The following is a 72,089-nucleotide window of genomic DNA, read 5'->3' on the forward strand; positions in this document are numbered from 1 at the left end:
TTGGATATTTTTGTGAGAATCCAGGGTCTACCCACTTAGGTTTTGTAGACCCTAGACTATAGGAGGAATTGGTACCTTGTTATTTGACCTAGGTTCTATTAAAATGCATCCATCATAGGATTTAGCTACCCTTAGATGTAATTTTTAAAGCTTTTTGATTATTTATACACTATTAAATTAGGAGCCAACAAAATGGCAACTCTATTGAGGATAGAGTTGCAAAAAGCCTTGTTAAAAGAGCTATCATTTCTAGTATAATTTGTGCGTGTTTAGTCATGTATTTCAATTTTTTTTGCCCATTCGAGTTGCCAAAAAAATGGTGACTCTACTAGGGAAATCTAAGAAAATCCATGTCTAGAGATGTTGAAAGTTATGTTGAAAAATTGTGCAACATCCATATTAGTCTCAGCATTGATATATTCCAGTAGGTTATCGATTGAAGTGCATAGAAGTGTTATTTGAGTCTTTTATAGTGTGGGAAAGTTTGTGACTTCTTGAGAAAAAATCATGCCATTTTGTTTTTGTGTCATATGTAAATTGAGACTTGTATATCTTGTGCAAGTTGCAATCAAAAATTCAGTCCCAATTTCAAATTGGGTGGCGGTTCTTATTTATTACTAGTGTAAAAATGTTATTAAAGAAGTATTGTTGTAAAGTATTTCAAGAATTTGATATATGAAATTTTTTGAAGTAGCGCCCTTACGTAGATCAGTGGTAGTAAGAATTCAAAGATCAGCATATCCCTCTTCATGAAAGCTATAGAGAAGTGTAAAAACTTGTGGTAAGTTTTATTTGCCCTTTGTTTGCATCAGCACTTGAGGCATTTTAATTTTTATTTGTTTTTCTTTCCATGAGAACTAAGTGGTAAAATTGGTTACCTCTATTTAGTGATTTCAGCACTAGTGAATGAGGTAAGAAAATAACATGGATTTAGATCTTGGATTTGAAAGTAGTCTACCAACTTATGAAAGTGCATGTAAAGAGATTGTCATGCAGAAAAAGGATCTTCATGATTAGGTCATTTCTTTCATAAGAAAAGAAGTAGGAAATGTTCATGGTCAAAATGAGATTAAATCTTATATGAGATTTTAAGTAACCACTCATGAATCTTCTTATTTCTTTGAGGCCTAAAGAATCCTTGTGGCCTATTATTTTTCTAAAGATTTTTATCCTTGATTCAGTTAATTGGTCAGCACATTTGAGATTAGAAAAGGCTATGCGTATTGAAGATTCTATGAAAAGGATTGAGAGTTCTTTTTTGTGAGAATGGATACTACATTGGATCTTCTAATATTGAATGTTGAAAGTCTTTGTGAATATGAAGAAACTGCTCATAATGATATGTCTTGTGATTGTGAAGAAGAGCACTTTGAGCCTGATGAAATAGATGAGTGCAATCAACATATAGAAAACAAACATGACTAATATTTTTTCTTACAACATATGTATAGAGGAAGAGAAGTATGATAGTAGTAATGGCAATTCTTCCTATGATGATCATGAATGTGATGATATGTCAAGTGTTGGAGCCTCATATAAAGAAGAGGATATGTATTGCAATAATGTCCTTGATTTTTCATATTACATTACCAATGAGTCTGTTGTTGAAAATGTTTCATCCCAACCAAGTTATTCTTGCAACCAAAAGGATATAGTCAATGATGAAATCTTACTTGATGGTGAAGAGATGTCAGCATGGTTGGATTGTGAATTAGAGAGGTATGCATCTAAAAGTGATTCAAAGTTTTTATTATCAGCATATGCATGTCAAGGATGGGGATTGTGTTACTGATGCAATATATCATGTGTGCCCAAGTGACATTTCTTTTTCACTTCAACATGATTTTTGTAAGAATGTTTCTTCACATGAGCATAGAGTTTTCAATGTTAGAAGCACATTTGATGAAATTGAGTATCTTGCTGCCCTATTTGATGTCGAATCAAATTATCTGGAGTGTTATAAAGGATGTTTTTATGACTCCTTGTTCTTATTTTACTCATGATAAAGTTGGTTCTATGATTGAATATGTTGTAAGTGATGAAGAATCAATTGGATCTTTATCTGATTTAAGTTAAGTATGTGTTAGTAGAATTCATCTATATGTGATAGATTTTTATGACTCATACAATGAAGAAAGTGGTGATGAAAGTGCACATAAATTTCAGTCTAATTTCTCTACTTATCTTGATGATTTTCATGACAGAGATTTCAATGCATTCACAAGTTTTTCAAATGAGCTTTATGATGATGGCTGTGATACTGATCAGCTTCCTATGTGCAAGCACTTTCATAGTATTTTTTCCAGTTGGCAACTAATCCATTCTTTGAGTGTCACTAGTAGAATTTTGGCAAATAAATGACTACATGACTAAAGTTTTTAGTCACAAGACTAAATAGTTTAGTCACATGACTAAAAGTGATCAAATTCTAATGATTTTTGATAATTTATAAGTAAATGACTAATTTGGCCATCGAGTAAAATCACAAGGTTAGATAGAGATACATGACTAAATAAATGATTAAATAGATGACTAAACAATTGGTCACTAATTAATAGTCACCCAAACAATTGAACAAATGAATGATCAATGATATTTTTACCATATTAATGTATTCTTTAAGTTTTTTATAACTTTTATTGCTCAGTGATAAGGTTTGTGTTATATCAATACACCATTATTAGTTATCTTCCATGAATGTCCTCTCAACTAATATTGTCCTAGAATTGAATTCAAAATCACCTCAATCTACACTCAACTCTTCAAAATCCATCTATGAACTCCTAAAGTTTTATTTATACATTAAAAATTTAGTTGAGAGTTGTTTAGTTATAATACAATATTTCATCTTGCTAAAAAAATAGTTTATTTCTATTATTAAATAATTTGATAGAATATCCACAATCTTTGTCAAAATTGTTTCCCTTAAAGCTTTGTAATGAATTTTGAACTAAAAGAGAAATGCTAATAGAAATTCTAAAAATTCAGGAGTTACAATATAAATCCCAATGAAAGAGGTATGCAAAAGATACAAGCATGCTCTAGAGGTACAAAAAGAACCCCACTTTCCTCCAAATAATGAAGAAAATAAGTCTTATAGAAAAGACTTTACCACTCCAATGTAAACTCCATAGGCACCATATAATAGCATATTAACTAATTAAATATGATATGTGTCATTTGTTTATATTTTGAGAAATGTTTAAGAACCCCACTTTCCTCCAAATAATGAAGAAAATAAGTCTTATAGAAAAGACTTTACCACTCCAATGTAAACTCCATAGGCACCATATAATAGCATATTAACTAATTAAATATGATATGTGGCATTTGTTTATATTTTGAGAAATGTTTATTTTCAATGGAAGATTAAATCTTGTTTTTAGACAATAAGAAGATTCAATTATTATGATTGAAATAATATTAGAATATATAATAGTATGTGTGTATTGTCCCATACTTGTACTCATCAAACAATCCTTTCAACCAAACAACCATTTCTTCAACTAAAAACAAGACCAAAACAAAAGGAAATGCAAATAATTAAAACTGATTTGAATCTATTCCCTGCCCTTCAAACAGAAGCAATTATAGTGGCCAGAATAAAGTATCTGGTTTGCTCTTATAGGTGGGACAAATCCATTACATCTGTTCAGGTGACTTGGGGTCATTCTTGCTATTCAGATGACTCGGTTCAAGCAATGGTTAAAGGAAAAAGACAAACTAATAAGGGAGAGGACCCAGTACTTGAACACTCCAACTTCGCGCTCATCAAAATCCTATGTAAAAATTTCAAATCGCTCCCAATTTTTTACAGCAGCTTACTTGGTGAGTCATCCACTTATAACTAAAGTTTCAAATCCATGTCACCCGTTATGATGCCACATCAGCATACTTTTTGTCAAGTAGTCCAAAACAGCCCCCAAAAAAAGTGAGACCAATAGTTGTGCATAAAGGGTACCCATAGTTGAACAGCTGATGTGGCATCGCATCATTGGTTAATTTTTATAACTAAGGGTACATTTTATTCAATGTTTGGGTAGTTAGCATTGTCCTAACAACTTTAAAGTCACAAGTATTGGTACAATGTTGTTAAAAAAATTGAACATTAAGTCAATAAGTATAGGTATTAAGTGAACAGCTCCTATCACAACTACCAAAATGCGTTCAAGTACTGGGTCCTCTCCCGTAGCATCATGTAAGAACTTTGCATACTTGATAAAATAAAATAAAATGAACAGTGCAGCACAACAAAAAACACACCCAAAACCAGACGAATCAAAAGCATACACAAGCATTTCATCTGTTGGATTCTATCCCCTTCAAACTTCAAATGCCTCTTGCCTCCATCTATCACTAAACTCAGGTATTGATATGGTGCAAGGGATAGATCCACTAGGCTGCAGTCAAATAGTTTAACAGGAATATTTCCATACAAATGATCCAGTTCAGACCATGGTGGCATAGCCATGGGTGAGAGTTTAGAGTCCTTGATTCGAAAAAAAAAAAAAAAACTTACCATTTTCATTAAAAGATTCATAAAATTTAGATATAAACAGTAATTTTCCAAATAAGAATATGGAAGCTTATAGCAAGTTTAAGAAAGGATAATCATAAAGTTGCAAAAGTGTAAAACCATTCAGCTGCTATGAGAAATTATAATGCTCAAATCTAAATACAAGTAATTTAGCATAGCAATGTTGTGACATGATAAGTATCCATCACATTCAAGCTTCCTAGAAAGATTAATATACCACTGGCTAATACATTTACAAAAGAAAAGCATTTCAACTCTCTCCTTGCATTACTCTCATTATCTCCAAAAGCATGTTTGAAATTATGATGCTCAAGTCTAGATGGAAATAATTTGGCATCCCAATGTTGTGTCATGATAAGTATGCATCACATTCTAGCGTCTTCCTACAAAGATTAATATACCACTGGCTAATTCATTTACAAAAGAAAGGCATTTTCAACTTTCTCCTCGCATTACTCTCAATATCTCCAAGCATGTTTCTCCACTTACAAAGGGGAATATAGCACAGCATAACAAGTGTGCACCATCAATCAAGCATTTCGAAGGGCTGCCAACCTCTGCTCTAGATCGTCCACCTCTGAACTGCATTCAAAAAACATGAGAAATATGAGGATTTTTTTGTCGATGCTTCTTTCCTTGTTGCTTCTCACATAATATTGAATACAACTGGTTGGTAGATCTCACTCTAAAATACATAAAAAGACAATCTATCATGATGGGTGTAAAAGCAGATAATCTATTTTTACTTAGAAACTAATCAAACAACAAATAAGAATAATTTACAATTATCATTTCTGAAAACATTCATGCAATTTTACTTGAAAGCTTCCAGTCACAAATCCCTTCAGCACCAGAAGGAAAAAACTATCATTAAATGTTTATTATGTAGGTTATCTGTTGACAATTAATTACATAAATGTTTGAACTTCATGTACTCTTCAATGAATAGCAATGTAAAATGGGGACACATCCCCCCAACCCCCAAATGTTTATTATGTAGGTTATCTGTTGACAATTAATTACATAAATGTTTGAACTTCATGTACTCTTCAATGAATAGCAATGTAAAATGGGGACACATCCCCCCAACCCCCACATTTCTGGAATGGAAACATCCCAGGGACGGAGGGCAGGGAATTGGCATCCTCCCCCACCACCACCATTTTGCAGCCCAAACACCACCAGGATGGGGGGGAGATGCGGGGGGCACCCAGGTGTCCTTTGACTGTCCTGGGGACTCCTGTGCTTCCTCAATCATCCCACTTTTTTAAAAAAAGAAAATTTGAAAAACAATTAAGTTTTTGTACTTTTCTTTTGGGTTCTATTCAAACCCTGATTGAACACTCCATGCCATCTTGGCCACTCCATGCCTTCAAAAACCTATCCATGCTTCATTCTTTCTCACATTTGTATTTCCCCGTTGTGATGAGGAGTTTGTCTAGAGGGATGATTAGAGGCCTCATATTATTCATTTGACGTTTTTTACTCGTTTTGATATCATATTATTCATTTTAATCATCTGTATGACATAGATATTTTTGATAAAATAGAAATCTTCCATTTGCCATTTCAAAAATATTATAATTTTAGTATTCTAATTTCTAATTCGTTATGCAATGTTCCATTGTTCATCGTTCAAGTATTTTGTATTAAGCATTTGCAAGTTTTCTATTTACTATTTACTATTACTGATATAAATTTAATCATATTTTCATTACTATCATTTCAAGTACTATATGTATAGTTATATAGAATATACAGAAAATTGGACCCCCACGAACTGTGTTACACTAATGAATAGTTTGAAAACCTAGGGAAGCGAACTGCTAGTTCAAAATCAATTTATTCACAATCTGCCATGCTCAAGTTCAATGTTCAAACTTCAAATATCATGCCACTTTTGGTATGTCATGCTGATTAATCACTTGAGGTCAAAGATCTCAAGGCATCATTCAAAAACTTCTCCAATTCCAATTCAAACAAGCAACAGAAATCAGAGCAGGGGTTGATAAAATCAGAAGATTAAAAGGTAAAGTTCAACTAGAGATCTGATTTAAATTGAGATCAAGAAGAATTTCCAATAATCGAAGGTGATTTCTCCCCTAGATGCACAAAATCCCTGACATAGGATGCAAAATCAGAAAAAATTTCAGGCAAAGTTAAATGTCAACTTGCAGAAATCAGAAGTTAAGTGGCAAGTTTTCATTCACATGAAGGGCAGAATCAAGAGTTGAGTGCAACATCAAGGGCAGAATCAAGAAATCAGAAGTCAGTGGCGAATTTTCACATAAAGAGAAGGCCAAAAAACACGAATTTCCCTAGCAAAAATTGGCCTACAAGGGCAAATTCCAGCAATGAAAGCGATAAAACACAGAATTTAAGGGCACGATAAAGTTGCACCTCATCATGAAGCACTCTAACATATAGGAGGTCAAAGAGCTCATCTTAAGGCATCACTCAAATACTTCTCCAAGTCCGATTGAAACAAGTATCGGCAGATATCAGAGAAGGGTCAGATAAAATCAGAAGATTAAAAGGCGAATTTCAACTAGAATCTCTGATCAAGAAGAACTTCCAATAATCAAAGGTGATTTCTCCCCTAGATGTGTGAAATCACATCATGGACAGAATCAAGAAGTCAAGTGCAACATCAAGGGTGCAATCAAGAAATCAGAAGCCAAGTAGCAAATTTTCACAAAAAGAGAGGACAAAACAACATGAATTTCCCTAGTAAAAATAGGCTTACAAGGGCAAATTCCAGCAATGAAACCAATAAAACACAGAATTTAAGGACAAAATAAAGTCACACCTTATCATGAAGCACTCTAACATATATGAGGTCAAAGATCTCATCTTAAGGCATCACTCAAAACACTTCTCCAAGTCCGACTGAAACAAGTAAAGGCAGAAATCAGAGCAGGATCATAAAATCGGAAGATTAAAAGGCAAATTTCAACTAGAGTTGAGATCAAGAAGAATTTCCAATGATCAAAGGTGATTTCTCCCCTGGATGTGTGAAATCACATCAAGGACAGAATCAAGAAGTCAAGTGCAACATCAAGGGAATCAAGAAATCAGAAGTCAAGTGGCAAATTTTCACATCAAGATAGACAAGGCAAAAAAACATCAAGATCCCTAGAAAACATAGGTCTACAAGTGCAAATTCCGGCAATGAAAGCGATAAGACTCAGAATTGAAGGGAGCTTTTATCATGAAAATCATATCAAAGGATGTCAAGTGTGAATGTATTCCAGGAAACGAAATCATCAGGGGCAAATTCCAGCAATGAAAGCAACATAACTCAGAATTTAAGGGCACTTTTATCATGAAAATCAGATCAAAGGCTGTCAAGTGCGAATGTATTCCAGGAAATGAAATCATCAAAGGGTGTGGGCATGAAATATCATGTAGAAGTCTGAATTCAACCCCTTCAATAGTGATTTGACTAAGAAAAAAAAATCAGAGAAGGTTTAATTTCATCAAATTGGAGTTGTGTTGAATTCCAGTTCCAAGTCTGGTCTCACCAAGAAAAATTAGAATGATGGTGAATCAAATGAAGAGGGCGATTTTTAGGCTCTGATTTAAGCAATTTTTTCCACATCTGTAACAAGAGAGTGTAAAGTGTTTCTAAGCTGAATGTTCAAACTTTCAAATGAATCCAAGTTTCCAATTTCCAAATTCTAATTTCTTAGTTACAAAATACAAATCCAATCTAAGACTAAATTTCTAATCCTATGATTCATTGATTTCAAATCCTAATCCTTAAAAGAGTTGTTATCATGGAAATATTCTAAGTTCTTCAAACTTGCCTTTTTTCATTTTCACTATCATGATCCAAAATGTTTTCTTTATTGGAGTAGCAGCATAGACAAATTATTGGCTTCACTACAAAATAAATACATGCACTTTCTGTTGGATAGGTTTTATGCTAACTTTCCGGGTTCGTACAAACAGGCCACAAACTGGGTTCAGGTAGGTACTGGTACTTCTGTGGGTACTTGCTGGACATTGCGGATACATGATATGGGTTATCAGAATATTTTCAACTATCAATTGGCATTTAATAGTTATCTTTGGCATTTGGCATTGATCAATGATCAAGTATCATACTACGAAATGATTCAGTTTTACAATTCTGTATATTTCTCTTATTTTTTTGTATATATAATAAACAAATACGCACACATTTATTTACACACACAAACCCATACATACCCAAACCCCTAAAGATTCATGTACCCACGTGCCAGGTTCCGGTATCCGCACCCGTCTCCAAACTCGAATCAGTAAATTACAGTTTTATGGCTTCCCAATATATGTTAGCCCACTTCCACATAGCATTGTCAAGTTAATCAATTTCAAATCACTTTAGATTATATTAAGTCATTGATTAACACATGATTGGTTTTCCCATCATTTCCCTCTACCACATTTTTTATAATTTGTTAGCTTTCTTCAAAAGGACAACCCTAGGCATCCCCTTGCTCCACAAGCTTGGCAACTAGGGATACCCTAATCATTCTCGTACATTAAAGATTCTTAAGTTATGAATGATTACATGAACCCCACTATGCATGACACAAACTCATTATTAGAAACCATTATGATTCAGATGTTTTTAACAGAATATCAATAAAAGCTACATCTTACCTGCCAACATTTTGTGCTCTCTTTCCAGCAATCTTCCCTTTCGGTGCTGCTGACAACTATTTACAATTTTCAACCATATGCATCGAGTTAGTTATTCAAAGATTCATATAGCTACAATCAACTATCCAATAAAAAGTTCCAGATAGTAGTTGGTTCATTAAAAACAGTGCCACAAGGAAGAGATAAATAACCTGTGAAGCAATGTCAATTCCAATCTCATCCAGAACCTGAAAATGAAAATCAAACAGTCAGGAAGAGTGATATTACAATGCATGAAAGTATCACCCTCATCACATGACAAAAACCAAAAGCATGCCTGGTTGGTAAGCTCCTCGGTTTCCTCTTCTGCCTCATCATTATCAAGGGCGTCATCAATTGAATCTGACATCATCTCAGTCTGCAAAGATGCACCATAAGCCAAAACAATCTTGATCCTTGAGTGATTAATAATATGCTAACAAAAACAATCTGGATGATGTTTATATCAATTTAGTAATGCATGAACTGCCTTATAACTAGTCAAATTGAATAGAATTATAAAAGACATCCAGTGACGAATCTATACACAAGAAAACAGAACTGATGGCATAAAATTCACGCACTCTAACAAAACTAATTCAAACTTGTAACATAGGAATATGAGACAGTGGCATGATTTACTACAAGATAGAATGGTCCATACAGCATCTAAGAACACACACTCAGAATAAAAAATAACCTAAGCCTATCAATGGCCAACACAGCACTTAAACATTCGCCTTCAGATTAAAAAAACCTGTGACGATTTGAAAAAATTACATTGTAACCAATTGCAACCACTCCCAGTAATAGCTCCACAAAATACCTTTTTTTTATAAACCCATATCTAAAGAAGTTGATCATTTGGGGCTTGTATATGGTCAAATCATAAGGTACTTTATTCAGAAAACCCATCAAGAACTTGAGATGTTAAAAAAATAATAAAATAATTCAAAACTAATTTTAAAAAAGATGTTAAATTGGTTAAGTTTGTCTTCTATACTTTGCAGTTTGCACACACTTCACGTTGGGATATTTGTACCTGAAGCACAAGGGTATACTTTGCATGTAGACCCATTTATGGAACATGAAAAGTCAAAGTGGGGAATGTGTGAAACCGCACGAGGAACATGAGTTGTGTAGGGCATTAGGGATTAAGTGTAACACACAAGGGGACCTGCAGCATACGAAATGTCCATGGTTTTGTATTGATTGTAATGTAAAACAACTTCACTGTACCTTAAATTATATGCTCATGGCAATATAAAACCATAACAAGAACTGTTGTGTGCAATATAAAGTCAGCAGTTTTGTTGTTTTGTTGGGAATTTCCCCAAAAGATGTTCTCAATAATGTCAAGTTGTCAATGTAGGCCTTGTGTCATGTTTGAGTATGCTATTGTTTACTTTCTGTAGTGTTTCAAATTATGTTAGCATAGCTTATCTTGTAATAAAAATTTATCAAGTAAAGAGTAATAGTTTCTATTATCAGCTTCAATGATCAGCAATTAAAACATACATTTCAATGCAGCAAAGTACAGTTCAATAAAATACATATTTGAAGAGGCAATGAGTAGAGATTGGGTCCTTAAAAAGTTTACCTATGAAATATATCAATGAATAATCCGTTCTGAGATGAGATCAGTTTTCAAAGTGGTAGACATTACATATTTCTGACCTTTAAATTTGCACAGTTTTGAAAGCACATATAGGAGCACTTTAATTTGAACCTCTATATACTTCACCCACGTGTACAATTCTGCGATAGAAAAATCCTTCAATGGCTGATTTTAACACCCAGGAAACCATGAAATTACATGCAGCAACCCCCAGCGGAAATCAGAACTAAAACCCTTTAGAATATCTGTCAAAGAAATCTGCAATAAATACTTGATGGCTCTCAGACCAAAATCAGTTCACGAATCTAAACATGCACACCATAGAAGGGGCGATTTCAGTAACAGCAGATATTGAAGCCCATTCTAAAGCGTAAAGATACTCTCACACCACGAAATAGAGGCTAAAAAACTCCACAAGGAAGAGTCATAAATCAACAACAACAGTTATAGAAACTACACACCAAGAAATAAGAATAATCCCACACCAAGGATAGCCATAACAATGATGCCTCTAAATCCTCCAAATGATAAAGGAATATCTTATGGAACCATGTCACTGAAGGAAAACAGACAAATATCTCAAATTGAATGCACTATGGAATGTCTAAATGATCTCTGCAGCATATACCACCTAGCATAGATCTTCCACCACAGAAACTGATTTCCAGAAGAGTGTTTTCCTCCTCCAATGGCTTTTTTATAAGCTCCTTCAAGCTCCACACCCTAATTAGGGTTTGTGTTGTTTGATTTAACTTCAAATTCATCTTTTGTGTCCCTAAGTGCTCAAAAGAAAGCACTTTATTCAATAATTTGACACCTTGCAACTTCCTAGGCACCAATAAGTCACTTTAATAAATTTAAATAATGTTAAATATACAATTTAACATTGATGCTTTAATGCTATTGAAAATAATAAAAACTCAAGACACAAGAAGTCACCAAGATATCATTATCAATGTAATCACCAACTGCACCAAGATAGTAACATTCCAAAACCAACAAAAATTGTCTATAGATGATTGATGCCAACACAAGTTCATACTATTAATAGCAGTGTTCTTCATGCACCAAAGAACAAGCCTAGAAAGACCCAAAAAAAGGTTTGTATAGTGCAACTATTTACTATAAATATCAATGTTCCCTAAGGACCAAAATGAACACAAGAAACCCCATAAATATTGGTGCCGCACAAGCATTTACTATCAATATCATGGTTTTCTAGCGACCAAAGAGAACAATTCTGAAAGGCCCAAAAAGATTGGTGTCATGCAAGCCACGTACTATAAATAGCAGTGTTCTTGAGAGACTGAAGAGAGAACAAACCCAAAAAATCCCAGAAAGTTTGGCACCGCACAGGCACTTAGTATAACTAGCAACTATCGATGAAACATGCTGAAAATGAGAACAAGGCTCACCTATGAAAGTAGAAACCTCATTTGCAAAAAAAAGGAAGGTGTACATTACCATATAAATTAATGGGAAGGCATACTTTATCCTATAACTAAACCAAACAACAATTGCACTTCTATACACGAACAAAGTGTTCATCTCACGAAAGAAAGCATACTTTCGATTAACAACCATATCCAAAAAAATGTAACCATTGTATTTCATTATTTGAGGATTGAAAGACTACAATTAGAGACTAGTCTCCTTATTAAAGAAATAACGAAGAAATATTCTAATAATATTCTAAATCATCTAACTAAGAAAATACAAATTAAATAATAAAGTAAATATTCCTAATGATCATTAATTTAATATTAATGACTTTATTACCCTCCCTTAATGGTCATTTTACTAGCTACCCTAATAGGAGACAATTTTCAAGTCATTTAGCCATGAACACATAGAAGGTAAGTCATTTAGCCATGACTTTATTACCCTCCCTTAATGGTCATTTTTCTAACTACCCTAATAGGAGACAACTTTCGAGTCATTTAGCCATGAACACATAGAAGGTTGATTGCTCAAAATGCTCTACTACATGTGTATGATGCTGAGACTCTCCCTAGTTGGACTTCTGATCAGCCAACCACTTTCTGAATAACCTTTGGATATGACCAAGTTGTTGGAATCATTTGCCATTGCACCAAAAGCTTGAACTGACAATGCATGATACAAATACCAAATTTAACCCAACCCACAGGAGGCAATTAAGCCATGTCACAGATCTCCAAAGAGGTGCTAACCACCAAGTCAACAATCTCCCCCTTCACACCTACTTAAACTTCAACACCCACTAAAAGGAGACTCGAACCTGTGACGCAGGACTCTAAAACCAATTGTTGGAATCATTTGTCATTGCACCAAAAGCTCGAACCATCAATGCCTGATACAAATGCCAGAGCCATGAGCGGTGGTTAAGTCATGTCAAAATCTCCATGGAGGTGTTGACCACCAACTCAACACAAGCTTCTAAATGTAGTGATAGGTGATATTCTTCTTGGAACCCTCCTTAGATGTGTCCTATCCTTTTTGCTAAGTGGACACATCTTTGCCTTTATTTGCGGCAGTAATGCTTGTTCCCATTGGTCGTGTCATTAGTGCTACCAACCTATTATATCCCCCTAGCTTTGTCACAATAGCTTATTGCACAACTCATCAAATTTGAAGCCAACATTTAAAAGGTAATGTTGAGCGCCTCGATAAAGTGTTTATAGGAGCGTGGTAGACTCTTAACGTAATAACCACCATGTTGTCTTTCATTGTGGACCAGTGGCCGACAATTCATTGCATATATCCTTGATCTTCATAAGATGCTCCTATAGAAACATCTTCTCATCCATCATAAGGGAAAACAACAAAAATTTTGAGAAAAAAAGCTTGGCTTTTAGCTGCCATTTCATGGATACTTTTTAAGTGCATTCAAATCTTTGCAACAATCTTACCAACTAGCACTTCCACAAGCATTTCACCAATGACCAATAACTTTAGTAACACTAACCCTCTTTGGGTAACATTCATCAAAATTGTTCTAGTATTTACCCAATTTTGTGGGATGAGTATACATACCCAAAATTATATGTACTAGGCATCGATACTAAAAAATTAAAAGCATCCTCTACTTCTAGGTATGATAGTTCCTGTCATTGAACTATTGATTGCCTTTCAACATGATGTTGGTCAACGATGCCAACCCTCCCATTTTAAGATGCACAAAAAATGACATAAACTTGAGCTTCAAATGAGTCTGATTTGCTTGTCAAAAACCAGTAAAAAGATTCCAGCCACTAGCTAGTACAAATGCTGAAAGATCTGATTTTCAGGTACAAATCAACCAACCCTTGCTCTGAAACCCTATAAAAGGTGCAACACTCTTCAAACCCATGATTTTATCAAAAAAAATAGAGGAAAAAAATTCTGCATAAACCTAGGTCTGAAACCCAAGGTACTAGAAATTGCAAGAAACCCTAACTAGCATAAAGACCCCGATTTTTCTAAAAGGATCCTATGAACACTTTGAGAAGTCAAATAAAAGAAATCTCAGAGTACAAAAAGCACAAAAAACAACCACCCAAATCATGGAAGAAAGTAGCAGACATGACCACAATCTTGAACTTCGCAAAAAAGCCTAAAAACAATAGAAAAAAATATTTTGCAATTTACTGAAAACACAGCTCAAACAAAAAAGAAAATCCCTGTCTTCAACTTACATGACACCCAAAATAGTGAAAAATACGGCCAAAAAAATGTGGAAAATGCGGCCTTCCACCTGCAAGATCATTGCTTCGCATGGGCTCAGATACAAAATGCACAAGAAACTATCAAGAAAGAAAGAAAAAAAAGCGATGCTCAGAGCCAACGAGTTAAAACCATAGTTCCCAAACTCGGACTCAACAAGGCCATCTCAACTCATGACTCAACTATGAACTGGCAAGGATCAACTATGACTCAGCAAAATGAAAAGACCCTTGAAATTTAGAGACTTTAACAATTTAAAACTTGTTTCACGCACCCTTTATTGATTAGAACTTATAGCCACTATAACATCATCAAATGGAAGCTAATTTGACTTCACATACATGAACAAGGAACATCAATGATAAATTCATCATGTATGTAAAATGTAAGTTGTATCTATGTTTGTCACGAATATGGAATTAAAACCAAAGGGTTTTGAATGAAATGAATTAAAAACTTAAAACCTTTAAGACAACCCTTGTTCCACCTTCAGTTTGACCTTAGAAAATGAGGATATGTTATGGGGGTTTAGAGTGTTGAAGGCACGCTGAATCTTGGAATTTGGCTAAGTCTAGAATTTTTTGGAAAACCTTATCATCTAGATTTTGCATCTTAACTTCTATGAAGCTTAAACCTATCTCAAACATCCTAACAGTAAATATACAAATATAACTTAAAAGTATAAGAAAGGAAATATTTAAATGTTATATTTGTATAAATCCTCTCACCCCCTGTGCGAAGTTTTGAATTGCAAAGTAAATGTGCAAGTTAATGCCCAAACCCAAACGAGTTATGCATGCTTAAACTCGACACAACTTTTAATTTAGACTTTTGACAATTTAAAACTTGTTTCATGCACCCTTTATTAAATAAAACTTAAAGACACCATAACATTATCAAATGGAAGCTAATTTGTCATCACATACATAAACAAGGAACATAATTGATAAATCCATCATATACGTAAAATGTAAATTGTATCCATCATATACGTAAAATGTAAATTGTACCTAAGTCTGTCCAGAATATGGAATTGAAACCAAAGGGATTTTGGATGAAATGAGTTAAAAACTTAAAACCTTTAGACAAACCCTTAGTGTCCAACTTCAGTATGACCTTAGAAAGTGAGGATATGTTATGGGGGTTAGAGTGTTGAAGGCGTGCTGAATCTTGGAATTTGGTTGAGTCTGGAGTTTTTTTTAGAACCCCAAAATCTAGATTTTATCTTAACTCCTATAAAGCTTAAACCAATCTCAAATATCCTGAAAGTATTTATACAAATATAACTTTTAAGTATAAGAAAGGAAATACTTAAATGTTATATTTGTATAAATCCTCTTGCCCCATGTACCATGTTTTGAATTCCAGAGTAAATGTTCAAGTTTATGCCCAGACCCAACCGAGTTATGCATGCTTGAACTCAGCAAGTTGGGCGAGTTATACCAACTCGGCAAGTTGGGCAAATCATGCCCCAACTTAACATTTTTTAGCGAGTTAGATTTTTGAGAACCCCAAAATCTAAGTTTTGCATCTTAACTCCTATAAAGCTTAAACCTATCTCAAATATCCAGACAGTATTAATGCAAATATAACTTTAAGTATAAGAAAGGGAAATACTTAAATGCTATATTTGTATAAATCTTCTCGCCCCCTGTGCCCAATTTTGAATTGCAAAGTAAATGTGCAAGCTTATGCCCGGACCCAACCAAGTTATGCATGCTTGAACTCGACGAGTTGGGCAAGTTACACCAACTTGGCAAATTGGGCGAATCATGCCCCAAAACTCGGTGAGCCGAGTTGCTGAGTTGACATAACTCGACTGGCCAACTCGCCAAACTCACAGTGAGTTTGGGAACTCTGGTTCAAACACTAGTTGTCGCAAGAAAAAAAAGATGACACAAGAGAAAAGACTATTGGCAGAGTACTCTCCGAGTTGCTAGCTTGGCAAGTTTTTATGACTTTTACTGATGCCAAAAACTTGCAGATTTTTTGGCAAGAACTTGTCAAGTACTTGCTGATTTTTTGTTAAAAACTCGGTCGTAGTTTTATAACAGCAATTAAAGGCAAAAAAAGGGCCCAAATCAGTTTCATTTCTCATTTCTTCACTTGTATTTTGCTGAGAACGGAAAAGTCTTCCAAACACTTGCAAACTAATTTCGATCAATTTGGAGCCAACTTGAGGCGGGTTTGAAACACATTTGTAGTGGGTTTGGAGCGGAGTTTCTAAAGAGGATGACATCAATGATTTGAAGAGGCTGGCTATGGAGGAAGGCGTGGATTTGGTTACACATTGGATGACGTTGAGTTGAATGAGTAGTCACTGCTAGTGCTAGGATAAGCTAAAGGCAGTGCTATATCTAGGATTGAGGACAAGCCACAAACTAAGAAATACTGAACAAGAACACAATCACGGCCAGTGCAGACTTCTAAGATTAGACCCTCTAGTTCTACCTCTTCCGTAGTCTTTATTAAAGCTAAAAGAAAGATGTAATTGGAAAGATGTATTTACTTTTAGTTTTACATAAATTATTTACTATTTTGCTTCCAGCCATGAATCTTCCTTGGGAGAATGTGATTGTACCCACTTTGTGTTTAAATAAATCTAAACTAAGCTTATTTGTTTTGTGTTCTCATTTATGGACTCATTGGATGTATCTTCTCATTGAATTTTGCAAAAGAATGCATTTCTAATAAAATTTAAGCAATTTTTTTAGTCACTGAGTTTTTGCTGAAAACTGGCTGAGTTTTCCCCGAATTTATTTTCAGACTGTGGCGAGTTTTCCGCTTTGGTGAGTTTTCCAACTATGGAAAAAAGAGTCAAAATGGTGCACTATAGATTTAAAAATGCAACCAAAAATTACAATTTGCATCAGAAAAATCTCACAGATATACAAGCACAGACCACGCAGAAAAAAAAATGCTGCCACAACTCACAAAAAAGCATCGTGCAGGTTATAACTAAAAACTCTCAAACCAGTAGCTTTGATTTTGTTAAAAAATTAAATTAAATAAAGAGTTTTTCCAGAGTAATATTTTCATAATAAAATCGAAAGAGAAAATTTGGAAAATATTTGTGTACAGGACCACAATTTATTTTTAATTAGAAAACCCTCAATCTGCTCTAATACCATGCAACAATATTTTGCTTTCAATAATTGAATTCACAAATTGAAATATAGTCTCCTTATATAGAGAAATAATGGAGAAAGAAAATAGAAATATTCTAAATTACTGGCTGAGAAAAAATAGGAAAGATTCTAAGTTATCTAATAGAGAAAATAGAAATTACCTAATAAACTAAATATTCTTAAAAGACCATTTATATAATATTAATTACTTTATTAAACATCCCAAATTATATCATCTTCTAGCACAGCACAACTACCCTCTAACTTTGCCAAGAGAATAAAAGAAACTGCTGCCCTTAATCATATGATGTTTACATCTAAAAAAACATCACAAAAATTAAATTTTGAAGTAAGAGCATGCATAGCTTTAAAAATGTGGGCAGTAAGAACACTACCATTACCATTGCCATGATGCTCAAACTCCTTCCCAAGATTTTTCTTCTTGAGATGAGAATATTCTGCATGCACTAACTTTCCATGGTAGAACATTTCTTGCTCTTCTTCTCTTTTCCTTACTAACCACAACTATGATCGACATCATGAGAACTCTATTTTTTCTCACTATTATTACTTCCCAGGTTGTAATACCCCTTGCCCAAACTGACTGATTTTAGCTCAAGGAATATTGTCAAACACTTGTATACTGCCTTTCAATGCTAAGAAATTTAGAATGTTTGCAAATGATATTACAATGCCTCTTACAATGAACTAATATGCAAGTGCAGTTCTTTTGGTATTTTCAATGCATATACATGGAAACTAAATATGGAATGCATACCTACAGCCAACTAACATTTTTACAAACAATTGACATACATGCTACTAGATGGACATTTCATCAAACAAATGGTATGCAACATGTGTCTCCTTTATTGAATTCATTCTCATGTACAATGTTGCTATGAGTTTGCTAAGACAAATGGGCTTACAATAATGACTACAGAAATGCCAAAATTTGATTCTGAACATATGCCTAAAGATTACAATGCTAACTACTAATAGTTGCAAGAGGAATCTAATAATAGTGATGCCCAAGAATGGAGACGAATCAAACATAAGTACTGTAGCGCGGCATCATTCTTGAGTACTATAACAGCCAACAATAAATGTATTCTCCAATTTAAGCACAAATAGAACTCCTGAATTGAAGCTCTCCTAAATACCAAATTCAGTGGATATTTCACCACCTAAATTGATTGCAACATTGAAGAATTGACGTTCTTCAATGGCTAACTGAAATCAGAAACCTTGGTTTCTTCTCCCAAGTTCTTATCAATTGCAATTCACAATAATTGCATGATTAACAATGAAGCTCTCACCTCTATTTATTCTTTTCTTTCACCATTCTAGAAGCAAATAAAATATCATTTAATTGTATTCTCTAGAAGCTTCTCCTTTGCAATACAATAATTAATTGTGCTTCTAGAAAATTAAATTAATTAAATATAAAGTCACCTTTTAATTTTAATTTATTTAATGACTTTATAAGAAATTAATTTAATCAATTTCTCCTTATTTCTCCACTTAGCCTTTGGGGAACGTAAAGGTTAATAACTCCACTAAGATGCTAAAAGGATGGGGACATTACAGTCTGCCCTCCTTGAAATTGCTTGTCCTCAAGCAACTTCAAGTCTAGATGCTGCAAAACCTCCTCATTCTCCCATGTCGCATCCTCTACTGGCAGGTCCTTCCATTTCACCAAATACTCCCTTATAGTACGCCGCCTCAAGTTCCTTCCCCTGAAATCAATGATAGCCTCTGGCACCAATATCAATTTTCCCTCATCATCCAAGGGTGGAAGCACTGTAGAAGGAACAATATGATGTCCTAGCACCTTCTTGAGGCGTGACACATGAAAAACATTGTGCACCTTGCTCTCCGCCAACAAATCTAACTCATAAGCCACCTCTCCCACTTTCCTGATAATCCTGAATGGACCATAGTATCGTGGCTTAAGTTTCTCGGCACCACTCTTCTTGAGAGTGGATTGACGGTAAGGCTACAACATAAGATACACCATATCTCCAACCTCAAAAGTTCGCTCAGTCCTCTTCTGGTCTGCATACTACTTCAGCTGATTCTATGCCTTGGTTAGATTATCCTTGAGAGTCTTAACAATATCTTGACTCTCTTGTAACAAATCACCTACACCAAGCACTCTATTGTTACTCAAAAGTAGATCCATAAAATTGGTTACATCATACCCATACAAGGCCATAAAGGGTGACATCTAAATAGACATGTGATAAGTGGTATTGTAGCAATACTCATAGAGATAAATCCACTTTACCCATGCCTTCTATTGCCCTGCTATATAATTTCTAAGATATCCCTTCACCCATTTATTCACTATCTCCGTCTGACCATCTGTCTGAGGATGGTAGCTAGTACTCGGAGTGAGCTCCGTCGCACACAACCTGAATAGCTCCTGTCAAAAGTGACTCATAAACCTGTTGTCTCTATCACTCACAATGCTCTGAGGTAAGCCATGTAATTTGAATATCTCCTTGAAGAACAACTTTGCCACCTGTGTAGCAGTGTATGTAGCAGTGATCAGAAATAAGTGTGTAAATTTCTTAAGGCAATACACAACCACATATATGCAGTCCCTGCCTTGGGCTCTAAGCAATCCTGTGATGAGGTCCATAGATAAACACTCCCACTTCCTATCAGGAATCAGAAGTGGCTTAAGTAAATCGGCTGGATAGGAGTATTCTTGCTTATTTTGCTGGCAAGTGGGACACTCCCTAACTCACAATGCTCCGAGGTAAGCCATGTAATTTGAATATCTCCTTGAAGAACAACTTTGCCACCTGTGTAACAGTGTATGTAGCAGTGATCAAAAATAAGTTGTAAATTTCTTAAGGCGATCCACAACCACATATATGCAATCCCAATTTTGTGATGAAGTCCATAGATAAACACTCCCACTTCCTATCAGGAATCGGAAGTGGATTAAGTAAACCGGCTGGATAGGAGTATTCCTACTTATTCTGCTGGCAGGTGGGACACTCCCTAGCATACTGAAGTACCTCTGCTTTGAGCCCTTTCCATGTGAAGCGCTCTCTAATCTGTCAATATGTCTTGTAGAATCCAGGATGCCCTGCTATAAGTGAATCATGAAAAGATTTCAAAACCATCCTCCTCATTGTTGAGCCTAGGACCAAAAATATTCGCCCTTTGTAATGGATGAGCTCATTCACAAGGGTGTATATGCTGTCCTAAATAGTTCCATCTAGAAATCCGACTATCCATGCATCCTTTGCATACTCTGCAAGGATCAAGTGTCTCCAATCCTTCGATATGTCCATCAATAAGCTCAAATGGGGCCTTCGTGATAAAGCATCAACAACTACATTCTGTGTCCCCTTAAAATATGTAATATCAAAGTCATAGGACTGTAACTTGCTCACCCACTTCTGCTGCCTATCATTGAGATATCACTGCCCCAAAAAATGATTTAGGCTATTATGGTCGGTTTTGATACAAAATTTGCTACCTACCAAATATTGCCTGAATTTAGCCAAAGCATGCATAATGGCTAACATCTCCTTATCATATATGCTGATGCTCCACTCTGGCCCTCTCAATTTCCTGCTCTCATAAGCAATATGGTGCTTCTCCTACATAAGTACCACTCCAATGCCCTCCAGAAGCATCGCAGTGGAGCTCAAAAGGTTTGCTGAAATCTGGTAACGCTAACACTGGACAGGAAGTCATCAACTCTTTAAATTTCTCAAAACACTCCTGTGCCTCAAGAGTCCATATGAAAGCTCCCTTTCTCATCAAATCTGTCAAGGGTGATGCATGCTTAGAATATCCATCCACAAACCTCTTGTAGAAACCACATAATCCAAAAAAGCCCCTCAATTATGTAAGGTTCACCGATGAAGGCCACTCCACAATGGCACAAATCTTTTCAGGATCCATGTGTACACCTTATATACTGATGATGTGACCCAAATACAACAACTTTGTCATACCCAAATCACATTTCGACTCCTTTGCATACAAGGATTCTCTACCCAATATATCCAACACCGTGTCAAGGTGAACCAAGCACTCCTCCCAAGATCTATTGTACACCAAGATATCATCGAAGACAAGTACAAATTTCCTCAACTGAGGATGGAAAACCCTATTCATTGTTGCCTGAAAAGTAGCAGGTGCATTAGTTAGCCCAAATGGCATAACTACAAACTCAAAATGACCACAATGACATCTAAAGGCTGTCTTCTCGATGTCCTGTTCTCTAACCTTGATTTGGTGATAACCTGATCTCAAATCTATTTTTGAGAAGAAGCAAAATCCATGAAGCTCATCTATTAGCTCATCGATCCTGGGAATGAGGTACTTATTTTTAATTATCTTCCTATTAAGCACCTTGTAATCAAAGCACATCCTCAATGTCCCATCCTTCTTTTTCACCAACACCACTGAAGAAGCGAAAGGAGACTTACTTGGTCTAATGTGGCCCATAGCAAGTAACTCCTTTATGGCTTTTTCAATTTCATCCTTCAACCTCTTCGAATGCCTGTAAAGTGTAGTCATGATGGACTTAGCCCCCTCCTCTAACTCAATGATGTGCTCAATACCCCTATCCGATGGTCTACCTGGTCGAATGTCACTAAACACCTTAGAGTGTTTAACTCTAAGCTCCTGAATATCAAGAGGATATTCAGTCTTCTGATGTCCCTCCTGTGATGGCATTAACATGCACTCTGCTGCCCACTCTACCGGATCATGTCAAATCAATCTAGCCATCCTCTGGAAAGAGACCATTCTGAAATCACTATCCCAGATTACCTTAAGAATCTGTGTCTTCCCGTTCACTTTAAACCTCATCTCCATCTCCTTGAGATTAAGAGTGAACTCACGAATATTGGGCAACCAACTCATCCCAAGGACTATATCTGTATCTCCCATAGACACAACATAGAAATCAGCCTTAAAGGCATAATTATTAACTTCCAATGGGAGTCCAGTGGTCTTACGATCACAATTGAGGACATAGCCATCAGCTACCCTCACTCTAATTCCCCCAAAATCCTTTGTTTGTCTGCCACATTTCTGCACCAACCTAGCATCAATGAAATTATGAATGGCACCAGTATCAACCAAAGTCATAACTCATTGTCCAGCAAGTACTCCTCTCATACAAAATGATCCTTCTTGCTTAATACTAGTGAGACAAGCTTCCCTAAGTTGCCCATCTCCTTCCCCATCCTTGGGACTCCATTTTACACAAGTTTTCAGCGTTGTCTTCCTTTTTTTCACCATCTATTTCTTCTATATCAGACTACTGGTCTGAATTATCTAATTTTGATTCCTCATAGTATGCCCACATAACTCTGTTAGCTTTGCCATTTGGTCTAAGAGGACAATCATGGTTTGCATCATAGGGCCCCTTACAATAGAAACATAATTTTTTATTCCTCAAATCATTTAATATTTCTCTGTCAAAAGGCATTGGAGTTTAATCTTTAGAATCATTGTTAAAATCAGTCCTCTCTGATTTTTTATAAAATGGTTTGTTATCCTTACTAGAAGATGCTCCTTTGGACTGAAATTTGTTTGATGGGACTGCATGTTCCATACTTCTTGGCTTTTTCATAGCTTCCTGTAAAGAAATGGGATCAAATGTCTTTATCCAACCTCTCAATGGTTCAAATAGACCCTCAATGAAAAGAACTATCAATCTACGCTCTAAAATGTTTGGCACCATGACTGCCAACCGTTGAAATTCACCAATGAAATACTCCAAGTTGTCTGTTTGTTTCAGCTGTGCTAATTCCCGGAAGTAAACCTCTGGATCTTTCTTGTCAAATCTTTCAACCAACCTATCCACAAAGTCCTGGTGCTTTGTCACCTGATTATGCTGAAGTATTACCATACCATGGTACCATCAATCATGTGCTACTCCCTCCAAATGCAAAGTGGCGTATTTGATAGCTTCAATCTCTGTCATTGGCCTCAGTGCCAAAAATGTGTCAAGCTTATGAATCCAAGCTTGAATTGTCATCTTAACACTCCCATCAAATGTAGGCATACTAAGCTTGCCTGTAGCCCTCTTCAACTCACTATTTTGACCCCTAGGCCTCCTATCCTATTTGAGTGACCTGTAATGTTCTCTCCTCTGATTTAAAAAGTGTTCAAAGGTCATCCTCTCCCGAACTTGAGGAACTAATAATTCTCATTCATCATTTGCAGCCATAAGGATATCTGCAAACGTCTCATCCTCAGCTTCCTCTGTTGGCTCATGTACTGATTCCTCTCTAACAAAGGTAGGACGTGTAGGCCTATTTGCTGTCCTGGAATGAGTTCTATGAGCTCTAAGCGATCCCATTGCACTCCTGTTATCCCCTTGTTCCTGATTCTGTCTATCTTGTGAGTTCATGCGCTCAACCATGGTGGTGAGTGTCTGCAAAGCCTAAGCCATCCGCTCTTGTACTGTAACCATTGCTCTAAAGAATTCCCTTGTTTCCTAATCCTCATTCCTGTTGTCTCTTGATGGGCTACGCTCTTGCCTGTTACCCATGGTGTTTGGTTGCCTATCAAAATCTTGTTTCCTATCAAACAAAGCTTGCTTGCGAGTGGGAAATCTGTGAGAGCCAACCCCAAGTGGCTACATGTGATTGCTAAACCCTTAGGATGGCAGGATTTAGCTCTGATACCAATGTAATATCTCTTGCCCAAAATGACTAATTTTAGCTCAAGGAATTTTATCAAACACTTGTATACTGCCTTTCAATGCTAAGAAATTTAGAATGTTCACAAATGATATTACAATGCCTCTTACAATGAACTAATATGCAAGTGCACTTCTTTTGATATTTTCAATGCATATACATAGAAACTAGATATGTAATGCATACCTACAGCCAATTGACATTTTTACAAACAATTGACATACCACTATTATGCTGATCATATATGCTATTAGATGGACATTTCGTCAAACAAATGGTATGCAACATTTGTCTCCTTTATTGAATTCATTCTCATGTACAATGTTGCTATGAGTTTGCCAAGACAAATGGGCTTACAATAATGACTACAATAATGCCAAAATCTGATTCTGAACATATGCCTAAAGATTACAATGCTAACTATTAATAGTTGCAAGAGGAACCTGATAATAGTGATGCCCAAGAATGGAGATGAATCAAGCATAAGTACTGTAACGCGGCATTGTTCTTGTGTACTGTAGCAACCAACAATAAATGTATTCTCCAATTTAAGCACAAATAGAACTCCTGAATTGAAACTCTCCTAAATACCAAATTCAATGGATATTTCACCACCTCAAATAGTTGCAACATTGAAGAGTTGACGTTTTCCAATGGCTGACTGAAATTAGAAACCTTAGTTTCTTCTCTCAAGTTCTTATCAATTGCAATTCACAATAATTAGATGATTAACAATAAAGCTCTCACCTCTATTTATTCTTTCCCTTCACCATTCTAGAAGGAAATAAAATATTATTTAATTGCATTCTCTAGAAGCTTCTCCCTTGCAATACAATAATTAATTGTGCTCCTAGAAAATTAAATTAATTAAATATGAAGTCACCTTTTAATTTTAATTTATTTAATGACTTTATAAGAAATTAATTTAATCAATTTCTCCTTATTTCTCCACTTAGCCTTCAGAGAATGTAAAGGCTAAGAACTCCACTGAGATGCTAAAAGGATGAGGACATTACACAGGTGATCCCTTAAGATTATGTCCTTAACTTGATTTTCCCAACAGCCAAGAATATTCTGTTCAAACTCCTCCACAAGATTTTTCTTCTTCCAACAAGAATATTCTGTGCACACTAACTTACCATGGTAGGAACATTCCTCGCTATTCTTCTCTTTGCCTTAGTGACCACAATTGTGATCGACATCATGAGAACCCTATTTTCTCACTATCATTACTTCCCAAGTGATCCCTTAGATTTATGTCCTTAACTTGATTTTCCCAACAGCCATATTTCGTTGTCGCCCCTTGACATAAATGCATGTTGTGTCAAACCAAGTTATCACAACTTCAAGAGTTTTTCTTGTGAGCATGAGCCATCAATTTTTGCCACACCTTGATTCTTGTCCTTCATCATGACCCTAATAGAGAGAAAAACAGCATGTAGTACCTTTAGGCTCTCAAGAACAATAATTGTCCTCCTTGAACTCCTTCAACACTCCAAAAAAGATTGATCGTGTATTTAAAAACTGCAATGTTTGAGTACCCACTTTATTGAACAAATTACTGCAATACAAACCACATCTACTTGCTGCCCTTGAAATGATGAAGTACATGTGCAATGTGGTTCTGAATGAACCTTATTCATATATTTTTCATCCTAGGCAATTGGAACAACTCAACCCAAACGCCCTCAGCCCTCTGCCAAAAGCCCTCAGCCATTAATGCTATCTCCAATTTGAAATTGTTCTGCAACATGATAGGAAGCCACGAAATCCACTACATGTTTGATGGTGTTTGTGTGTGCAATGTGAGCTGTGCTGCCTAGACAGACTTAGGATATTCCAAGAACTCAGTACCAAGCTGATATGCTGCAAACCCTTTCTCATTCTCCATGTCTAATTCCTTTGATTTGAAAAAGAGTTGCACAAAATAATAGAGTTGTGAAATCCTTGCCATGTTTGTTGATGCTTGTGTACAATGTTCCATTGTGTTTCCTAGATGGGAATATTACAATAATAGATAGTTTCTATTATCTCTGTTTAGTATCTAATGGTTATCTATTGTAATCTTCTGTAAATATTAAAATGTTTCTAATATTTAATTTTTTGTTCTAGAATAGAATTACGAATGTTTCTTAAGGAAACATCATTCAATCTCTTGTATAAATTGATTTCTTGATCACTGTTAATAACAAGCAAATATTTTTCAATTACTTCGTAATATGGTATAAGAGCCAATACTCTTAAAAAATTCAAAATAATTATTATTCCTTGGTTGAAATTATCTGTCTTTTATTTTTGAAATTATTTACATGCATATTTGCTTCCAACTCTCTCTATAATCCGACTAGGATTTCCGTTTTGAGAAATCTGAATCCGCCAACTTCTGGTTCGATTCTACAACCCATTTTTGTCCAAATCCATCTATTTTTCTACACATTTCTGCCATTTTTTGTTGTTTTTTTGCAGCAGGGCCGTTTTTGTTCAAAACCCTAATTTTCGAGTCCGAAAAAAATTTTTGATTGCATATTCTTGGTGGGTTTTTCGAAAACTTAATTGGGCTGTCGTCATATTTTTCTAAGTGCCTCAATTTTCATGCCTCCAATCCAGAAACCGATAACATTTTTTTTTTTGGTTTTTCGAGCACTCTTCTGGGTCACCCTTGAAATTTTTTAGGTCTACTTTTTGAGGGTTGCATGTACTTGCATGTCGTTTGCATGTGCTACTTTACCATGCAAAGTCTCATGTTTTGCCTCCCTTAAAAAATACGGTGAGTTTTCATAATTTTTTCCTTGAAAAATAATTTCTAATGGGTTTTCATATTTTTTACCCCTAAAAAATTTTTCTAAGTTTTCCCTTAAAAAAATTTGATTCTATAATTCGCAAAGTTGTGTGGGGTTCCTTTGTGGGTTTGTAATTTTTTCCTCAAAAATTATTTGTTGCGTTTTACCATTTTTCCTATAAAAAAAACCGAAGCTTTGTAATGTTGGATTTTAATTGATTTTTCACCACAAAAATCATGTTGGATTTTGATTGATTTTTCACCTCAAAAATCATGTTGGGTTTTGATTGATTTTTCACATAAAAAATTATGGCTTTTTGCAGTTTGTTTTGGAGTATTATGCTCATCTGCAAAGTTTTGGAGCATTATCCAAAATACCATCAGCAGTCTTCTTAGCAAACATCCTCTGCTCTTGATTCAGAAGGCTCCTGGAAGAAAAAGATTCAATGCAACTATTGCCACAAGTTTGGGCACATGAAGGTTGAATGTTGGAAGCGCTTAGCTGCCCTATCTAAGAAATCTGATTTGCAGCCCACAACGAACAGTGCAGAGCACCTTGAGCAAACAAAATCTGTCTTTTACGCTTTTTGACAGCTTCGTCCTCTAGATAGATTAACCATTAACAGGGGGTATTACGATAATAGATAGTTTCTATTATCTATGTTTAGTATCTAATGGTTATCTATTGTAATCTTTTGTAAATATTAGAATGTTTCTAATATTTAGTTTTTTGTTTCTATAATAGAATGTTTATGTTGTTTACGAATGTTTCTTAAGGAAACATCGTTCAATCTCTTGTATAAATTGATCTCTTGATCACTGTTAATAACAAGCAAATATTTTCCAATTACTTCATAATAGGGAATACATTTGGATGACAATATGGAGGCACCAAGAAGGGACATTGATTAAAAAATAGGAGATATAAGAATGATAGGAAATTTAAATAATAAATTCATATGATAAGGTATAATAAATTCATATGATAAGGCACCCATCATATTCATTATGGAAGTGTATTACATGACATTAAATGTTGAATTGAATATTCACATAGGAGTTGACACACAAATTAATAAAACTTCAGCTGCAATATTCAATGACTAATAAGAAGACAATTTGTGCTGATTAAGGAGAGGAAACCAGCAGTGATTGTTGTGTCCTGTTATCATGTTTCAAATAACACCTCAGCATGAAAAGCTTCCAGACTGCTGTACTGCATCTTATATTTCTGGACATTCATACAAATGCAACAATCTATAGACACAAATAGTCTTCTATTATTCCACTGATTGTACTTTGCTTGACAGCTTGATCTATTCTAGGAATGAAATCACCAGCACACATTTTGTATTTCATTACTTTTGTTACCTTGCCAAGTTGTCCAGGAACAGCCAGCCATCCCTACCCACATAATGATCATTTCCATAACATTTGTGGTACAACACTTCCAAAGCACCTATCCATCCCTGCATCCTATAAACTTGATTGGAGAGATGACACCTGAAAAATTCTCTACACGAATTCAATTGCCTAAACTTCTATAATGAGATACATATCCTCTTTGGAACATCCTCAGCCCCGAATTAACCTGCACAAAACTTTAGTCATAGATGCTACCTTCATGGTTGACTCTTGGAATTTAAAATTATGCCTCAACATTATATGGAGCCCCAAAATCACTCCATGTTTGGGTGAAGCTCATGTGCAATCCAAATACATGCCCGGTGTCCCCTTTGGTAGATGAAACAACTTCACTTCCACTAACTTGCCACAAGCTCTTAGCACTTGATGCTATCTCAAATTCTGATGATTTGAAATTGTTTTCCAAGATGTAAAGAACCCAAAATTATCTATTTGTTTTATGAAAATTAAAAGTTAAAACAATTGAAGATGCCCAAATGTACCATTACAAAGAGCTTTAACAATGTTTCATTCATGACCAAGCAATCACCATTCAAGTTCATGTTTACTAGAAGGCTTTCTCTTTAAAGTTCAACTTTGAAAGTTAAAAATATTAAATTTTTCAGATTTCAAACTTGATAGCAAATCATCTAATTGCACCACTTCACCTCGTCAAATCATTCCCACTGATTGTTGTGAATGTATTGCTTCATTTATGTTGCATTTATACTTAAACTAATAAAATATGGTTTTTTTTGTTGAGTAACCAATTCATATAAATAGCAAAAATATAGTCAATGACATTGAGACATGACAACCCACTCAACCACATAGGAAATACCTTTTTCAAATTTTTCACCTACAGAATAATCATAAGATGCACGCAAACATCAAGAAACCATTACCAACCATTCCACAGAAAACAATAGTGTATTGTCATAGATGTAGGGGACATGGAATCAAACACTAGATTTCCTACTCTTAGTGTGGAATAGTGTGGAAAACCCAATTCCACACACTAATTAGGTGCCAACACACTTTAACCAGTGTCTACTAATCCTTCTTACAATAGGTGCACCTTGGACTCAACCATTCCATGTGATTTGTTGCTAACCATGCTCCTCTATTTCACTACTTAGACTGATAAAATTTGGTTATCTTTTGTTGAGCGAGATACTCATATAATTAAGAAAATGACATTGAAACATGTATCAACAAGCAAGACTTATTTCAAATTTTCCAACTCAATTGTACAAACCCATAACATGCAATCAACGCATCAAGAAAACATCACTGACCATCCCACAAAAAAGTTGCACAGGAAAGGAGCATGTGATCAAATGCTCGAGCTCCTAGCCCTATACACTTGAGTTTGAAAATTTGGCCACACCCAATTGCACACACACTTCTAAGGTGCTGATACCCTTCAAGCAGTGCCTAATCCTCCTCAGTATGCATGTCTATCACTCAGCCCTGCCATGTAATCTGGTGCTTAACTTGCTCCATCCCATTTTCATGCTAGCTATGCAATTAGAGTTCGAACATTTTTTTCCTTTACTCATGGTTAGGGGTTCTCTTAAAATCCGTATTTTACACATGAAAAAAAAAAATGCACCAAGAGAGTACACAAAACTAATTATCTTTTAAAAGAGCCTTCCTTCAATACCCGCATTTTGCAAGAAATTGAAATCTACATCAGAAATTGTCATTTGCCCACAATTTTGTTGGTTCCTTCCTCATTGAAAGATCATAAACCACAAGTCCATAATTGAACAAATTATAAAGTTTATACACCACAAGCAATAAGAAAAATGACATATATGTGAATCTATTATTAAAAACCTGAAAATGTTCTGTTACAAGAAATCCAACAAGTTCCATCAATGTTAGGAGGGCATACTTGAGCGGCATCAAACTAAGGACAGGTTTAGAAGGTAGCTTATGCCTTCTTTAAAAAATCATTTCTTTGAAAATACACCCTTACTCGAATTTGTCTTCAAGTGAGAAAATAGTATTTTGCCTTTTTCATTTTCAAGCAACAAGTGACGCTGGTGAGCAATGCAAAACCTCTAGGGAATACAAAAAACAATAACCCTCAATAATTAATTTTTCTCTTCTCAGCAGAGGGTTGTTTGCAAATTCTACTCTTGTGATACCACTCCTGAACTCCAGTGTAGGTTCTAAGATTGCAATGCTCAATACAAATTTAGTGGGCTTTATCAAGACATGTGACTATCCATTAAAAAAAAAAGGTTCAAACAACTTGGAACCGAATACCGCGCCCACCTTTCTTCCAGATGAAATTTTTGTAGCTCAACTCCATACCAAGGAAGATAGATAGAAAGTCACTTGCATGGCCTCAACATGAATCTTTTCCCTCTTCCTTTTCAGAGGTTTGGGTGAGACTTTACCATCTACCATTGGAATACTAGAGCAATGAAAGTTTGACAGTATAGGTCATTATTCGGGTGAGTTAGTAAGAGTTTATCTGAATACTTGAATAAGTCTTTCACAATTAATGCCAAGCTAAGGCTGTGCAAGATCTAGATCTAGGTCTACCTTAAGGGCATCAAAATAAGGGCTGCTTTAGAAGGTAACTTAAGTGTTCCTAAAAAATCATGTTTTTGAGAATACACCCTTATTCAAATTTGTCTTCAACTGAGAAAAGATTATTTCACCTTTTTGGAGCAACAAGTGGTCTTGGTGGCCAATTTTTCTCTTCCTCTCAGCAGAGGGTTGTCTGCAAAATTCTACTCCTGGAATAGCACTCTTGAACTCCAATGTTGATTCTAAGATTGAAATGCTTGAGGATACAAATTCAGTGGACTTTGTCAAGACACGTGACTACCTATAGATTTTGTAAAGAAACAGATTCGAACAACTTGGAACCCAATACGATGCCCTCCTTTCTTCCCAATGACTTCTTTTGTAGCTCAATTCCATACCAAGGAAGATCAATAGAAAGTCCCTTTGTGTAGCCTCACCAAAGAATCCTTTCCCTCTTTCTTTTTGGGTGAGACATTACAAACTACCATTTGAATACTAACTTCATTACAGTTTTGAGGTGTCATCATTTGGGTGAGTTGATATAAGTTGATCTGAATCCTTGAATAAGTCTTTTACAATTTATGCCAAATTAAGGTTGTCCAAGATCTAGATCTTCCTTGAACAAAAATATATCTACAGAGGTGGACTGTGAAGGCAAATGCTCTTTTCATCATAAGGTTGGGAGATGACACAAAAAATTGTCACAGTTCAGTAAAAGAAACCTTTGCAGAATCATGTAATGTCCCCAGTTTTTAACAAGCAACATTAATTGAGTTAATTAATTAACTTGTCCAAAAATAATATTATTTAAAAAGGACAAATTGAACAAAATAATATTTAATTGCCCACTTTATTTAATAATGTTCATCTCAGCCTGAAGCATTGATTGTAGGCCTACCTGCTGATGGGAGATTTTATAAGGAAGGGTTTGTGGTTGAATTAAACATGTTCATTTTTGTTATTGAAATTGATATGTAATACATTCCCTTTCTTGGAAGGAGTGGATTTTCTGAGGATGCAAACCCTTGGAGCTTGAAGGTTTGGACGAAAACACCCTTCGCCATGGACTGATTGCAGATCAGCAATCACTCCAAAGCAAATTTGCAATGTCTTTATTCGAAGACAAATTTCAGTAATAATTTAATACAGATATTTGCTATTATATTATGATAAACTCATACAAATCAGGAAGTATATTTGTGAGCACACGATAATATAGGAATCAATTTATTGAATATTCAGTTCTCAGCACGATGGTATGTGGGTTATGTTTATATTTGAACCCTGTTTGCTGGGTGTGGATACATTCCTGCTATTAGCATGGATTTCTGGATAATGGTGTTGCACTCTCCCTATCTAGCCATGAGACTCCTTTTATTCTGACATAGTATGTTGGAGAGATCTGTTTCTGTGTAATACAATCTGGAATACTTTCTGTGCTGGCTGTGTGCAGCTGTTATTCATTTCTGAGTGTTGCACTGAATGCATCTCTTGAGTAAATTGACAAATAAGGCATAGTAATGCTGCCAACAAAAGTCAGGAACTATGTACTTCATTAATCATTATATTGTTCCAACAATGTGTTGATTGCTGCTAACTAAGGGAATGTAGCTTATTCCTTACTGTTGTTTAAGAGTTCCATGCTTTCCATCTGTGTTTATTTTTAAGGTTGCACACAGATCTGGAAATTATTCTTTAAGGATAGTTCAAATCATCAAGCTGATGGGATCAACATTGTGGAGAATGTTTGAATATACATTTATATATCTTAAATCAAAAAACATTTCTTCTAGCTTTGTAACCACAAATAGTTCTCTTTTGACCCATTTTCACTAGTGCAAGTTCATAGAATCTCAAAATCATTTTGGCCCTAACTCTCCCTATGAAATCAACATCCTCCCAAGGATAGAACTATAAGTATTAACTCTATTCACGACAACTGTGGCTGTTTACAGTCTTCAAGGAGCTCAACTCTAGTCTGGCTTTGGGATTATTGCATCAAGATTTGAAACATTTCTTAGAATATTGGACATTGGGCTCTCTCAAGTAATGTAGCATTTCCTAAGAATGACAAAAAAAAAAAAAGGGTAGGAAATGTGGAATGTCTATTTATTTTAACTTAGGAGGATTTTTGAGAAGGATCAGAGTTTTAGAAGGATCTCAAAAAGCTTTCAATGGCTTTCTGTAGCAGGCCCAAAGCAATGTAGGACCAGGGAAGATGATCCTCATTGAAACAGTGAAAGGCTTTTTGCTAATGGTAATAACCTTGGTGCCCTAACAAAAGGTGGTTAGTTTAAAACCACGAATTTGGAAACATGATTTTTTAATACTACTTTTCCTTAAAGTTGTAGCAAGGAATTACTATGGACATGAGAGGTACCTCCATTTTTATATATTCTTTGGAACCTGCCTAACATTTCACATTTTCAAGGCAAGAGCTTACAATACAACGGCAAATTATGAGCCTCTTATCTAGGAGGTCTTGGGTTCAAGTCTACTCAAATTTAATAAATAACAATAATAATTAATCACAGCACATAATAATAATTAATCTTGGCTTCGGCCTCTTACCGACCAAAAAAAACATTTCAAATTTTCAACTGCTCCTATAGGTAAACCTCCTAACCGGATTTGTTGTTCTTTAAAATCCTTTAAGACAAACATCTCTGGTTTCTTGTTTAATGTTTATGGATTTATAAGTCTGCTCCAAAAATGGAAGCTTTGGTCAATTTCTTAGAGCAGCATTTTCTTCTCAAGGATCAAGAAGTTCAGTTGGAAGGAGATTTAAATGATATAGTAAGTGCAAAGGATAAACGAACTGAGGCTGGCCACACCACCCACTAAGAATTAGATTTCATAGATCTTTGGACATAGTTCATAGCTCCAAAGAAAGAAATTTCAATTGGAACAATCGGCAGAAAGGCTTTTGTTACATTCCAGAATGACAAGATCAGTATTATGTCTCCACATCTTCGCTTTACAGAGTGATCATCTGAATCTTTTGTTCTTCCCGTAGCAGGTTCAAATCACTATCTTCTTAGATTATTTGTTCAGCTAGATGCTCCTCAACCCTTAAGTCCTCTCAAATTTCAACTAATGTGCTTCAACATAATTAGTTGCCATGGAGTCTTGATGGTAAGAATGCCTTAATTTGGCAAAGGTATGCATCACTTTTCTGAGAAGCCTACGTTTGTGGAAATCTGAAAAATGGAATGAGACTAGCCATAAATACTGTCATTGACCAAGAATTCTATGTAATTATCCAAGCTTTGAGTGAAGGAAGACAGTACTAGACACCAAAATGAGTTTTTGCTCCTTGGAAATTCAAGCAATTGTCTAGGAAGATGAATCACCTAGAGCAAGTTAATGGGTTTTCATCTTGTAAACAATACAAAATGATGAGGCACTGAGTGTGACCCAGGGACATGTTTCCAGCATTATTTGACCTGCCCCAGAAACGGGGACATTCTGGAATCTCAGAAACTCACCCCCTGGCTATCCCATAAAATTAATTTGAAAATGATTTTAGTTTTGATAAGGATTTGACTTACACTCTCATGTGAACTCTCAATTTGAATTATTTAACACAAAAGTTATATGTTAAGGTTCTATAATGTTTATAAGCATGCTTTATCCATGTTTTCATATGACTATATAAATTTCCCTGTATATATTTATTTTTTCCTATTTTTATATAGCTGTCCCCACTGCCATCCCCTGCTCCAGGAAAAAAAATCTGTCCCACAAACCCCATTCCCCGTCCTCCCCTCCCAGAAACACGGGGTAACATAGTGAGGTAGTGTTCTGCTAGAGTCTATATATATGCCTCAGATTATTAAAAAATAAGGCTTGCCACTAGGTACTAGCATGGAATTAGTACTGGATTTTGGCATTGAGAGAAGCATAGCACATCATTTTAGAAGCATGGATGGAAGGCTTTACAATTTATAAATGTGTGCAACGTATTTAGTGTGATTTTTCACATGAAGGGTTGCATAGACTGTGAATAGAGATACTAGCATGGGGTTAGTACTGGAATTTGACATCATATTAGAAGCACAGGCAGAAGGCTTTACAATTAAAAATATGCAATGTATTTAGCATGATTTTTCATGTGAAGGGTTGCATAGAATGTGAATAAGAGATCATAGCCATTAAAGAGTTATTGAACCACATCTAAATTTCAAGAATTGGTGTTGTTTAATTGGCCATGAAATTGGTCACAATTCATTTGTGCTGAACGATGCAATGAACCATCCATGCTAGTTTGTGGATCAGTAACTAGATATTTTTCACAAATTATTTTTTTTTATATTACAACACCTTTAAAAGAAACCCTGAAAATGTGAGAAGTAGACAGATTCTCAGAAAATGATGACTCATTGGGAAAAACAGTAAACAAATCAATGGAGAATTGTGATGAATGTAACGAACTATACATTTTTTCCTTTTTAGAAATCACAAATGACATAGTCACAAATGAAAGCATTAAGAAAGCATCAAGACAATCCTGATAAACGAGAAAATGGTACCAATGAAATATGATGCCATGATATACTATTGCTATTTTTTAGAAATAAATAATCACAAAAATTACCGTCATATCCATCTGTGCCGTCTGCCTTTGGAATTCTTGCATCACCTTAGCCTGCTTTGCCGGTTCCATTTGCTGTCCACCCAATAGAAAGCGAAATACAAAGTTATTCCATGTTTATGCTATAACTTTTTTATTTAAAACACTGCTAAAGTTTATTCAGATACAAAGCATGTAATAAGCTGCTAATCATCACAAGATTAAAAGCAAACACACTCTTTGAAATACAGTAGAAAGTCCAGAAAAAATATGGTGATAAACATAGCAAAACTACAAATTCTGAAAGGTGAGGAATACATATCCTGTTCAGAACACTATAAGAGATAAATAACCATTCATATGAGTATTTTTTGCATGTGCTCTCTCCATTTTGACAATCCATAGAGAAAATGCAAAAAATTACAATATTTCTGCTGATTCTAAGATCACTCACAGTGGAAACATTTGGATTGAAAAGGGATTTACGAGAAATTGAAGTGATACCTTATTCATAGCTGCCATTGCTTTGCTGGCACCTTTCATACCCACAGCAACAGAGGTATTGGCATACATAGCCTGCAAGAATAAGGCAAAGCACTTAGAGAAAATAATTTTGCAAGAAACTCTAATGTTGGCATGCATACAAAAATCAAATACTAATAGCATATTAAAGAGATCACACCTGTGTATGTGTTGCCACTCCGCGCATTTGTGCACGGCTACCTTGCAAATTAGCAATTTGTTGTCTCAATCGAATAAGCTGGCGAGCTAAAATTTTTGTGGCGGCCTTTGCTCATATCAAAGATTTATTGATCAGGCCAAAAACTTATTTAACTTATCAATCCATTCTAGAGATCCACTTCAAATAGATAAAACAGCTCACCTCATTTCCAGTTTTTGCAGTCTTTTTAATCTCACCAACAAGTTTTTTTTCCTGCCATTAAGCAATCAAATCACAAACAAGTTTTTATCACTCACAAACATATTGCAATGCGTCATTTGAAATCAATAAATTATATTAGATTTCTCTGGAAATTACTAATCTTCAAAACAGAGATTTATACTTCTTACACACCTCTAATTGCAGTGTTGTGATCTCACGCTCAATACCTGAAATATACAACCAGCAGTGTAACAAAGAAGTGACAATTTAGAAACAAATGAGCAAAGGATAACACGGTCAATCTTGTGTATCTATAAAATTGAGAAAATAAACAACATTATCATTACATATATGTTTAAAGAACAAGAGAAAATGATGTTAACACTGTCAGTACACGTTCATAGGGCTGCAAAAAATTACATCATTGTGACTAAGTGACAGTTTGCCAGTGCTTATTTATCTCATACTTCAATAACTGTCTTCCAGTTCTCAGGTTATTCATCATAATGGTTTACGAAACAATCCAGACAGTTCATTGGAACGCAAAGTGAAAAAGTATGAGAAAGTGTTTGCTCTAATGAGAATTCAAGGAAAAATCACAAAAAAGCCATTTGAATTTCAAGTATGCTACATTTTTTTAATTCTTCGTAAATTCCTTGTGCTGCATATGAAAACGCAATCAAATTTATTCATGTTGGAGACCTTCCACCAAACTTCAATTTTTAAGTTTTAAAAGTTACTTTACAGTGTCCGCAATTGAAGAATTTCTTTGGGTTCAGAAACATGGTTCTGGATTCTCCACAGGTTTCTCTCACAGCTGGATAGAACTTGCTCAAAAAAGAGAAATTCCAAGTATTTGAACATGGACAGAAGACTTTTCAAGTTGCTAATTATAGAATCAATAGGGGTTCAACCGAGACACTTGAGTAATGTGTTCTAAGGTTTCCATCAAAAGCACTAACACTAAATGTTTCAAGGCTTCCACAGTCCTTGACGATAGTCAAAACGCCTCAGTTATGCGCACTTATGAAACCATCAAGAAATTTTCATCCTGATGATGGATCGCGGAATGTGATCCAAAATGTGAATTGCTTCCCAAAAAAGTGTCAATGGTCTTTGCACATATCCTTTTTTAAAAACCTTAACATGACGCCAAGAAAAATCAAACTCGCGTAGAAAGAGGCCATTTTTACACCTTGTCTCCATTGCATACTTTCGAAAAGGCGAACCCTAGGCGAGAACCTGAACGATATATTCTTGCTAAAATAACAACCCTAGATTTTTGTGTTACCAAACCGCGGAATATACCTCTTGTTGCAACTGCCATCTCCCGCTTGCTTGTACGGAGGGCCTCTGCATTCCAGAAACACAAGTCATTTACACAGCAGTCTACATAATTAGAGAACATACTTTTCTATTCCCACTTCAACAACAAACAGTATTACAACAAGTGGAATCAACGCAGGATTACCTTTAGCCGTGGGTTTCTTCCTGAAAATGTCCATTCTTGAACTGATTTGTTCTTCAGAGACGAAGAAAGCACAAGCTGATGCCGATCAAAACGTGTAAATTTTATCTCTGGTTGTAAATTTTATCTGTGGCGAAGATAAGTCCAGAGATCTAGAGGCCGATTCCTGTTATAAATCACAGCTGCAATAGCTCTGCATAAATGCAGAGCACCACAGCATAGACGATGAGAAGATGTGTTCTGCCTGCGTTACCGTTGATGGGGGAATTTAGTTCTGCGCTGGGGCAATCCTATAATCCTTATTTTTGTTGTTTTGTTTTGTTTACACGTCTTTCTAAACCTCCCTGCCTTTTCCCATGTGAAGAAAGATCAACGGCAGTCATGTAAAATTGGGAAATAATAAATATTTACGAGCAGCTAAAGTGGCTTATTGACTCGTCAAAAATGCCCGTTGGCGATTTTTCAAAACAAAACATTGGTCCCTTGAGAGGGGGGCTATGAATAATGTATATTCAAAATAGGGTATATTTTCGTGCTTAGTAATATTCCATATGTCACATTATTATCTATGGAAGGAACTTATTTTTCCACGAACTTGTTTATTTGGGTTGATGTGGCTATCATAGGGCATATATATATATATATATATATATATATTCTCTAAAAGGTCTATAATTAGAAGATTTGAATGGGTGTTAAAAGTTTGATTCTAAATTACTTATATATCACAATATTAGATTATATTTATAGAATATAAAAACATGTATAAGAGTTTTTCTCCATTCTACATAAATTTGATGTTATTTCTTATTATACCATCGTAACTTATAAGCACCTTCAATTTATACTTATTTAGTACTTATTTTAGTATGTGATCATAATCCCATACATCATAGAGCTTTGTTACACATTTGATTTATAAATATTTAAATTTGGCTTCTCTATGGTGCAAGCCCTTAATTTAAAGTGTGTCTCTTTCATTATTTTCTCTCATTTGTTTACATCTTACATACAAATGCCCAATTTAATTATGGGTGGTATTTTGTATTCACCTCATGTTCAACCTCAACTTTAAATACATTTTTGAAATCTTAATCCTGGATTGGCTCCTAATTTGAATTTGAGCTCGAAAATATAGATATATGTTGAGTTTATAAGTATAGGATGAATCTAGCTCACCTTATACCTAGGAAGTTGTTTGGTACCCCATAACTTGCAAAGAAATTTAAATTACATTTTTCATTTGTGTTTTTAGCAAGAATTTTTATCCTAATTGTCTCTCTTCAAGTTTTGGGCCCCAAATGGGTTAGATAAGGTACAAAATCAAGTTACCTCCCTTATTTTGAGACCCGTCCATAAGTAATCAAAAATCCATTCAAGCATTTCAAGAAACCAAGGCATTTCATCCTTCATTGGTGGTAAGCATTCAAGAATCATCATGAAAGTATGTCTTTTGTGATGTCCTTTTAAGTCTTGCAGATTCATGTTATTGCATCAACACCTATATCTGATTTCAAGAAGCATTTTCATCGTCAAGGTATAATACTTTTTAATCCTTCTTATTAAGCCTCTACTATTGGCAACATGCTTCATTTCCTTCTTCTTTTTTAAAAAATAAATTATGGTTGATATCTATGTAGAGTTTTGACCAAGTCAAACCCATTTCCATGATTGATTTTCTTACTATGATATGTGCAAGTAAAGGTTAAGGTGGCACAAGTATGAAAACAATGCCTAAAAAGTTAGACAAATAATTTTAATCAATAAAAGTTGCATTTGACCTTAACTGGAACAGGGTGAGTCTAACTCATCCCTGACCTCCAACTTGCCTCAGACCCTCAAGGGCACCCTGTGCCATCTATTTTGGACTACAGTTCCCATCACTAGTAGTTACAATATCGATTCAAATCTATTTGCTAATTTAAATTTGTTGTTTAGATTTGTTTACATTCCTATATGCCTAATTTCTTTCCATACTTCCACTTCGCATTCCTAGTTTACATATCCATCATCTCAACTCAATAGTGAAATAATCAATGCATCTTATTGGCACATGAGCCTCTTCTAGCCTTATGGACCACCCTTCCTTCCAATGTAAGTAAGGAGATATGTCTAAGTCTCCTAGCTTGTTTGTGAATACTAGTGAACCTTGTATTCTACCTTACACTCGAATGTTGGGATCATAAATTTAAAAATACTAATGTTCAACAAACAACATTTGTTGTTAAAAAAAATTCCATGTACATATTTAAATGCACAATTTTTGGCTTACAATGGATTTAGCTATAATTAGCTAGCTCAATAAATTTTCATAGAAATGTTATTTTAACTCAAAACTCAAGACTCGAAGAAATATGACAAAACAAAGGGGAAATACTTTATAATACTATCAATTTTATTATTTATCAAGATGCTCAATACTCATACTCAATGCTAACACTCATTCAATACCCTAATCTATGATGCCTAGAACCACAAACCCCATATATTTATATCCATTTTTTAGGTGGAAAACTTTAATCAAACACCAATTTTAGTTGGAATCCAACCATAGAATATGGGCATGTGTCCCACTACTTAAAGAACTAAAGACAACCAAAGGTGGCTAAAAAAAAGTAATCAGTTTTTGGAAACTCATTAGTGAGAAGGACCTACTTAATACATGTAAATGGCTATATGGATCATGCTTTCTATAAGATGGCTACATTTATTTGTCACATCTTAACATCGGTGACATCATGACAGTCACAAGCCCATGTACTAGCTAGAAAGGAATCAAGCTAAATAATTGATCTAGTAATGGGGCAAATGCTTATTCATAGTCATTACCTATTTCATTGAACACATGGACATTCATATGTATCTCTTCTAGGTAGGCAACATCTATTTAATTCCTTTTTTGCTATTATGGCTAGTTGAAGCCATATACTTATGTCTTTTATGATTTCTTGAAAAAATAAATAGAACTCAATTCGAGGAATATCATATCTATTATTGGGATTTTGTGCCAAATATTAAATCATCTCATAGATTATTGCATAACATAGATTTCCATGAATGAGATGGAATAATCGTATCATTTCAAGGTTAAACATAGGACCAAATCCATTTTGGTACATAGTAATGTTACGTTGGAATATTCAAATGGGAAGAGTACTTCTGAGAGGGCGGGGGGGGGGGGGTGGTGGTGTGAATCATAAGTAACCAATTTTTATCCTTTTAGACCCTTATTAACATATAATTGAAAGTAAATTGCATGCATGTAAACATATAAACAAACAGGAAATGAAAGCTTGCATCAACACATAACACAAAGATTTGGTAACCCAAAATCCCTTCAGGAATAAGAAGTTAAAACTGGGGTGGGGATGACACCCACAAAAATCACTGCAGGAATCAATGTTCAACCACTTCTCATGGTCTGCCCTGTGAAAGGCCTGCCCTATTAAAGGCTTTACACTGTGTCAATAGTGACCTGGTTAAAGGATTTACAAACACTTACATGAAATGTCACCCTGTTAAAGGATTTACAATAGGTTGTTAAACCCACCTAATACATAGGATTTTCAATACCTTCTCCAAAGTTTCTCCTACCTAGCTGTTAAGCTAACCTATCAATATAGGATTTCAACATCTAATACAATTGTGAGAGAGTATTAAAACATTTGACCTAATTGAATGCAATCTCAAATTGCTAGATTTAGGTACTAGATCTGCTCTTCTCATTCTGATCCTTGCTTGATCTTATCTCTCTATGTGTTCCTTGTCTCTTGTATTGTTTTGATCAACTTGATATGAAATTGTTGCTCTGCTCCACTAAGTCTTTCCTTCTTCTCACTGAGATTTCGCTATAGTGTTCCGATACACTGTTCTCATCCACATATGCAATGGGTTTTCAACCTCCTTATAAAGAATGTGAAGACTTAGGGTTAGGTATGGATCTATGATCCTTATTAATCTCAAATTTGTGCTCATACCTTGGATTTTTCTCCTTGGTTGCATGCCTTCTCCATTTTTCCAATTGGTTGCATGCAGATTGCATAGGGAATGTAAATGATTCATCCTTATCCTTTTTCTCCTTCAAAATTTCTCTAGGTTGGCTCCAAAAATGGTTTACATCTTAGTTTGTGAAAGCACAAACTCTTATGTTGATCCTGAGTTACTCGGCACTCATTACATTACTGATGCTCGACATGAATTGATTCCTAGATTGCTCAGCATCTATTACTTTCCTGGTTTTCTCGACACTTGTTCAACATTGTATTGCACCTATTAAACACTGTATTGCTTAGCATCTAAACATTTCTGAATTACTCGGCACATGAACATTTCCTGGATCACTCGGCACATGAACATTCTGACTTGCTCGGCACCAATTGTGGCTCGACACCTATTGAAATTTTGGCTCGGCATACATTGTGTACTCGACATATATAGTGAAAATGGTTAAGTGTGTTGACACTTAATTGTCAAGACTATTCTTTTGACCAACATGTTATTGATAAACTCATATTTAATGTTTTTTAACAAGTTCATCCTATTCTTTTTTGTTCACATAAATCCTTGAAATCCTCATATCTGAATACCCATTGAGAAAGGATTTATCGCATGGTGAGTGAATGAGGCTTCTTCAAGTCAAAGTTATTACATACACACCAATGTTTTCTCCATTTCTAAAGTATTGTTGTCACAAAAATTTGCACACTTTCTTAGTATTTGAACCCAAAGGGACCCTGTGAAACATGGAGATAACCTCCAACTATAGGACCTCTCATAGCTCAAGGTTAAATCTCTTGACAAGATTGACTTCCTTTTTAATTAGGGTGCATTGTTAAATCAATTCAATACTTTGAAACCTACTTTTACACCTAGTCTAACAACTTTATAGAGGAAAAAGAAAGAACTAATTAATAAAAAGAAAGGAGGTGATGCACCAAGGTTAGAACTTATTATAGCTACCTATGATTGCATAAGACATCAACAAAAAGACCCCTAAACATGTAGGGATATTGTAATCAATCCTAAAAGACACATACGAAGGTTAGGACTAAGTTGTTGAAAAGAAAGACATCCACAATATAAAAATTATAAGAAAATTTAACACAACATACCATATAGAAACAAAAAAACTAAACATTCAAATATAGCTCCAAGATAATATGCATAGAATATTTGGATGAAAAAAGATGTAAAAGGGGATTTTCATTAATGAAGAGGTAAGGTAAATTTACAGTTGCATAAAGAATAAGTCTCTAGAAGATAATGAAGAGGAGAACATGGAAAATATGATACAAAATTATTTTTATAGTTCAAAAATAAATCTCTAATTTAATTAAAGAATGATTTGATTAAGCACATTAGATTAAATATTTGATATTTGGTTTTCATGTTAATCTCTAAAAGTGATAAGAGCAAGTCATATACAAATTCTCTAGATATAGCCAATGAGTTGGAGACATACTTCAGGATGGCCCTCTGAACAAACTAGTTGTGATTGTTTCTATGTCAAAGTGAAACGTTACCTACAAGATCATGAATCAATATGGAGAGTTGATGAATGCATGTACAAAGATAGAGATGAGTAATGAATAGATTAAAAAAATTGGATATGGAAGGAGGTCATTAGAGTAGCCAAAAAAATATTTTTTTACCTCTATGTACTTTGTAAATGTCATGACCATTGAACATTCAATGTGGGTTGTAGGTTTGACATTTGGTCATTGATTTTGTCCCTCATGTGTGAATGGGGAGTAAAGATGCACATAAAAACCCTTAACAAATAAATATTAAAACATAGTTTTTAATAGCTCTTCCCTTTGATTGAATAGCGTACAATCCCTTGCAAGAAAACCACAACCCATACTTTTTCCTCAGGGAATTTAGGGTAAAAAGTATTGGTATCAAAGGAATTATCTCACTATTCTACAACGTAAAAGTGCTTTAAAAGAAAATAACAAGGGAATGTGAGGTCACATGAAACACTAAAAGGAGGCCCTTGACTGCTAAAGGCTTGAAGGAAAAACTGTAAGGGAAGGAAAAACTATGCAACACACCATCTTGTGAGCCTAGAAACAGAACTTGAGAACTCCAAGAAACTTAAAGTAATATGGGGAACACAAAATAGTTTGCATCAAACTTCCCCAAAAAAATCACAACTAGAAGCCACATGGGAAAGAACGCCCTAAAGGAACATGGGGAAACAAAACCAATCCACCTTATTGACCTATGTAAAAAACTAGGACCCACCTATAAACTTGAGGGAATGTGAGAATGTGGGGAAACAAAATCAGCCCACCCCAATCACCTGCAAAACAAAATCTCAAGAAACTCAAGGGAGCATGAGGTAATCTTCTTATCTTGACCACTCAACTATCTGAGGTCCTTGACCTTTTTGTGAGATACAAATTGTGAGGGAATGCAAGCTGAGATAAACATCATTGTTACCGTGTTGTTGTAATCGTATGGAATATCTTCATTTGAAGAGATTGTCATGATAAAATTTGGGAAGCCTTTATCTTGTTTAACCATATCACCCCACTAGCTCATGACCATACTTGAAAGAAATAAAATGAGTGAGATAAAGACAGATCCCTTTCATTGTTACATACATTATAATCCTAGTATACAACCTTTAACAACTTGAAGAGAAAAAATGTGAGGGGATGAGAAGAAGATGATATTTCATTAAGTAGCTGATAGTTAATAAAATAGGGTTGGTCAGCTAATGCATGAAAGCCTTTAGTCTATGACATTTAAGTAATTTGACCAACTTGATAGCCAACTCAAAATTTGTTGGAAATGGTTCTTCAAATTGTATGTTGCCATTGGTGTTACTCAAATGCCAGTATTAACCGAGCAATGAAGAATTTGCAGTATTAACCAAGCATATTCAGTATGGATCGAGTAGTCAAGCAATAAAGAACATTCAGTGTTAAGTGAGTAGTTGGTTAATGAAGGATATCATGTTTGCATTGTTAACCTAGTGGTTGGGTATCAAAGGAGTCCCAATGTTAACCGAGTGTTCAATCCTAGTATTGATCGAGTGACAACTTAATACAATTGTCCAATAAATAACTAAGTGAGGCCAACTATTTGGATGTTTAATGAGTATTTGAAAGGTTATTCAAGCTAACCTATCAAATCTTATGATAAATATGAAAGGTCAGATAGTGAGGATAAAGTGTGAGTAAAAAGAATGAGGAATAAGATGGATATGTGAACGAAGGAAAAGGAAGAGCAGGAAAGTGTAGAAGATAAACTGCAAAGAATATAATGATCAGTAAGGATCCAAAGGTCAATCCATAATAGAGATCTAAATCTACAAAGATAGTTGCTTCATAAATCAAGTCAAATTGTTGTTACCTTCTAACCATTGTAGCAATGAAGAAATCTCTTAACAAAGTGGACTTAACAATCATTTTGTAAATCCTCTAACAAGGTGACATTTCAAGATTGAAGTGTTTGAAGACCTCTAACCAAGACACTCCTAATAGGGTAATCTAAATCCTTTAACAAGGTCATACCTAATAGTATGCTTGTAACTTTTAATAGGGTTGGCTCCTAACAGGGCTCACTTTAGGAGAGTAAAAAATATTGTGACTAGTTGCATGGTGGCTTTCCCAAATTAGGTTTCCATGTTAAATCTTGGTGTCATCTATGTTCATGTTATTTTCTTTATGCTTTATGTTTCTGCAACTAAGTTGTTAAAGGTTAAAACATATTAATATTCATAAGATTACTTTGTTAACCAATTGACAATAAGTAATCAGTTATAACCGAGCTAGGCAGTATTGCATAATCAATGAAAAGTTTGATTTGACATCTAGGGTTAGGGAATTATTTTGGTGTAACTGATTCACCCCTCCCCTCTTAGTTACACTCTTCATTTCCAATAATTGGTATCCGAATATTTGGTGCTTGCAGGAAAGGTTTCAAGGACCTAAGCTAAAGATCAAGATGTCATATAGAAGGGAGATACCCAAGCTTAACAGAGATAACTTTTCAGCATGGCATGAATTGATTAAGCTACACCTATCAAGCATTGGTGATATTGGTCTATTCTACTTGGAAAAATATATGTGCCACCACCTAAACCTATGACTGTGGAACAAATGAATGAAGCAAAGGATCACAATATAATAATGATTGATATAGCTTCCTCTCTCAATTGTTTTGAATTTGATGAGGTTAAAGATTGTCTTGCTACATTTGAAATGTGGGAAAATTGTAGAGAGTTTATGGATGTAATAAAAATGTGAGAGGCAAGGCAAAAAGTTTAAGAGGCAAGTTTGATCGAATGAAAATGAAAGAAGGTGAGAACATTGTCCAATACAGTGAAAGAATCAAAGAAAGTGTGAGTGCAATCAAAGTTGCAAGAGGAGACATAACTAATGAGACAGTGGTCAGCAAGGTACTAAGAACTCTTCTTATTATATATGCAATTAGAGTTTCATAAATTCAAGAGATGAGATGCAATCTTAAAAATAATATAGCATTGGATGCACTTGTGGGAAGATTGACTGCTTTTGAATTAGATAACTTTGATAACTATGCTCCCAATCCTAGCAAGTTTAAATCTGCATTCAAAGCCAAAATAACTCTTGGTAGAAAAGTAGGAAACTCAAAAGGCAAACATGTTGATAGTGAAGAAGAATAAGAATTAGATGAAGACCTTGAGGTCATTGAAGCCTTATTTGCAAAAATAGTATCAAAAGGGAAAGGAAAATTCAGAGGCAAGATTCCATTGATTTGTTTCTCATGTGAAGAGGTTGTCATATTGATGCAAGATGTCCAAACAAAAAAGATAAAGATGAGAAAAGAAATATCATGTTGAAAGGCAAGAAAGACTTCTAGAGCTACAAGGACTACAAAGACAAAGGTATGGAATCTTGTTATATTGCTAAAGATTCTGATAGTGATGACAATGAAGAATAAGTAGTTTACATTGCTATTAAGGATGAATTTGATAATGAGGAAAATAAAAATATGGAACTTATTTCTCATGTTAGCAAAAATGATACATGGATCATAGATAGTGGTTGTTCTCATCACATGACTAGTGACAAAACTAAGTTTGAACATTTAGAACACTTTGATGGTGGAAGTGTTAGATTTGGAAATAATGAACCATGTTATGTAAAAGGAAAAGGAATCATAGCATTAATTGAAGGAATTAAATGTGAAAATATCTTTTGGGTTGAAGTATTAAGACATAATCTACTTAGTGTGGCACAACTAAACAATATAGGATATAAGGTAGAATTCATGAATGGTAAAGCTAAACTATTAGATGGAAAAGGAAACCTAGTTGAGACTGGCAATCAGACAAAAGGTAACTCGTTTTACCTAGATCTCATTGAAAGTAAATGTTTATTATCTCAACTAGAATAAAGTTGGCTATGGAATGAAATGATGTGTCATTTCAACTTTGATAGCCTAGTTACCATGAGCAAGAACAAAAGAGTAATAGGCATACCTAATTTGAAGAAACCTTAGAGGGGCACGTGCAAACAATGTCAAATTGAAAAGATAAGTAAAAGAAGTTTTAGAAGTAAGTCTTTTAATTTTGAAAAAGTTTTGGAACTAGTTCATATAGATCTTTATGGACCAATAGATATAAAAAGCTACTATGGAGACATATACTTCATTATATTTGTTGATTACTATTCTAGGATGATGACTACAATGTTCTTAGGAGATAAATTTGATGCTTTTCAAAAGTTCAAATGGTATTTGGCTAGAGTTGAGAAGGAAATAGGGAAGAATCTGAAATGCTTGAGATTAGATGGAGGAGGAGAATTCATCTCAAATGAATTCAATAAAATTTGCAATGAAAGAAGAATTAAAAGAAAGATATCAACACCTAGAACACTAGAGCATAATGGTATAGGAGAAAGAAGGAATAGATCCATCATGGTCTGTGCAAGAACCCTAATGACTGAGAAGAATGTTGTACCATAATACTGGAGAGGAGTAATCAACACAACATTTCATAAACTTAATCGAGTTCAACTAAAGAAAGGTACAAACAAAACACCTTATGAATTATGGTATGGGTACAGCCTAATTTTTGTTATCTCAGGTTATTTGGAAGTGAATGTTATATCTTGAAAGATGTAAGAAAAGGAAATCTTGATGCAAAAATTGATGAAGGTATATTTTTAGGTTACTCTAATAAAAGTAAGGCATACAAATGTCTAAATCTTGCTACTCACAACTTGTCCTAGAAAGTGCACATGTGAAGATTGATGAGTTTGCAGAAAGAAGTGAAGAACATAGCAACAAGGATTCTAAAGACTATAGATTTATTTTTTTACTATGAGGGGGAACTTGAGACTTTACTACAATTAGTTGAAGCCAAGCAACAACAAAGTGAGCCTAGCAAATCACTAGTAGTACAACTCGAGTCATAGACAAAGGCACCTGAATCAAAAACAAAGGCACCTGAGTCATAGAGAGAGGCACCCAAGTCATAGAGAGAGGCACCTGAGTTATAGTCAGATTAGCTAGAGAAGCCTGAGCAAAAGGCAGAAGATCATGGAGAGTCAAGTGAACCAAGTTCAAAACCAAGAAATAAAGCTCCAAGACTTGCAAAATATGTCAAAAGACATCATGCACCTGAATAAATAATTAGAGGAGAGACAGATGGCATACTAATAAGGAACAAATTAAAAGGTACATATTTTCTTAGTGAATTTGAACCTAGATCTATAAAAAATGCCTTAAAAAATGAAGGTTGGATTGAGGCAATGAATGAAGAAATTGAGCAAATAGAAAAGAATAAAACCTAGTCTCTTGTACCTAGACCTAAGTATAATAATGTGATCGACACAAAATGGATATTCAAAAATAAGTTAAATGAGAAAGGAGAAGTAACAAGGAACAAGGTGAGGCTAGTATGTGTACACTCGATTTGTGTCACACTTTAAACCCTTCTATCCAAGTGATTCCATGAGTTTAAAATGCTTGGATGTCATCTTAGAGCTCCCTATCCATAGAGTGCAAGAGAGTATGATTGAAATATGAAGGATCTTAGCTAAGCCTTAAAGATACTCTTCTTGCTAGTAAACCATGCAATGAGAGGTTCTCTTAGAGACGAGATGCAAGAATGCAAATGTCCACAAAGAATGCCTCAAGAATGCAATGCAAATGTCGACTAAACTATTATGAGTATGCAAAATGCAACTATGTTAACAAGAATGAGAGTGTTACAAATCCAACTATTAAGCTATGTGAGATAGACTATTGCAAAATATAAGCTAAACTAACATGAAACATGATTCTAAGCTAAAATGTTATGGTATGAGAGAATGTAGACAAGAAATGAAAGTACTCCACAAAAGCTCTTCAAGAATTTGAGTGGTAAACCTACAACATAACAATACTCAAGAGCATGGATCCTTTGAGGGGGAAAGCTCTCTCTCTTTTAAAGTCATATGGATGATGAAGATCAAGATCAAATGATGGAAGATCAAGGGTGGACTTTGAAAATAAGATTGATGCATGTGCACAGACAAGTAAACCAATAAACAAAGAATTGACTTTGCATGTGAGACAAAAGAGTCTTTTCCTTTAATTTGAAAATTAGAACTAATACTTTATGTGTGCACATTGAATGGGTTAGAAGAAAGGAGGATTTTATTCAATTAAAAGGGGGCATGTTCTTTTAATAAAATAATGAACTTTAGAATAGTATGGTCAAAACTATAGGTTATAATCAAATTAATTGATTTCAACAATTTGGTCTAGGCAAATGATTAATTAATTTAGCCAAGATGTTGAGAAGGGGGCTAATAGTCTAGATGACCATTTTTAGGTGATTACATTTGCCCCTCTTTGACTAATGTGTGATCAATTTAGGAGCACATTACATCAAAGAAAACGGAAGCTAAGTAGGCAGTAATAGAGATATCTGATTCTGAAAAATGAAATGCAAAAAGAGATAGCAAATCCTGAATGTACAATCTTATGGTGGTAGCACTGGACACTAGGAAAGAGATGATGTCAGAACTCAAGAAGAGTGCTAACACCAAGCAAAGCAGATAGACCAAGAGCTAATGAAAAGATCAAACATATGCTCCTAAGAAATATATAACTATAGCAAGTGATGATATAGTATTTTTACCCCCTCAGGATCGAAATTGAAATGAGGTGAGGGAGATGCAAAAATAAGCTAGATATGAGTAAATCAAAATATAACAAAGTCCAAGATGACAAATAGATGATTAGAATCACATGGTGACCATAAGGAAATGATAGAATGCCCCAGTTTGACCAGAGTTAACCATGAAGGATAAAGCATGAAAATTAGGTCAAATAGGGTAGAAAGGTGATTTAGACATGAAAATGTGAATTGGGGTCGATATGAAGTGTAGAAATAATGAAGACATGGAGAAATGAAGATGCCCCAGTGAAGATTCAGAGATGAGACCTCAAAAGGTCAGCTAACTACAAAGAAGAAGGTAGAATTTTAAAATGCAATTTTGACTATCAAGATGATCACAGATTTTGATTTTGATCCCAAAAATGGATCCAAGACATAGAAATTAGCTAGGGTGCAATTTTCATGGAATTTTGAGGAGTTTGAAAAATGGGTCAAAATTAGGTTGAAAGGCTATATAAGGGGTCCAAGTGTCATTTTCAAATCATTTTGTCTTTTGTAAATTTTGGAGAGCTTAGAGTGGTCAAGAGAGAGTATCATGGCTTTGGCAAACATTCTAATTCATCGACACCATTTCGAGCACAGTCGATTGCACAACCGACCAACCCACTACGAGGTGCCGGTAAGTTTTTGACTTTTTACCACTTTTTTTAGAGTTTATGACCTTTTTTTCACACATTTTAGGGGTAAATACGAAATATCATGTGATATTTTAAAAAGTATCACACAGGTACTTAAAAAAATATTGCATGATACTTCACATTAAAGATTGTATAGCACAACTAGTTTAAAGTTTATCACATGAGACATACCCAAATATTGTGCAAACCAGTGCAAAATATTGCCCGAGAGAAATGTATCACTTGGGTGTATAAACAAGTATCACATGACATTTGATCAACAAATTGTGTTGCCTAAATATAGAAAGAAATGTCGCACAATCTATTTTTTGTGTTTTTTGTTGAATTTTGCATGTTTGAGCACTATTCGACAATGTTTTTGATGTTTCTTCATCATTTTTTTGCAAATGGTATTTCTTGTGCTTCACATCAGAGCCTCCAAATTTGTGGGGTTGTGGGTTTTAGGGTGCCTTACTAATGGTGAGAGGGTTGCCATATCGAGCATGGGATTGAGGTGGGTCACACGAATGCCCCACATACGAGCGAACCACAGGTTGTTGATTGCACTAGCTGAGCGATGGCATAGCAAGCACAACACCTTTCACCTACCTATTGGAGAGGCAACCATCACATTAGAGGATGTGTACCACATCCTTCGAGTACCATGCCATGGTGATCCAGTGAGTTCTATGTTTGATTACTCTCTTATATTTTCAGGTTTTGATATTGATGTGAGGTGTACTGATGCAAGGTTTGGTTATATGTCTTACATATATTATGATCAGACCTCAACTGATGTTCCATGACATCACCATTTTTAATTGCCATTTGAGTTGGGAGGGACTCATTGATGAGTATGGTGATAATTACCCACTATCCCACTTGCTATGTTCATTAGTTACTCAGGCATTGGTGACTGATAAGAGCTAGAAGGGCTTCCCACTAGGATGGGGCAGACTGGTGGCAGATCTATTGTGCAGCCTCGTAGGATGGCATGGGGACCAACCATACTCATAGATATGTATTATGAGCTACATGAGGTGGTATACCATGGGGGTTGCTCTTGGGCATGTGGAGTAGTGATAACATAGGTATGGGCGTGGGAGCACATTGTTGTCATTCGACCATGAGTTTAGCCACAAGAGCATAGCCAACCCTACATCTTTGGATATATAGGGTTTGTACCATAGATCCATAATGGAGATATTACATATTATCAATGGATTCTGGATGAGTTGACAACATTCATGTGGCAACCATACCAAGAGTGCCATAGATGGTCTGACACATGGGAGCTAGACTATATGAGATACAGGAGACCATTGGTGGGTAGACATGTAGAGATAGTGGAGTGATTCATGATTAGCCGAGTATGGTGATAATTTGTAGAGTCATAGGTGGTCTCAGTAGAGACAACAACTTATGCTTAGTTTCATATAGATGAGGCATGAGGTTGGCTGCCCATGCTAGATTATCAGATAGTTATTTGGGGGACAATGACTTTGGTATGGACACCTTGAGATTATAGTCTAGATGTAGCAGATACGAGGGCATAGCTAGTATACTTGTATGAGATGCAAAGGCATCCATTTCCTCGGTTCACACAACCAAATGCTTACTCACAATAGTAGGACATGGACGAGATGATGGCAGAGGCGGAGGTGAAAGGGGAGACAGATGGAGGTCGAGAGTGATTCCCAATTAGGAAGGAGATAGACACGGGCGTAGGTTGCGAGGGAGGAGGAGGAGAAGGAGGAGTAGGCACTCAGATGATGGAGAGCAGAGCAAGTGGAGGCATAGGTAGAGCAGCTAGATAGGGGGGATGATGACCATGATGCTAGGATCTAGACCCTAGAGGCAAAGCTATAGGTAACTCAAGTGACCATTGTTGTGCGAGACTAGCAGCTAGTGGATGCAAGGGTACAAGATGACATATGAGAGCGATTTCTTTGAGATGATTTGGTAGAGGCCCAATGAGAGATGGAGCAACAAACAACCCAAGGAAGCCTACTATCACGGATCATACATTATTGCAGTCCTTGCAGACTAACAAGCACCTATGTACTTAGAGAGGGCTGGTAGATTAGAGGGTGTAGTATAGGCACCAAATAGTAGATAGGCTCCTCCACTAGGGCTACCACTAGTTACAAAGGGTGGAAGATAGTCTTAGGCCTAGGCTGACGGGTGAAAGCACAAACTTGTCACTGTTTGTGATGCCTGATAGGGTTACGGCCAAAAGGGTTTCGGTAGTAACCATTTCGGTTGAAACACATATGACCATCTAGACGTGGCACTTTTCATTGCCAACGTGGTAGGGGGGTTATGGTCGAAACCATTTTGGTTGAAATGGTTTTGACTGTAACCTCAGTGGATTTATAAAAATTGGAAAATCGCTTGTCGGCAGTCATTTCACTATTGCGGTTTTCAAGTGGTTAGAGTGTTTTAGCTGTAAGAGGTAAGTGCATTTTTTCTTTTTTTCTTTTTTTTTATAATGTTTTTTAGTTATTACATGTTAGCATTAATTAAATTAATTATATTTTAAGTGTTTTTTGTAGTAGTTGATTGTTTAGACTAGTTAATTTTCTTTATATAGTTAGATCTTGATATGTTAAAGATAAAAGACTATATAGTATTTCTAAATGAAATATGTACATTTAATAATAAATGTAGATTTTACATGATCAAACATAGAAAATTCAAGTTAAGACTTAGATGACTAAAGTAATTACACTTGATAAAACATTAACATAGTATAAACCTATATAGATAACTAACATGTAACTTGAAAATTAGGTAGAACTAGACTATAATAAATTCTAGTTGTTTGAACTTGAAAACTTAAAATTTAACCAAATTCAAACTTAGAAAACTTGGAAACTATAATAACATGTACATGAAACTTTGAAAACTTGTTAGGACCTCAAGATAGCTAAAAATTAGTTACATTTTAGAAAACATTAACATAGTAAACCTATATGTACTAAATAACATACATGCATATTTTTTGTTCACATACATGAGCTAGATGTGCATATTTGAGCTAGATGTTCACATACATGAGCTAGATATACTAAATAACATGTGCATATTTTTAGTTACATTCAACTTTGTACACATTTATATACATACATGTTTTAAATTAAATTTAACTTTCAATTTTATATGTACTTATGTATGTATATCTTAACTCTGCATTTATGGATAGAGATCTTTGCATATATCATTATTGCATCTGGTACTGGTGGAGCACCTACATCCTTAGGGGAGGCTAGTGTTCAGGGAGGGGGTCATAGTGCTGAGTCAGGCACAACACGTATACCAACAACATCCTCTAAGGAGAGACAACGTTTGTTTGTAGATACTATTGCTAGGTTATCTCGTGCTCTCGAGTATCTTGATTCTACATTGTTGGCTTCTACCACTCTCCCTAATAGGGAGAAGATTATTTCTATTAGAGATGAGTTGTGCTAGATGATTGAGACGATCTCTACGTACAACCCATTCGATGATATTAGTATTGAGATATTTTACTCTTCCCTTTCTCATAGTGGCACTGGCACTGTGAAGTATACATAGATCGATGGCGAGGTCTCCATCGCTATGGTGAAGACTATGTTTCCCTTTTATATAGATAGGGCTAGGGTTAGAGGTTTTTCAGCAACAAAGTGTACAAATCAGCTCGTTGCTCCATTTATATATCCTCAGTGGTTAGTTGCACATCACAGGTGGCCATAGAAGGACGAGTTTCCTAGAATTTCATTTACATAATGATGTCGATTATACAAATTTTCCAAGTCATGCTGGATAAAGCCTTGGTCGATTATCAGAGAGATTTAGACCTGCGGACACCCCTACACCCATTAATAAATGGGCAATGGTGGGTCCAAACCTTTTGTTCATGCCGAGAGGTCCACAGATGATTGCTGCGGGTTCGAATATTCCTGATGATATAGTCAAGAGTCAAATATTTTCTAGCATTGCCACAGTTGCCACACAATTATAGAAGATATCTTTAGATAGATGTGGCAGATATATGTTACAATCTCTTGGTCCCATTTCGACAGGTGCATCCTCTAGCATAGGAGCTGATGATCTGTATGAGATAGCAGATATACCATCACTACTAGAGGTTTCAACTATATCAAATGTGGATGCATTATGTTGTATGGCATCTTATTTAGCATTTAGTCTTCTTGGTTCATATCAGGCCTTGTCAACAATCATGGGGATTCCTCTTCATGACATTGGTGGACACATTAGCCATATTTTGTCATGCACAATAGGATCATAGCCCTCACAGAGACAGGAGGATATCCTTGCACATTCTACAACACTTGCTCCTACAAAGGGCCATACAACACCTATCCCCACAATACTTGTCCCCACACCTACTCAGGATCCTATAGCACCTGCTCCTACACAACCTGGCCTTAGAGCACCTACATTCCGTGATTCATATATTACTCTATCACTATATGATTCAAATATCAGTCGAATTGGCAGAGCATTACATGATGTTATGGTAAATATTGTAAATTTATATATGTTTATATTTATTTGTTACTATAATTTACACATGTATACAATTTGTTTAGCATACTCAAGATCTTTTATATGTATGTACTTAGGTCTATACATACATATTCTTGAGTGATTCAATTTAACTTGTGTACATGTACATGTGTGTTCTATAGGGTCTTAGTGATAGTCTGTTGCATTTTGGAGATCTTCAGATCTCGACAGATCCTGCACGACATGAGTCATAGGTATGTTATGTATTTTTTATTATATATTTGATAGATATATATTGTACATATGATATAATGCATGCATGTACACATGTATAATTTTATAATTTTACAAATTTCTTTCATTTGACATAGTTTTCAGATCCGGATCATAGAGCCTTTTGAGGTCAGGGATCAGGAGGGGGATGTGGTTGATCTTAGTTTACACACGTCTATTTCCTTGATGTTGGGATATTTTATATATATACATGTCATTTCAGATACTTTGATATGGAGATGTATGTTATTTTAGATACTTTTATATGGATGTCTTAAGGAGAGGTCCTAAAAGATGGTACTAAGGGGATGTCCTAATAGGCGGTCTGAAGGGGAGGTTAGGTAATAGGTAGTCCTAAGGGGAGATCCTCAGAGGTTGTCTTAAATGAGATATCCATGTCTAACTTAAATAAAAATAACTTGAAACATGTCTAATTTCACATATCCAAGATAAATGATCCAATGCATAAAAATTTATAAAACAAATATCCTGTCAACATTAAATGTGAAAGTATAAAAGCTATATAGACATAGCTAAACTAGAGCTCCACAATAAGTACATAGGTAAACTAGAGCTCCACAAACATTGTATTGCTAGGATCCTCTCTAGCTTTTATTATCTCTAGAAGTTTTTCATGTTCTTCAATAGAGAGTTTCCACTTTTGATTTCCATGACGTCCTCTTCTTTGTACTGCTTCAAATTGTAACTTTGTTGCTATAACATGGTTACTGTAGTGTAAAACTTTTCCTCCAGGCTTATATTCAATAAATTCAATTCCATTATCAGTTACCCTTGTTTGTTGATAATATGTTCCTTTAATAACAACTGATCCAATTGGATATGATTGTTCATAAGCATCTATAGTTCCTTGTAGCAACTTGTTTTTTGCTTTTGTGCATCTTAAAAGATAATAGTCCACATTTTTCACATTATTTGGTAAGGCTTGAACTGCAAAAATATCTCCTACATGTATATAAAAATAGATAAATATAAATTAATTTTAAAATTAATATACATGTGTGTGTGTATGTATATATATATATATATATATATATATATGTATGTATGTATGTATGTATGTATGTATGTATGTATGTATGTATGTATGTATGTATGTATGTATGTATGTATGTATGTATGTATGTATGTATGTATGTATGTATGTATGTATGTATGTATGTATGTATGTATGTATGTATGTATATGCACATAAACCTGCCATAACTAAATAAAAAATGTGCTCATAATCAGCTAAATATATAGGATCATGAATGTCAATGTCAATGTCAGCATCTTCAAAAGGAGGCTTTCTAACTATCTCCTTCAAATCCCAATGTGAAACATATCCATCACAATAGTTTCACATACATTCACTAGATTGTCCTTAATGTAGTCATCACAAAAACATGTTTTCTCTCTTACTTTAATTACTGGAGGTTTATGGTTTCCTGTAGTCATCACTTGATGTAAACTTCTAATACTAGGAATCATTTGACAATTGTAAGGATTAGATCGATCTATATCTATTACAAATACGAAAAGTAATTGTCATATTTCAAAATAAATATTTAATAAAAAACTCAAAAATTTGAAAAATACATTAAAAATAAACATAAAGTTCACCTTTCACTTCCCAAAAGTAACGCTTATTGTATTCATTATCTTGAGTAGCAAAATGAACTTTGCACCATTCAAAAATTTGATTTGCACTCTCTATCCTATTCCCTGTATGTACATACAACATGCATACATAATTTAAAATATATGCTACTAGTATTAAACATGCACATTAAAAGCATATTTACCTACAATTTCATGTTGTCAAAGTGCACTCTTTACACATGCTCTTGCTCCATCATGCTTCGCTATTCTGTGTCCACTTTCAAAGAAATTCCATAAAAACCTAACGTTGGTTCTAGCATGTTGCATTGCTAACCAATTAAATGCTTTTGCAAATTTGAATTGTCTTGTGAACATGAAATGATAAGTAGAAACAATTATCTGTGTACATGTATCAAATTGAAATAGGCATGTATAAATAAATATAAGTTAAAATATTTAGTTAAATAAATGTGTAAGTTCATGTATACTAACTTGCACATCGATTAGACCAAATCCAGTGCTCTAAAACATTTATTCCATGATTTCTACGATCTTCAGATAACGTTGCAAAACAATGAGCCACATAACTCTTATCATGAACTCTATCATCACTAATATAGAAATGAACCTCTTTGATGATGATGCGTTCATTTTCATCCAACCTTTCTATCTCATCCACCTTGAATTATGCATGTTTATAGTTCACTTGCACAAATATTGCAACTTTTTCAAAATGATAATATTTCCCTTGAAGCTCTATTTGAGGTGAAAATGTATAATTCTTAGAAAAATCTATAGCTGAAAGTATACAACCAAGTGGAAAATAATTTTTGGAATCACAAAACTATTTAGCTTGCCATTGTGCACCATGACAATGTTGGATATGTGGATACATCAATGGATGAAACTTGGTCATAAACTCATCATAACACAATTCATTCTTCTTCAATACATTTTTTGGATTCATCTCTTGTCTTATTTTGGTATGTCTCATATTCATATCTTATCCATGAAACTGGTGTCGATTCATTAATATTCTCAATTTGCATTGAAAATTTGTGTAAATCTCCACAATATTCACACTGATTTTCGATGCATTGCACTTTGAACTCATCTGAATCTTCTAATTTATCACATAATATGGACTTCACAAATTGTGTTGTACTGCTAGGGATGACCAAATTAGGATCAAGTACTGCCATAACTTTTTTATATGATAAGTGTAGACCAAATTCAACATGATTTCAACAACAACAAGTTTCATGCATTTTATTTATTTGTGCAAAGGAAGGACACAAACTCTCAAACATTCTCTAAGATATTTTGACATTTGAAAATTCTTGCTTGAATGTTTGAAATAATTCACTTTGAGTTATATCTATGAAATGTTTTGGATGTTCAATTTTGGCCCTTCTCTCTTGATCTTTAATTTGTATAGTATCATGTTTGTTGGAAGAAACATGAGAATGTGTGGTCCAAAATTCAATAACTTGTCTTTTTACATCTTTAGAAATTCTGTCTTTTCAAGGAACTCTACAAATATTCACCCAATTATTCTCAATGTTATCATCTAGCATATTTCTCCTCTTGATGTATCTCTGAACAGTTCTTCTAGATATATGTAGTACAATAGAAATTGCATGTACCTATTTTCTATGTGTCGATTTTCTACTAGATATAGTAGTCATCAATGCTCTACATGCATTACTCAAATCACCTCCTTGAGTTGTGTTGTCAATTTTGTTATAAGCATTTTGCAAGTTTTCAACTATTATTTTATTAATATCATGCACATGGTTTTTCCTTTTATCAACACCCAACAACTCTAAAACAGGTCTCATATCTTTTCTCCTAAATAACTTGACAAATAATTGTGCTTGTCCAAATATACTTTTATCTTTGAAATATTCATCCCACATATTTTGACAATTCTTTCTAATAGTGTTATCATTTATCATATCTTTAGATGGAATTTGGTTAAAAAGTAGTTCCTCATCCAAATCCATCAAATTTGCTGTGCCTTCTAATTTTTTTCTATCATTAGAAGTGCCAATTTCTTCCTCTTCATTACTTTCATTCTCTTCATGAATCTGATCCTCTTCAAGAATTTTAGTAGGTTGGTTTTGGTTACGTTTTGTATGACCTTTCATTTTGTCATCTCTTATTCTATCATATTTCCTTGATCTTTTCGTTTTACTGCCCATTCAATACTTTAATCTATAAAAAACAAAAAAATTAATTTAGATTTCACTAAATACCAGCTAATGCTTCAATATAGAATAAATAAAAATAAGTAGATGGGAAAAAATACCTTAAAAATATTTGATCCTTTGTAGTTCTGATTAAATCCGCAAAATAGTTGCTAAAAATGGCTTCAAAAATTGTTGTCTTCCGAAAATACTCTTTTATTTTTCATTGTTTTCTATATTTATTGAAAAACAAAGAAAAAACAAATTTTATTTTATAGAAAACCACCAAATTAACCATTGGTAGTTTGGTAGGCCAATGGGGGTTACGATCGAAACCCTTTTGGCCGAAAGGGTTACAACCAAAACAATTTTGGCTGCAACTATCTATGTGGTAGCCACACAAGCAAAAATAAGAACTTCTATAAACATCTCACTTTGAAGGCCAATTTGACTTACTAAAATGAATTTTTTTTAAAAATTAAAAATATACTTATGTAGGTCTCAAAGTCAAGATTATGATCGTATAAATTTATTATTATTTTGATTATGGATAATATGTTATAATTTAAAAATATTACAATTAGGTATTTTAAGATTCAGGAAGATGTCTATTCAAAAATAGAAAAAAAATAGTAAATCATGTTCAAAAATTATTATTTTTTAATGCTACACTAGTGGAGAGAGTCTTCTTCAAGAATATGTAATTTGTTTTAAAAAAAATGTAGATTTGATGGAAAAAGTTTGACAGGAGAAAAAAACTATCAATTTATGATAACTTTGACTTTGACCAATTATAACTTGAAAAATATTAGCCGAATTTCAATTTTTCTTTGTTGGTGCACTAGATATACATGTCAACTCTAACATATTCCATAATTAGATCAAAATATGATCATTTGCATATATTTGTTTGACGGGAAAAAACTCTATATTTTCAGCATTTTTAAAAATTAAAAAATAGACTTTAAAAATTCAAAAATAGATAAAATTTTCATTCAATTTTTTTTAAAAAAAATTATAGACATAAACTTCATCCAATTTTACACGTTTCATTAGGTTACATCATCTTCAAATTCTAAACACAAATGCCACTTTTATGTCATTAAAGTTGAAGAGTTTAAGTTTTGATATCACTTTCCTTTATAAAAGGTGACACAGGTTTGTGCTTTTACCCTGACAGTTTTGACAGTTTTTTTATTGTACTCTATGTATTTTGAGACAGATATCTAGAGTTTGGATCTCACATTTGTATATGTATTGTGACACATTGATATATATGAGATACTGGATTTGATCGATAGATTTTGTGTACTTGTCTCATTTTGATGGATGTTTTAGCATTTTAAGTTTTCATATGATGTTTCAATTTCTTGCTCATGTATGCATTGTTTTTATGCTCATGTTAATGTGTTCATGGATCTCTCTCATTTATGATATTTAGCGCTCATGTGTATGATATAGACTGATGTTTTTGAAACGTGCAACACTTGGATAGATCAAATGTGATTTTTAGATTAACCCCTTGGGATGATAGGATAGCAAAGAGGCCAAGCGAAAGATCAAGAAGATGAAAGTACATGATCAAGAAGAAAGAAAAGAAAGATATGAAAGTAGTTAGCCGATATGTCTGTGAAAAGATGAAGAGAGAGCACTCCCTTTATGTAGAAATACAAGACTAAGCTAGAGAATGAACCTATAATGCAAGCTAATATGTAGTGGTTTACCAGCAAGAAATGCATAACATTTAGACTCTTATTTCATCATTGAACATTTATTAGGGACATCATGAGATCATATAACCATCACTAGTATAACTATGAGGATATGAATATGATCGATATCAGGTAGGAATGTGGAAATCCAATTTAAGCATCACACATATAAGTTTAAGATGGCTATGCAATTAGATTCCCTAGGTTTAATATATCAATATTACACCTGTGTCAAGGCATAAGCACCAAGATAACTACCATGTGTGATCTTGTGAAAATAGTCAAGGATGATATGTTTGTGAGTCAGAGTGTCAAGTAGGACAAGCATGAATGTTCTAAACACTTTAGATGAGCAAAGTATACCCACAAGAAGAAAGCAAGAAAACATGCCCCATGCCCCCAGTCTTCTAGTCCATGACATCCTCGAAAGACTATTAGGGAGGGAACATATAGCAAAGAAATCATCATAGACAACACATAAAGTAGATAAAGTTCATCATAGCTCATTCATTTAAACGTTTAAGTGTGTGTGTAAGTCATTTGGTCATTTCTTCAAGACTTAATTCTGATCAACATCAGAGATTGTAGGTAAACTATCTAAAAAGTATTGAGAAACACTTGATGTCAAAGGGGGTAGTGTTGAGAAACATTATTTTGTGAGTCGCTAAAGAAACCCTAATGTACAAGGAGACCTCAATAGGCTAAGCAGTTGTGTCCCTGAGATGAGGACAAGGAATGATTCCGAGCTAGGAAAAATGTGTTGCAGAGTGAGTGATTTAGACTAATAGACATAGGTGCATGGGTCTCAAGTAACGCCTGTTTCTAGGTTTTCACTACTTGGTAGATTTTTTCAGGACTTTTTTCAAATTCTTTTGTATTTTTTGAATGTTTTGATTTTTTTGGTGATACATCAAAGTTCCTATTGCTAGGTTTTCATTAAGATGATCATTTTTTCAGGACATTTTTTGGTTTTTAGGAATTTTTCAGGATCAATAGATATGTACAAGATAGTTGAGTTGTGAGCCTCTAAGCATAAAACTTCTTCAAATGTAGGACATTGATAAGCTCTACAAGTTCTTCCCCTTTGGGAGTAGACAATTGATAAGCACCAGACCCAAATATTATTGTGATAATGTATAGGCCTAACCAATTAGGTTCAAACTTTGCCTTCTGCTCTCTATGCTATTGATTTTTTGGATTCACTCTAAGCACAAGTTCCCCTACTTGAAACTCATGGGAATGAACTTTCTTGTTATATTGAGTAGACATGTGCTTTTGGTAAGTCCTCACGTGATCAAAAGTAGCCTTGCGATGTTCATCAAGAGTTTTTAGTTCCTATAATTGCATAGCTCTATGGTCTTCATCAGTTATCAACCCATGTAAGGAGACTCACAAGGAAGGGATCTCAACTTCTAATGGGAGGATATCCTTAGAGCCATAGACTAAAGAAAAGGGTGCGGTCCCTATAGGAGTATGTATCATAGTTTTGTAGGCCCATAATGCCAAATTAATCTATAAGTGTCAATCTTTCCCTAACTTGTGAACTATTTGGTGTAAGATTTTCAATAATGTTTTGTTGGAGGCCTCAGCTTGGTCATTCCCTTGAGGGTAGTAAATTGAAGTTGTTTGATTCAAAATTTCTTGCACAACTATTTGAGGTACTTATTTTTGAATTGTGCTCCATTATCAGTAATAATGGGCGAAGGAATGCCATAATGAAAAATGACGTGGTTAAGTATAAATAGGGCAACATGTTTGCCTATGGCAGCAGATAGTGGCATAGCCTCAACCCATTGGGTGAAATACTTAGTTGCTATGATGATGAATTTGTGGCCACCAGATGAACTTAGATGAATTTTTCCTACCAAGTCAAAGGCCCATTGTTGAAATGGCCAGTATGTAATAGAGGGTATAAGCTCTCATCGAGGAGCATGAATTAGATTACCATGAAGTTGACATTTCTTACAGGAATTAGCACAATGAACAACATCAGCTTGCATGGTTGGCCAATAATAACCTGCCGTAAGCAATTTCTAAGCAAGTGCAAGGCCATTAGAATATGCCCCACAAATATCGTCATGGACTTCGACTAGTGCCTTTTCAGGCTCTTCTAGCACTAAACACCTAAGCAACATTCTATCTAGACTCTTCCTATACAAGTCACCAGAGACCAAAGTGTAATGTGAAGCATTGCAGATGAGTTGTCATTTCTGGTTGCACATGAGGTTTTTAGGAATAACTTGATTATGTAGGTAACAAAAGATAGTAGCATAACAGGATGAATCATGACCTACAATAGTGCAAATCACATGGTTATCGAAGAAATTGTAAGCAGGTTGACATAGTTCTTCCACCAGGAACTCAAATTTGTGATTCATGTTCTTGTAGTTTGAGGATAGATGCTAGTGTAGCCATCACATTGACAACCTTTTTTTCTACTCTAGGAATCTATTGGAATGTTAAAAAAGTGAAATAGTTCCTTAGAGCGTCAATCAACTTCTTGTAAGGTATCAACTTGTCATCTTTGGTTTGGTATTCATTTTTCACTTGATTAATAACAAGTTGGGAATCCCTATAGATGTGCAATTCAATAATTCTCCATTCAAGAGCCATTTTGATCCCATTTATTAATGCCTCATATTCCACAATATTGTTAGTGCAAGGGAATAAGAGTTTATATGATTTAAAGATTGTGGAACCATGAGGCAAAATAAACAAGATGCCTGCTTCTGCCCCATTTTGTGTGTGAGAACCGTCAAAGAACATTTTCCAAGTTCTCTTAGTGATGTACATAACTAAGGCATCTGGAAACTCAATTTACATGGGTGTTGTATCCTCTATTGGAAAATCATCCAATCAGTCAGCTATGGCCTACCCTTGATAGCCTTGTGTTCAACATACTATATGTCAAATTCTAAAAGAATCATCATTCATTTAGCTAGGTAGCTAGTAAGTGCAACTTTGCTTAACAAATATTCAGAGGGTCAATTTTAGCAATTAGGTGAACTGTATGTGCCAACATGTAATGTCAAAGTTTTTGAGAAGTAAAGACCACTGCAAGGTAGGCTTTCTTAATACTATTGTAGTTCATTTTGTAAGCCACCAAAGTTTGATTAATGTAATATATAGCATGTTCTTTACCAGTCTCATCACTTTGTGCTAATAATGCTCCTAGAGAAGAAGTTGTAGCTGAGATATACAAAATCAAAGGTTTTCCCGGAATGGGTGGCATCAAAACTGGAGGTTTAGCCAAGCACCCTTTGATTTGGTCTAGACTTTGTTGACAGTCTTCATTCCATATATGGGTAGAGCCTTTATGAAAATTCTTGTTAAAAGATTGAGCTTTATCAACCGACTAAGAAATGAATCTTCTAATGGATTGTAGATGTCCTTGCAGACTTCCAAGTTGATTAATATTTCTTGTAGGAGGCATTTCCATGATAGCTTGGACTTTTTTAGGATCAACCTCAATGGCTTTTGTTGATATAATGCAACCTAACAATTTTCTAGATGTGACACCAAAGACACTTTTTTGGGTTTAGCCTAAGTTAAACTTGTTCCATACGGTCCAATATTAGACTAAGGTCTTCAAGATGTGTGTCTCAATTTCTAGATTTATCCAGTGTGTTATCAACATAGTCTTCCATAATTTTATGCATCATATTGTAGAAGATGGTGGTCATTGCTCTTTGATAGGTAGCACCAACATCTATGAGTCCAAAGGGCATGAAATTCTAGCAGAAGGTACCCCATGCACATGTGAAGGCTGTATTTTCTTGATCAGGTAGAGCAATCTTAATTTGATTATACCCAGAAAAACTATCCATTAGGGAGTACATTTCATAACCTGTTGTCATATCCACTATCATGTCTATGTCGGGTAGTGGAAAGTCATCCTTAGGGCATGCTTTATTTAGATCTCTAAAATCAGTACAAACTCGAACAGATTTGTCATGTTTAGACATAGGTACAATGTTGGAAATCCACTTCACATATTCAATAGCTCTAATAAAGTTTGCACTCAGGAGTTTTTCCAACTCTGCTTTGATCAAGAGGGCTACATGTGGATGCATCTTTCTCAGTTTTTGCTTGACAGGTTTTACCCCAAGAGAGATAGATAAATGATGCATGATTATATCTATGACAAGTCTTAGCATGTCTGAGTAAGTCCATGCAAAGTTGATCTTTTTCCTCTTGAAAGAACTTGGCAAAACTCTCATTTTCTTTAGTTGATAATGATTGTGCCACATGGATAATTTTAAGAGATTCCTCTTTTCCCAAGTTGAAAGGTTGTGTTGGTTCAATGAGAATCAAAGATCTATCATGAAAATAGCTTGGCAGACTACCAAGTACGTCATCCACAAGTGCCTTGAGGAGGTTTTCACCATTGGATATGTCTTTGTTTTTACTTTTTTCAGGTTGAGATACTGCCACAAAGTGGTTTTTGCCATATGACCATTTGTTTGTTCTTTAAATTTTATGACTGAGGTACTTGATATCTAATTCTATCATGTTAATCATGGGTTTGCTGGTGGAAGAAGTGATGGGTTCAATTTCATTTAGGTAGCAAGTGATCTCATAGTTATTCAAAAAAGATGGTATTTCAGGTCTTTGATGTTGAACGAACCAATCTATGAGATTAGGGTGAATCAAGGAGAGTGATGTGGAAGCTTCAAGGTTGTTGAAATAGAAGGAGTCATCTCCAGTGACATGTGAAGTTGAGCCTATAGTGAATGTTGCAAAAGAATCCAAATCAAAAATTGACTAAGAAGGACTAGTGTGGTCTACTAGAGCAGTTTGTGAACCAAACTCATCTAACCCTAGACTAGACTTGTCAACTACATTCAATTGGGTAGCATAGGCGTGAATGGCATCCACCCCTACTTTGCAAGATGCATATGATGTACTTTCCCACTCATATTCTCTAGAATCTATTCTTAGATTCCTAGCAACTAGGCAAGCAATATTTTGTCTAATCCCTCCTTTGTTTGAATCCTCATGGTCGGATTGAACTTGTTCATTCTGTTGAGAAGTAGAGGCTTCCACATCATTTTAAGTAGTTAGTGATTGTTCTCCCCAAAGGATAGAAGTGATAGGTATGAAATCCTCATCTTGCAAAGTGGTAGCGACAAAAGGAGGATCATCATCCTCTAATTCATTATATAGGAGCTCTTCTATGAAACATTGGTATTTCATCTTCTAGCCCAAAGCCTAGGTCACTAGTGTCTTGAGTGTCATGACCCTTAGTATGATGCAAGGGTTCTACTAGAGCTTTTTTCTTACCAGTTAAGGACTCATGGCCCTGATAACCCATGTTTGTCAAAAGTTTATACCCTTTTCCATAGTGTTTAGGAGAGATGGGAGTAGTAACCGTGACTTCCTCCTCATCGTCCTCTTCCCTATAGATCCAATCTTTGATTGCTCATTCTTATTTTACTACTTCTAGTTGAATTGAGGATTGAATAAGAGTGCCCAAAATAGTTAAATGTTGTAGAAGCGAAAGGCTTCATTTACGCGGAAGGTTCCCATAAGATAGAGGGGAAATAGGCAAAGAAAAGATAGAGTCTAGAGTGTATTCACCCATACCTAGGCTCATCATTTTTAGTCTCTATTCACACTCTATAAATGATGGTGTTAGCTCATGAGAAGAGTAATTATGTGGAACCAATGTTTCTATAGCAGATAATGTGTTGATAGACATTGAGTTGTCACCAGGGACAACTATCTCAGTACCATTGAAAGGGAACTTGATGCACTGATGGTATGTAGAAGGTATTGTTTGCATGTCATGAATCTAGGGTCATCCCAACAATAGATTGTAGGAAATTAGTATGTCTAGGACTTGGAAAACAACATCTTTCTCAATGGGACCGACTCCAATTGGAAGCACAACGAGACCTTTGGAAATTCTTTTGACCTCATCATATGCTTTGATAGTAATATTTTGCCTAGGGTTAATGACAAATTTAGACATGCCTAATTGTTGGATCACATTGAAAGAGATGATGTTTAACTTGTTGGAGTTCTTTCTGGTAAAGAACATATCAAGTTGATTTAAACCTGATACCAAGACACAAAGACCAGGGACAAGACTAAGGATGAGCTAAATCCTATATTCAACAAGGCTAAATCTTAGCTCTAGGCCAATTAACAGAGTCAACAAGACTCACTTCACTTTAGGCTCTGTTAAGCCAAGGCGGGAAAACCTAAGGAATTTATCTTATTAACTTGATTTTCTTCTATGCAAAATTGTCCCATATAGCAGAAATGGTCAATAATCTTCTATAATTTGTTGACAAATTTCTTGATTAAAGTAGCTAATTATAACCCAAAAATAACAACAAATAAGCCATGATTGGCACTTCTATTTCTTCAATATAAAAAGGGAAATTGATTTGTTGTTGTGATTGTTATGTAAAAAGGTGAATCAACAATGTACTCTTGAGCTTTAGAATGGATTAGTGCTTTATCTAGTGGGATATAGAGTCAGAGATTAGCAACTTTGGACTTTTTTTAATCAACTTGTGATTGAAAATATCAACATAAAACTTTTCGTTTCATTCTAATTTTCATCAATTTCCATAAACCCTAAACCTTATCAATTATAGAAAGCATTTACCCAATTCTTTGAATTAGCAGCAATCAATAAAAGACATACAACCTTTTGGATTGCATTAAATTGAGAAGAAACTTGTCTATTTAGTCCCAAAGCTATAGCTATATGAAAAAGAGACAAAACTTCAAAGATAATGATATTTAAGGATAAATCTTTCAATTTAAGTCTTAACACTGCAAATAAAACTCGTAGTATGATACAGAGAGTAAACCATTGGTCCCAAATATTCCTTTTGTATTCAAGTATGCATACATGTGAACTCATTCAGATGATTACATAACAAAACTAGACAGATTGCAAAATAATACATGAAACATATAAAAGTTCTATAGATAACCGACCTCTACTTCTCATTTTGGGAATCCATTTATAGGATTACAACAAGCTACAAATGAGAGGAGGACACATGTCAAAATTTTAAAGGAAAATAATTTTTTTTTGGAAGATGTACATAATAAATACACAGAACATTCTTCCAAAAATATCGATAAAAAAGATAAGTAGCTGATGAAAATGAAAAACATTAATGTTGAATCTTTGATCTTTTCTTCTCCATGTACTTTATCTGCTTCATATGCAAAATATCTCAGCTACCTCCTAACAACAGAGCCTTTATTTCACCCACTGCTTCCCAAACATAAATTTCTCTTTTGGTGGGCCAATCGGTATTCTTTACCTCCTGTAGATCTTGAGTGGCCTTGGTCCACCTAACATCCATGATTACCTTGGATTCAACAATAAATTTATTCAAATTTATCTCTGCCTTGAAAAGAGAATCAATCAAAGCATGGAAAGGGAAATCAGAGGTATCTTCAAAAATTGCTACTGTAGTCTCCTGGGTCAAAATGTCATCAAAAGAAATTGACCAGTCCTGCCAATCTCTTACTACATTGGTAGCATCAAGTATTGATGGTATACAAGGTTCCACTCCATCAGAAAAAAATTTCAATTTTCCTTGTATAACTTGCAATTTACTAGTAAAGAAGCCACTTAACTCTCTTACTATTTCCATGTTCTCCTTTATAGTGAAAATCTTATCAGCCAAGTCTAGCTTTTTAGCCATCAATACAATCAATCTATCTAAAAATTGGATATAGGGCCCCCATAGGCCAAAAGTGGGTGTTAACCATGAGAGTGCCTCATTGCAAAACCACTTAGCACTTTGTAAAGTAACATATAAATTGTGAGCCTGTTGTGATATGTTCTTTAAAACATCAACCCTATGGCTTATCATATTTTTAAGGATCTCTGTCCTTACATCTCCTCCTTGCTGAGTTGATTGAGTATCAATACTCATTCTCCTTGGCTATGATGATTCATTTTCCTCTATATCCTCTATTTGAATCAAGGCCTCGATAGTGTCCTTGACTGGCATTAATGTCCCTTGTCGCTTTTCTCTCTAAGCTGGAGCCATCTTCAATTCTGCCTGTACTAGTTGCCCTTTGAGAGATGCAATTTCCTCCTCAAGTCCATCAATTTGGGCTTGCTAGAAGCAGGGGCCATGCTCTAGATTGCTAGGGACTTGGTATCAATGTTGAAACTAGTTCCTCTCTTCAATCCATCTGCATCGATTGCCTCATAGGAGATGACACTTTTTTGCCTCCTAATCTGATCAAGCATAAATACTTGTTCCAAGTCCCATCCAAGCACTAGTAACATACCACTCCTTTGTACTAAATCTCTAGCCTCCTCTAAAGTCATTACTTCACTTTCAGGATCATAGGCCTACAACTTCTCAACCAATTCCATCCTTTGCTCGTCAGATTCATCTGGTTTCATTTTAAGGACAAGCTCACTTTGTTTAATTTTATATAAAAAACTTTTGAATTCATTGGACTTAATGAATTCATCATCCTCTAAGAATTTCTAAGCTTGGATGATCCTATCATCTAATCTGGCTATAGCTAATTCCAGGTCTATCAAGGTGTTTTTAGTTGCATCAGCCCTAGTCTATAGGTAGTTTTGCCTCATGTCAGCACAATATTGACTATTCCCTAGCATAGTAGTTTTGCCTCTTGTTTCCTTTGGCCATACAAGATGCCTGAGGTGCATCCTCCTCCTCTACCTCAGGAGTCACATCAGGTTCAGGGCTATCAGGAAAAACTCTGTCTTCCTCCCCCATTGGACCTTCTGGAAACTTGGTCATAATCTTTGCATGGTCCATGACCATCTTTCTAATTCTTTGGGGGTAAGGGATATCCAGGTAGAAACCTGCAAATTAAGGATTAATTCTTTTCAACTCACTTTCTACCCTTAGAACATCATCAAGCTTTGCAAGCTTATCAGTTGCCTCCCCTTCTACTGCTATGTTAGGGATGTTGTCTTCAGGGGGCAGCTCCTTGGAATTTGGCAATACACAATTTCTCATTTCCTTTAATGTTGCCCTCATCCAACCCTCAGAATCATACATTCTCTAAGGGCCTGTGCACAAATTATAATGATGCAAAAAAAAATGAATTGAATCTAGGGCCTCCTTGCCAATGGTGAAATCACCAATCTTAAAACATCTACATAAAAAGGTTCCCCTATGCGCCTTAGGCCCTAGATATTCTCTCTTTACCATAAAAAATTGCCAAATAAACTCAATTATTCCTAGCCTAGGAGGAATGAATTTTGGTAAAATATGGGGTGGCTAGGGACAACAATAGACTCTCATTAGAGTAAAAGTGGGAAACAATAAAATATCCCCCCAATTAAGATCTAATATTTTCCCCTCAGGTAACAGGGCTAGTCTTAAAAGACCTTTCAAAATCTCAGGGGCCCTAAAGTACCCTAGATCTAACTTCTTAATCATAACAACACTGAAATTATTAAAAAATGACACAGAATTAGAAAAATGGTAAGTGCTATCCCATACCCATGTCCATAGCTGTACTGGTAGATCTCCATTCAAATCAGGAGTTTGATCAATAAAATTAGAAGTGATGTATCCCATGTTCTTATAGAGGATCAAATACATTAGTAGTGTGTAGTAGGTGAAAGTGAATTCTCTCATATCTCCAGTTTGAGCCCTGGCAATGTTCTCCTTCATTATATCCAGAATATAACTAACACAATCATACTCACAAGCATGGTAGGAATCCTACACATCCCTAGAAATTATGTATTCTGCTTCCCAGACCTCCTCAGACCCATCCTTTCCTACTACCTTGTGGACACCATATATAGTTTTGACAAAGTAACTTTTGAATTTATCTAGGGGCATCTTCTTCTGAAGATTCTTTGGATAATCACCCAATTTCTTTAGATCCCTAGGGATATGTTGTAGCAATGAAGCTTTTGTGAAAGCATTGGTGTTTTCTTCGAATCTCCTTTGTATATCCTTTAAATCTACAGGCTGACCCATTGCACCAGTTAATCCAAAAGCTTCAATAAAAGACTCTCAATCTAATGTACATAGAATTGTTCCATCTTTCCTATGAAAAGACTTGGTGGCTAGGTTATAACATTGAAACAGGGCCTTCATCAAATCCACATCCACAAAAACCTCTAGGAAAATCAATTTGGCAAGGTTCTTTTTCCATGGATTACAGACAAGAATTTTCTTCTCCCTATTACAATAAAAGAAATAAAAGAGCTCAGAACCTATAACATCAGGGCATTTGGCATCTCTGTATCTAGCATATGGGTCAAAGAAGGCATGATCATCAGTAGAGTTTGCGTTAGTAGAACTCGAGAACAATTTTATCCACTCTTTTGGAAATTAGCTAAGCTTCTTCTGTCTAGTTTTACCTCCTTAGAAGTTGAGGTCTCTGAAACTACCATATCTGAGGCCTAAATTTCTTCCACTTCCTGGTTAGACATTTTGAAAGTATGCAACAGAATTATCCAAACTAGATACTATTTTGTCTCTTATAAGCTCCGAAAACAACAACTCAGAAAGCTTAGAAAGACACAGGAAAAGCTCAATTTCTCTATCTCTATAAAATGACAAATTGTGATTATGAGAAAAGAAGATCTTATAAGTTGATATGTGCAATCTAATGTTTATGTTGCATTGATTTCAACATGCTTGAAATATGATATCAGTCTTTTCTGTCAACTTCATGGAGCGTCACCATTAATTTCCAACTATGCACTTTTTGTACTGCATTCAAATCTTATTGGTCGAGAAGCCCACTATCCATTTCTTGTCATTATGTTTTTGTCAAAATTAGATCTTATGATATTATGATAAGGTAGCTGAAAAGACCTTTCGTATCGTCGTAATACTATATCGATGGGTTTCTAATCTTACGAACACCCTTTGAAATTCATGTCAGCTAATCGGACACGGTGGCAAAACCCCTTACAATCCTACGACACCCTTTTTTGTCACAGCATCGGCATCAAATCCATCTCATTCTATAATATCTCGACAAGCAATTTCACAACATCGCAGATCACCTTCATTTATCCTATGATCATACAATCATAGTTAAGCTCAT

General features: G+C 34.9%; 1 protein-coding gene across 1 annotated transcript; it reads right to left on the minus strand.

Moving 5' to 3' along the window:
• Positions 1-4,768: 4,768 nt before the first annotated feature.
• On the minus strand, positions 4,769-38,358 carry VPS2.3 (vacuolar protein sorting-associated protein 2.3). The gene is made up of 11 exons (XM_089797528.1): positions 37,982-38,358; positions 37,819-37,863; positions 36,703-36,737; positions 36,511-36,561; positions 36,310-36,414; positions 36,132-36,203; positions 35,652-35,723; positions 9,504-9,584; positions 9,379-9,414; positions 9,188-9,243; positions 4,769-5,119 (listed from the first exon to the last, which is right to left on the minus strand). Exons 1-11 carry the CDS (start codon positions 38,013-38,015, stop codon positions 5,068-5,070), a joined length of 639 nt encoding a protein of 212 aa, XP_089653654.1. The 5' UTR covers positions 38,016-38,358; the 3' UTR covers positions 4,769-5,067.
• Between the last annotated feature and the right edge of the window lie 33,731 nt (positions 38,359-72,089).

This window comes from Cupressus sempervirens, chromosome 8 (genome assembly GCF_028749045.1).
Source record: "Cupressus sempervirens isolate cs-2001-9-10 chromosome 8, ASM2874904v1, whole genome shotgun sequence".
Classification (NCBI taxonomy): Eukaryota; Viridiplantae; Streptophyta; class Pinopsida; order Cupressales; family Cupressaceae; genus Cupressus; species Cupressus sempervirens.

What these genes read in the sequence shown, in the direction of transcription:
- VPS2.3 (XM_089797528.1), bottom strand. Translation starts at nt 38,015, where the DNA reads ATGGACATTTTCAGGAAGAAACCCACGGCTAAAG. An exon ending in CTGCAAAAACTGGAAATGAG is followed by an intron (nt 36,415 to 36,510) that starts GTGAGCTGTTTT and finishes ATATGAGCAAAG; the next exon opens with GCCGCCACAAAAATTTTAGC. An exon ending in CCGAGGAGCTTACCAACCAG is followed by an intron (nt 9,415 to 9,503) that starts GCATGCTTTTGG and finishes TTTCATTTTCAG; the next exon opens with GTTCTGGATGAGATTGGAAT.